General features: G+C 44.8%; 3 protein-coding genes across 7 annotated transcripts in view; 2 read left to right on the top strand and 1 right to left on the bottom strand.

Annotated features, from left to right (window-relative positions):
* Window positions 1-12,288, top strand: part of LOC109882016 (phosphatidylinositol 3,4,5-trisphosphate 5-phosphatase 1) — a gene marked incomplete at its 5' end in the record, with an annotated part of 37,207 nt that extends 24,919 nt beyond the window's left edge. Inside the window, 10 exon segments of one of the 2 annotated variants that reach the window (XM_031838176.1) lie at window positions 75-156; window positions 272-361; window positions 684-794; window positions 7,580-7,659; window positions 7,758-7,845; window positions 8,492-8,638; window positions 8,724-8,790; window positions 10,466-10,705; window positions 11,221-11,699; window positions 11,919-12,288. In XM_031838176.1, coding sequence (XP_031694036.1) covers window positions 75-156; window positions 272-361; window positions 684-794; window positions 7,580-7,659; window positions 7,758-7,845; window positions 8,492-8,638; window positions 8,724-8,790; window positions 10,466-10,705; window positions 11,221-11,699; window positions 11,919-11,968 — 1,434 coding nt within the window. 2 annotated transcript variants of the gene reach the window in all.
* Window positions 12,289-23,504: 11,216 nt separating this feature from the next.
* Window positions 23,505-26,803, top strand: LOC109882015 (uncharacterized). Of its 3 annotated transcripts, none has more exons than XM_020474114.2 (5): window positions 23,505-23,710; window positions 24,373-24,444; window positions 25,065-25,169; window positions 26,133-26,204; window positions 26,303-26,636. In XM_020474114.2, the coding sequence occupies exons 1-5, from the start codon at window positions 23,693-23,695 to the stop codon at window positions 26,546-26,548; spliced, it is 513 nt and encodes a 170-aa protein (XP_020329703.1). In that variant the 5' UTR covers window positions 23,505-23,692; the 3' UTR covers window positions 26,549-26,636. The 3 variants fall into 3 exon arrangements, with proteins under 3 accessions (XP_020329703.1, XP_020329702.1, XP_020329704.1); XM_020474113.2 differs by having other exon boundaries at window positions 23,581-23,710; window positions 25,065-25,233; window positions 26,134-26,204; window positions 26,303-26,803; XM_020474115.2 differs by lacking the exon at window positions 25,065-25,169 and having other exon boundaries at window positions 23,581-23,710; window positions 26,303-26,803.
* Window positions 26,804-33,346: 6,543 nt separating this feature from the next.
* On the bottom strand, window positions 33,347-51,256 carry LOC109882020 (B-cell lymphoma 6 protein homolog). Of its 2 annotated transcripts, none has more exons than XM_031838174.1 (9): window positions 51,175-51,227; window positions 47,087-47,258; window positions 39,555-39,776; window positions 38,098-39,060; window positions 37,495-37,625; window positions 36,339-36,506; window positions 36,087-36,217; window positions 35,745-35,882; window positions 33,347-34,747 (listed from the first exon to the last, which is right to left on the bottom strand). In XM_031838174.1, exons 1-9 carry the CDS (start codon window positions 51,203-51,205, stop codon window positions 34,604-34,606), a joined length of 2,100 nt encoding a protein of 699 aa, XP_031694034.1. In that variant the 5' UTR covers window positions 51,206-51,227; the 3' UTR covers window positions 33,347-34,603. The 2 variants fall into 2 exon arrangements, with proteins under 2 accessions (XP_031694034.1, XP_031694033.1); XM_031838173.1 differs by having other exon boundaries at window positions 33,355-34,747; window positions 37,495-37,679; window positions 51,175-51,256.
* Between the last annotated feature and the right edge of the window lie 20,833 nt (window positions 51,257-72,089).

Genomic DNA, 72,089 nt, shown 5'->3' with positions numbered 1-72,089 from the left:
TTGAAGATACTAGATACTGAATTTCTGAAAGACTGATATTAAAAGTTCACTATTTACATTTTTCTCCCTCACAGACTAAATACAATCTACCATCATGGTGTGATCGCGTTCTACGGAAGTCCTACCCCTTGGTGCATGTGTTCTGTCAGTCATACGGTGAGACTACTGCCATGATAATTGATCGATTGATTCATTGCAATAACCAATTAAATATGTTTCATTTTAGCTAATGTTATTACCAATTATATCATTAGGCAAACCTCTTTTGCAGGGTGTACCAATGACATCATGACCAGTGACCACTCTCCAGTTTTCTCCACATTTGAAGTTGGAGTGGCATCGCAGTTTGTCTCCAAGCATGGTACAGTTTCTAACTTCGCTAGACAGCTACACCATGCCGACTGTGTGACTAATGACTGTGATCACACAGTCAGACCAATTTATTTTTTATTTTTTACAAATCCAATCAGCTCAGAAAAAAGATCTGATGAGATTTGTCAAAAATACCAATTAGTGGGGGGGAAAAATATCAGAATTGGGCTGCATGTTTAAACACAGCGTATTACATCTGAAGTTACAAATTATCTGACTCCTAAGAAGTTCTTTCTACTGTTTTCCTAGTCAACCTTTATGGACAAGACAACTGCCTTTCAAATGGTATTTTTTTAAATCTTTCTTTCCAGATCCCAGCAGGGTGTCTCAGGGTGGGATCAAGTTCATGAACTGCGTTGCCACCCTCATGACAAAGTCCAAGACCAAGTTCTTCCTTGAATACCACTCCAGCTGCTTAGAGAGTAAGACTAGACCTTATTCCATCTGAACACAGTGGTTTATTTCATTTTTGCATTTAACCTTTATTTAACTAAGCAAGTCGGTGTCAAATTCTTATGTTATGATGATGGCCTACCCCGGCCAAACCCTACCCTACCCCGGCCAAACCCTACCCCGGCCAAACCCTACCCTACCCCGGCCAAACCCTACCCCGGCCAAACCCTAACCCGGCCAAACCCTACCCAGGCCAAACCCTACCCCGGCCAAACCCTACCCTTCCCCGGCCAAACCCTACCCCGGCCGAACCCTACCCTACCCCGGCCAAACCCTACCCCCGGCCAAACCCTACCCCGGCCAAACCCTACCCTAACCCGGACAACGCTGGGCAAAATTGTGCGCCGCCCTATGGGACTCCCGATTTACGCCGGTTGTGATACAGCCCGGGATCGAATCCAGGGTCTGTAGTGATGCCTCTAGTGCTGAGATGCGGTGCCTTAGACCGCTGCATCACTCTTGAGTCCCAATAGTGGATAACGCTAAAATCGAACTTATTTGTATTTGCTATGGATCCCCATTAGCTGCTACCAAGGCTACTCTTCCTGGGGTTCAGCTAAAATAAGGCAGTAATATAAATTGTAAACATTAAAATACATTAAGTATGTGTCCTCAGACCACTACTCTACTACTACATATTATCCAGGTGTAAGTGTGTGTATAGCGTGTATGTTATATGTGTGTATGTTATATGTGTGTTGGTATGCGTGTGTTTTTACCTGTGTGTATGTCTCTTCACAGTCCCTGCAGGTGTATTTTTTTTACCTGTTGTTTAAATCTTTTTCTACTTGCATCAGTTACCTGATGTGGAATAGAGTTCAATGGAGCCATGGCTCTATGTAGTACTGTGTGCCTCCCATTGTTTGTTCTGGAATTGGGGACTGTGAAGAGACGGTGGCATGTCTTGTGGGGTATGCATGGCTGTCTGAGCCATGTGCCAGTAGTTTAAACAGAATTCAACATGTCAATACTTCTTACAAAAACAAGTAGTGATGAAGTAAATCTCACCTCCACTTTGAGCCATGAAGGATTGACATGAATTTGATTCACGTTAATGTATTGATCACTAATGCTGCAGAAATCTGATGTAAAGCAGTATCCAAATCCATCAGATGTAGTGATCACAATATAGTTAGTAGCCATTTGTTGGAAAACCAACGTTCCAAACGCTGTACCTAATATTGTGTATAAGAGGTCATACAAGAGGATGTTATGTTATGGTAGAGACGGATGAGGCAAAAGGAATGGTAAATAAGTCTGGCTGCATAACTGGCAAAAGTACTGCAAATCGAGAACAAAAAGAAGAAGAAACTACACTATGAAACAAAGATCAATTATATAAAGAATGATCGTAAAATTCCATTTTGAGCAAAAAGGCAAACTCAGCTCCATCATTCATTGAATCATATGGGCTCATTCATCACAAAACCCACTGATATTGCCAACTACTTTTAGAATTGGCAAAATTAGCAACAAACACTGAACCTACACATCTGAGTATATAACTGATCAAATTTTGAAAGACAAACAGTGTACTTTTGAATTCGGTAAAGTAACTGTGTGATAGACAACAATACGTTTTTCACCTCTATCAACAATGACAAGCCACCTGGGTATCACAACTTGGATGGAAAATTACTGAGGATGATAGCGGATGATATTGCCACTCCTATTTTCCATCCCTAAGCTTACAAACATGTGTGTGCCCTCAGGCCTGGAGGGAAGCAAAAGCAATTCCACTACCCAAGAATAGTAAAGCCGACCAATCAGCCTGTTACCAACCCTTAGTAATCTTTTGGATAAAAAAATTGTGTTTGATCAGGTACAATGCTATTTTACAGTAAATAAATGAACAATAGACTTTCAGCATGCTTATAGGAAAGGGCATTCAACATGCACGACACTTACCCAAATTATGGATGATTGGCAGAGAGAAATGGATAATAAAAAGATTGTGGGAACTGTTTTGTTAGTGCAGCTTTTGACATTATCAATCATAGTATGCTGCTGGAAAAACGTACATGTTATGGCTTTACACCCCCTGCTATATATGCCTCACCAACATAATCAGAATCAGGCATTCCCCAGGGCAGCTGTCTAGGCCCCATACTTTTAAAAAAATGTACACTAGTGACCTGCCACTGGCTCTGAGTAAAGACTCAAAAAAATGTACACATCAGCTACTACAGTGAGTGAAAATATTGTAACACTTGTCAGCCTCACAAAGAACTGCAGTCATTTTCAGAATGGGTGGCAAGGAATAAATTAGTCCTAGATATTTCAAAGCATTGTATTTGAGACAAATCATTCACTAAACCCTAAATCTTAACTAAATATTGTAATAAATAATGTGGAAATTGAGCAAGTTGAGGAGACTAAATTCCTTGGAGTAACCCTGGATTTGGTCAAAACATATTGATTTAATAAAAAAATGTATTTCACCTTTATTTAACCAGGTAGGCCAGTTGAGAACAAGTTCTAATTTACAACTGCGACCTGGCCAAGATAAAGCAAAGCAGTGTGACAAAAACAGCAACACAGAGTTACACATAAGCAAATGTACAGTCAATAACACAATAGAAAAAAATCTATGTACAGTGTGTGGAAATGTAGAAGATTAGGGAGGTAAGGAAATAAATAGGCCATAGAGGCAAAATAATTAAAATTTAGCATTAACATTGGAGTGATAGATGCGCAGATGATGATGTGCAAGTAGCGATGCTGGGGTGCAAAAGAGCAAAAAATATAAATAACAATATGGGGATGAGGTAGTTGGGTGTGCTATTTACAGATTGGCTGTGTACAGGCACAGTAAGCTGCTCTGACAGCTGATGCTTAAATCCAGCTTCAGTGATTTTTGCAATTCGTTCCAGTCATTGACAGCAGAGTACTGGAAGGAAAGGGATCCAAAGGAGGTGTTGGCTTTGGGGATGACCAGTGAAATATAACTGCTGGAGCGCATGCTATGGGTGGGTGTTGCTATGGTGACCAGTGAGCTGAGATAAGGCGGGGCTTTACCTAGTGAAGACTTATAGATGACTTGGAGCCAGCGGGTTTGGCGATGAATATGTAGCGAGGACCAGCCAACGAAGAGCATACAGGTCGCAGTGATGGGTAGTATATGGGGCTTTGGTGACAAAGCGGATGGCACTGTGATAGACTACATCCAATTTGTTGAGTAGGGTGTTGGAGGCTATTTTATAGATGACATCACCGAAGTCAAGGATTGGTAGGATAGTCAGTCTTATGATGGTATGTTTGGCAGCATGAGTGAAGGAGGCTTTTGTTGTGAAATAGGAAGCCAATTCTAGATTTAATTTTGGATTGGAGATGCTTAATGTGAGTCTGGAAGGAGAGTTTACAGTCTAACCAGACACCTAGGTATCTGTAGTTGTCCACATATTCTAAGTCAGAACCGTCCAGAGTAGTAAATCTAGTCGGGCTGGCAGGTGCGGGCAGCAATCAGTTGAAGAGCATGCATTTAGTTTTACTAGAATTTAAAAGCAGTTGGAGGCCACGGAAGGAGTGTTGAATGGCATTGAAGCTCGTTTGGAGGTTTGTTTTAACACAGTGTCCAAAGAAGGGCCAGATGTATACAGAATCGTGTCATTTGCGTAGAGGTGGATCAGAGAATCACCAGCAGCAAGAGCAACATGATTGATATATACAGAGAAGAGAGTCGGCCTGAGAATTGAACCCCGTGGCACCCCCATAGAGACTGCCAGAGGTCCGGACAACAGGCCCTCTGATTTGACACACTGAACTCTATCTGAGAAGTAGTTGGTGAACCAGGCGAGGCAGTCATTTGAGAAACCAAGGATAATGAGTCTGCCGATAAGAATGCGATAATTGACAGAGTCGAAAGCCTTGGCCAGGTCGATGAAGACGGCTGCACAGTATTGTATCTTATCAATTATGATATCGTTTAGGACCTTGAACGTGGCTGAGGTGTACCCATGACCAGTTCGGAAACCAGATTGCATAGTGGAGAAGGTACGGTGGGATTCGAAATGGTCGGTGATCTGTTTGTTAACTTGGCTTTCGAAGATTTTAGCTCTGTCTTCATCTAGCTCTGTCTTCATCTAGCTCTGCCTTTCTTCATCTAGAAAGGTTTGGGAAAGTTGCTGCAGGGGGTGTAGAGCTGTTGCCCGGGGTAGGGGTAGCCAGGAGGAAAGCATGGCCAGCTGTAGAAAAGTGCTTATTGAAATTATCTTAGATTTATCGGTGGTGACAGTGTTTCCTAGCCTCAGTGCAGTGGGCAGCTGGGAGGAGGTGCTCTTATTTTCCATGGACTTTACAGTGTCCCAAAGCTTTTTGGAATTAGTGCTACAGGATGCAAATTTCTGTTTGAAAAAGCTAGCCTTAGCTTTCCTAACTGACTGTATATTGGTTACTAACTTCCCTGAAAAGTTGCAGGGGGTCTATTCAATGCTAATGCAGAATGCCACAGGATGTTTTTGTGCTGGTCAAGGGCAGTCAGATTTTGAGGTGAAACAAGGGCTATATCTGTTCTTAGTTCTACATTTTATGAACGGGGCATGCTTATTTAAGATGGTGAGGAAAGCACTTTTAAAGAGCAACCAAGCATCCTCAACTGACGGGATGAGGTCAATATCCTTCCAGGATACCCGGGCCAGGTCGATTAGAAAGGTGTTTTAGGGAACGTTTAACAGTGATGAGGGGTGGTCGTTTGACCGCGGACCCATTATGGATGCAGGCAATGAGGCAGTGATTGCTGAGCTCCTGGTTGAAGACAGCAGAGGTGTATTTAGATGGCAAGTTGGTCAGCATGATATCTAAGAGGGTTACGGATTTAGGGTCATACCTGGTAAATTCCTTGATAATTTGTGTGAGATTGAGGGCATCTAGCTTAGATTGTAGGACGGCCAGGGTTTTAAGCATATCCCAGTTTAGGTCACCTAGCAGTGTGAACTCTGAAGATAGATGGGAGGCAATCAATTCACATATTGTGTCCAGGGCACAGCTGGGGGCAGAGGGGGTCTATAACAAGCGGCAACAGTGAGAGACTTGTTTCTGGAAAGGTGGCTTTTAAAAGTAGAAGCTCAAATTGTTTGGGCACAGACCTGCATAGTATGACAGATCTCTGCAGTAGATTGCAACTCCTCCCCTTTGGCAGTTCTATATCGTTGGAAAATGCGGTAGTAGGGGATGGAAATGTAAGAATTTTTGGTGGCCTTCCTAAGCCAGGATTCAGACACGGCTAGGTGATGCAACAGCATTTTTATTTATTTAACTAGGCAAGTCAGTTAAGAACAAATTGTTATTTACAATGACGGCCCACCAAAAGGCCTCCTGTGGGGATGAGGCCTTTGATTAAAAATACAAATAAATTAAATAAAAAGATAGGACAAAACACACAACTCGACAAGTGAGACAACACAACACTACATAAAGAAAGACCTAAGACAACAACATAGCATGGCAGCAACAGTAGCTAAGATGGGGAGAGGTCTGTCCACAATAAAGCACTGCTCTACCTTCTTAACAACAATATCAACAAGGCAGGTCCTACAGGCCCTAGTTTTGTTGCACCTGGACTACTGCCCAGTCATGTGGATAGGTGCCACAAAGAGGGACTTTGGAAAATTACAACCGGCCCAGAACAGGGCAGCACGTCTGGCCCTTCAATGTGGATTTCATTCCTGTTCTGCTTGTGGTAGGTTGACTTATAACCTGAACCAGGTTGCAGGCACTGGTTACCGTTTGAAGTAATCTTGAGTGGGCAGCTTGATGAAAGCCAGACAATATTTAGGTCACCCAGAAAATATACCTCTCTGTTGATATCACATACATTATCAAGCATTTCACACATATTTTCCAGATACTGTTAGCACTTGGTGGTCTATAGCAGCTTCCCACAATAACGGGCTTTAGGTGAGGCATATGAACCTGTAGCCATATTACTTCAACAGTATTGAACATGAGATCCTCTAAGCTTCACAGGGATGTGGTTCTGAATATAGACCGCAACACCGCCTCTGTTGGCATTTCTGTCTTTTCTGTAGATGTTATAACCATGTATTGCTACCACTGTATCAAAGGTATTATCTAAGTGGGTTTCAGAGATAGAGTCAGGATATGAATCTGTCATCTGTTACCAGCAAGTTATTGATATAATGAAACTGGTTTCTTAAGCTACATATGTTAATTTTTCTGGGATGCTTGATTGTTTTCATTGCTTTACTGGGAAGCTTAGCAGAAGTAGACATGCTCATGTTATTTATGTTTGAGCTGATAGTGCAGGGTGAGCTGCACACAGTGGATTTCCTGTTCGAACACATCGCAAGTTATGGATTTTGGGACGGCAGGGTAGAGATAAGCTCGGGGCGGCAGGGTAGCCTAGTGGTTAGAGCGTTGGACTAGTAAGGTTGCAAGTTCAAACCCCTGAGCTGACAAGGTACAAATCTGTCGTTCTGCCCCTGAACAGGCAGTTAACCCACTGTTCCTAGGCCATCATTGAAAATAAGAATTTGTTCTTAACTGACTTGCCTGGTTAAATAACTAAATATTGTGAGCTTTTTTTCAATTTTTCTGGGATTCTTGATTGTTTCAAAGCAATGTATATCAATAGCTTCAACTGAAATGTAATCTAACTCACAGTGACTGCACGCTAGTTTGGTCCCAGATCTGTTATCTTTACGACTCCTATTGTTCATTCTCATACCAAACTTGAATTGGTTATATAGCACAAACAGATCTGGGACCAGCATAACTGCATACATTCTGTCCACAGAATTCGTCAAGAGCTCGGAAGGAGAGAACCAAGATCACTCAGATGGGTCCATCAAAGTTCGGTTTGGAAACCAAGTTGAGGTTTGTTGACGATTAAGTTTTTTTTTTTACACTAGGCTAGTTGAGTTTACAATATGGCGTATTTGATATAACAGAGCTCCTCTCGTGTCTTTTTAAAGCTCATCCCTATCATCTCAGACCCGGAGTATCTGTTGGATCAACACATTCTCCTGTGTGTCAAGTCCACAGACTGTGATGAATCCTATGGTGAGAAAGAAGGACAACTGTGGTCTGTTTGGAGAGACTCGTTCTGAGAATGACACAGACCACATTTGGGCTTGAGTAAATACTAGTCTAGGTCTATGAATCATGATCATCTAGCTCCGTCTTCATCTAGCTCGGCCTTCATCTAGCTCTGTCTTCATCTAGCTCTGTCTTCATCTAGCTCTGTCTTCATCCAGCTCTGCTTTCATCCAGCTCTGCCTTCATCCAGCTCTGCCTTCATCCAGCTCTGCCTTCATCCAGCTCTGCCTTCATCCAGCTCTGCCTTCATCCAGCTCTGCCTTCATCCAGCTCTTCCTTCATCTAGCTCTGTCTTCATCCAGCTCTGCCTTCATCTAGCTCTGTCTTCATCTAGCTCTGTCTTCATCTAGCTCTGTCTTCATCCAGCTCTTCCTTATCATCTAGCTCTGTCTTCATCTAGCTCTGTCTTCATCTAGCTCTGTCTTCATCCAGCTCTGTCAGAGAGTAAAATAGTATTTTCTAATCCTCCTCCTCTTCCTCTTCTCCTCCTGCTCCTCCTGCCCCCCCCCCCTTCCTCTTCCCCCTCTCCTCCTGCCCCCCCCCCCCTCCTCTTCCTCTTCTCCTCCTGCCCCCCCCCCTCCTCCTCCCTGACATGGTGTCATCCTTACAGGAGAGGGCTGTGTGGCTCTGCGAGCGGCGGAGTCCTCCTACACAGAGTTCCACATCACATTGACTCATCACGGCGAGCGGACGGGTACCCTGATGGGAGGTGTACAGTTACGAACCTCAGAAGGCAAACAGACTGAGAAGTTATACGGTGAGGCTGACAGCCAATGACATACTGCACCTGTAAAAGGTTTATTTTTTTGTTGCTGAGCTCAACTCTTTTTTTTTGTCTACAGATTTCATCAAAGTGGAAAGGGATGATTCTGGTGCCTCTAAAGGAAAAGGACTTGATCTTATCAACAAGTGAGAACCTCCTTCTTCACTCATGGCTACTTTGTAGCATTCAAGCATAGCAGACATGTGATCCCAGTTCTTTTAAAACTAATGAAAACTGACTTTGGTGGTTTACCAAGTAAAAAAATAAATATATACAGTGCCTTGCGAAAGTATTCGGCCCCCTTGAACTTTGCGACCTTTTGCCACATTTCAGGCTTTTAACATAAAGATATAAAACTGTATTTTTTGTGAAGAATCAACAACAAGTGGGACACAATCATGAAGTGGAACGACATTTATTGGATATTTCAAACTTTTTTAACAAATCAAAAAATTATTCAGCCCCTTTACTTTCAGTGCAGCAAACTCTCTCCAGAAGTTCAGTGAGGATCTCTGAATGATCCAATGTTGACCTAAATGACTAATGATGATAAATACAATCCACCTGTGTGTAATCAAGTCTCCGTATAAATGCACCTGCACTGTGATAGTCTCAGAGGTCCGTTAAAAGTGCAGAGAGCATCATGAAGAACAAGGAACACACCAGGCAGGTCCGAGATACTGTTGTGAAGAAGTTTAAAGCCGGATTTGGATACAAAAAGATTTCCCAAGCTTTAAACATCCCAAGGAGCACTGTGCAAGCGATAATATTGAAATGGAAGGAGTATCAGACCACTGCAAATCTACCAAGACCTGGCCGTCCCTCTAAACTTTCAGCTCATACAAGGAGAAGACTGATCAGAGATGCAGCCAAGAGGCCCATGATCACTCTGGATGAACTGCAGAGATCTACAGCTGAGGTGGGAGACTCTGTCCATAGGACAACAATCAGTTGTATATTGCACAAATCTGGCCTTTATGGAAGAGTGGCAAGAAGAAAGCCATTTCTTAAAGATATCCATAAAAAGTGTTGTTTAAAGTTTGCCACAAGCCACCTGGGAGACACACCAAACATGTGGAAGAAGGTGCAGGGAAGATGGTTAAAATTGATGGGAAGATGGATGGAGCCAAATACAGGACCATTTTGGAAGAAAACCTGATGGAGTCTGCAAAAGACCTGAGACTGGGACGGAGATTTGTCTTCCAACAAGACAATGATCCAAAACATAAAGCAAAATCTACAATGGAATGGTTCAAAAATAAACATATCCAGGTGTTAGAATGGCCAAGTCAAAGTCCAGACCTGAATCCAATCGAGAATCTGTGGAAAGAACTGTTCACAAATGCTCTCCATCCAACCTCACTGAGCTCGAGGAGGAATGGGAAAAAATTTCAGTCTCTCGATGTGCAAAACTGATAGAGACATACCCCAAGCGACTTACAGCTGTAATCGCAGCAAAAGGTGGCGCTACAAAGTATTAACTTAAGGGGGCTGAATAATTTTGCACGCCCAATTTTTAAGTTTTTGATTTGTTAAAAAAGTTTGAAATATCCAATAAATGTCGTTCCACTTCATGATTGTGTCCCACTTGTTGTTGATTCTTCACAAAAAAATACAGTTTTATATCTTTATGTTTGAAGCCTGAAATGTGGCAAAAGGTCGCAAAGTTCAAGGGGGCCGAATACTTTCGCAAGGCACTGTATATATATATATATATATATGTGTTGGTAAACTTATACGTGTGTATGAGCCTTTACTCTTTCCATTCTCTTTACCTGTTAGTTGTGAGATTAACATTTGGTTATGTGTCCTGTTCAATAGGTTTGCTCTTCCCACTGATATCACCAACCCCAGTTACATGGGGGTGGGCTTCAAGTCTGGAGGTGTGACAGACAGGGGCTGGAGCTACAGCATGTCCCCGAAATCAGGCTCCGGAGGTGGGGGTGGTGGTGTCGGCGGGTTCGGGGGTAGGGACCAGACCCATGGAAACACCTCTCCCAAAAAGACGGTCAACGACCGCAGCGCTGTGCGAAGCCCTACAGGAAAAGCATCCGATAACGTGTACGTTTGTCTTGGACTAGCTTAGATCTAAGAGAAAATATCTAGGAGATTATAGTTTTTAGAACTCCTGGTTTGGACTAGTTTAGATCTAAGAGAAAATATCTAGGAGATTATAGTTTTCAGAACTCCTGGTTTGGACTAGCTTAGATCTAAGAGAAAATATCTGAGATTATAGTTTTCAGAACTCCTGGTTTTCCCAGACAGTGACTCGTCTCCATTGAAATGGTTAAATTGGTCAGTGTAAAGGGAATTTTGTTGAGGTGGCGTTGACCTCTAGTATGGAGATGATTTAGGCAGAAGAAAGAAAAGAAATGGGACTGAACGATACTGCTGCAGTTCTCACAGAGCAGGCTCAGTTAGCAACAGCAGTACTGAGCAGCTGTACTGAGAGTGAATAGATTGATACCCCAATGGGAGTCTGAAGCTGTACTCTGAATGACGAGTCTGCCTGTCTGTCTGCCTGTTTGCCTGTCTGTCTGCCTGCCTGTCTGTTTTTGTATGCTGTCTTCTAGTAGTGAGGGGGGGAAGCCAGCGGAGATGTTTGACAACCCTCTGTACGGCTCCATGGGGAAGGGAGGAGGACCACGAGGAGCTAAAGACCAACCAGAACCTCAACGCTCCAAGGATCAGCTGACCCCTCCAGACCCCATCTTCTCCTTCACCAAACCCTCTGACCAGGACCCTGACCGGCCCCCGGTCCCCACCCCTCGTAACCGCTCTTACACCTGTTCTGAGACCAAGCCCCCGTCTTCCATCACCACTGCCTCAGCCTCAGCCCCGCTCCACCCCCAGACCTACACCAAGAACCCTGTGAAGCCCTCACGCTCCGAGGGGGGCATGGTACAAACCACCAATAGACCACATCTGCCCATGAAGTCCCGCCCAGGCCAGGCGGACATCATGCCCACTAAGCCTAAAGACTACAGAGACAGCTCGGAGCTGCTCAGCAAACTGCGTCCACCTACAAGGCCCCTCCAGCCCCTCCCCAAAGAAGGTAAATCTACAGTTATTTTTCCTCATGAAATGATCTATATCACGCAAGTAGTCTCAGTTCACATATCATGCAAGCAAGTTGCTTATAGCTTCTGTTGTCATGGTTTTAAACTTAGAATACCGCAGATGAAGCGGTTCTGTACATTAAACTATGCACATAGTCAACACAACAGGCTGATGAAAGCAACAGGTCTGTCATATCTTCTCCTTTTCCCCCCAGCTCATCATGAGGCAACTCAACCACCGAAGATGGGCCGTTCAGTGAAATGACTGTGCTTTTTTTGGCTGAAAACCCTCCTCCTCTTGTCCTATATGTTAAAATGACATGTTGAATGGTGGCTAGTGTCAGTCACTGCAATGCTCGTCTTCCTGCCTCTCCAAACAAGTTTCTGTACGAACTCATCTTTGCATATGCATTAGACTGTATTCATGGCACTGCTCTGGGGATTTGTGGAGTCCTCTGAAATATGTATCATCGTTGTTCTTTTTGTTGCACAAATGCTGACAACTAGAAAAGCTCTTTAGATTATAGGAATCATTTTTAAAGACTTGTACAACAATCTCAATTAAACTAAAAGGAATCATACTCACCTGCCTCTCCTATTCATTTCTCACATGCCCAGGTATCCTTTATATATGTTAATGCTACCACCTGCTGGTCTGTAGATGGTATTGCATGCATGTGATTATTTTTATTTTTTTACCCTTTATTTAACTAGACAAGTCAGTTAAGAACAAAGTAGTATTATTACAAGGATGGCCTACTCCAGCCCCAACCACACTGGGCCAAATGTGCACCTCCCTATGGAATTCCCAATCACAACCGGATGTGATATAGCCTGGATTCAAACCAGGTACTATAGTGATGCCTGTTGCACTGAGTTGTAGTGCCTTAGACCACTGCACCACTCAGGTGCCCCAAGATACATTTACAAATATGTGGCCAACATAATTGGATTGACAAAGTTATTGTTTTTTTACCAACTGCATAGAATATATACAAAGTGTATTAGTCTATTTAATATACTCGGTCCATGAATTAAAATCGTAATGAAAAAATTTAATAAATAGAATAATGAATTTTAATTAAAGCTGCATTCTGTAACTTTTTGGGCGACCCGACCAAATTCACGTAGAAATGTGAGTTATGGGCCTCCCGAGTGGCTCAGTGGTCTAAGGCACTGCAACATAGTTCCACTAGAGATTCTGGGTTTGAGTCCAGGCTCTGTCGCAGCTGGTGGTGCACAATTGGCCCAGCGTCGTCCAGGTTAGGGGAGAGTTTGCCCAGCAGGAATATCCTTGCAGTGCACTCTGACACGGTCACCAGGTGTACGGTGTTTCCTCCGACACATTGGTGCATCCGGGTTTAGTGTGCATTGTGTCAAGAAGCAGTGCGTTTGGGTTGTGTTTCAGAGGACGCACAGCTCTCGGCCTTCGCCTTTTCCGAGTCCGTATGAGAGTTGCAGCGAGACAAGACTATAACTACCAACTGGATACGAGGAAAAAAGGGAAGTTGTGGGGAAAAAAAGAAATGTGAGGTATAGGATGAAATGTAGCTGTCTTACACACACAGTACTACTGTACACAAACTAAAACACCGTACAAGACATACTCAACACATTAAACACATTACCCTTATCATCATACACTTCTCATAGTGCCATAGATCTGCCATTCCCATTGATAAGCACGTCTACGATACGGTAGATCTGTTCTATGTGTTATAGATCTGCCATTCCCATTGATAAGCCAGTCTAAGTAGCGGTAGATCTGTTATTTCTATGCTTCCCGTTCTTAATTTTTGACAATGGAAAAATATATTTTGCAGTGGTTTAGAAGAATAAGAGATCGCTGTATTGAATGGCCGCCATTTTGTTGACGCCATTTTGCGAGCTCCGACCCAGCTTTGCTATTTAGTGATTCTTTTGTTGTTTTTTTATTACTTTATTATACTTTATTTTCTCTAAATGTACTTTATTTTCTCTAAATGTACTTTATTTTCTCTAAATGTACTTTATTTTCTCTAAATGTACTTTATTTTTGTATCTGCTATCATGTCTTACATCTGTCTTTTGAACATCAGATCGGATTACAGAACCTTCAAAAATTATTCATACGGTTGATTTATTCCAAATTTGTTAGTCTTAATTCAAAATGGATTAAATAAATACAAAATCTGACCCATCTACACACAATACCCCATAATAACAAAGTGAAAACATGTTTATTTCGAAAAAAAATGTGTGCACATTTATTGAAAATGAAATACAGAAATACTCAGAAAGGAGATCCAAGGCACTCTTCATATAATTGATTAAAATGCCTTTACTTGTATGGTTCAATAGAAACAATGTTTTTTTTCAACGACAATGGATCACATAGCTACACTTTTTTAATGTGTATAGTATTGCTTACTAGGTGTGTCCAATCAATTTTGTAACCACTCCCTCTTCTAATTAGGGCTAATTGGAAAAGCTTTTCAAAAGAGGACATTGTGTTATTTTTTTGTACTCCCTGACGAAGGCCATGCAGCCGAAACGCGTAGTTAAAAAAAAAACAGTTTCTATTGAACCATACAAATAAAGGCATTTTAATTCATTATATGAAGAGTGCCTTGGTCCTCTTTTCTTTCTGAGTATTTCTGTATTTCATTTTCAATAAATGTGCTCACAAAAAAACATGTTTTCACTTTGTTATTATGGGGTATTGTGTGTAGATGGGTCAGATTTTGTATTTATTTAATCCATTTTGAATTAAGACTAACAAATTTGGAAAAAATCAACTGTATGAATAATTTTTGAAGGTTCTGTAATCCGATCTGATGTTCAAAAGACAGATGTAAGACATGATAGCAGATACAAAAATAAAGTACATTTAGAGAAAATAAAGTATAATAAAGTAATAACAAAACAACAAAAGAATCACTAAATAGCAAAGCTGGGTCGGAGCTCGCAAAATGGCGTCAACAAAATGGCTTCCATTCAATACAGCGATCTCTTATTCTTGTACCATCTAAACCACTGCAAAATATAGTTTTCCATTGTCAAAAATTAAGAACTGGAAGCATAGAAATAACACACATAGAACAGATCTGCCGTTTCTTAGACTGGCTTATCAATGGGAATGGCAGATCTATAACACATAGAACAGATCTACCGCTTCTTAGACTGGCTTATCAATGGGAATGGCAGATCTATAACACATAGAACAGATCTACCGCTTCTTAGACTGGCTTATCAATGGGAATGGCAGATCTATAACACATAGAACAGATCTACCGCTTCTTAGACTGGCTTATCAATGGGAATGGCAGATCTATAACACATAGAACAGATCTACCGCTTCTTAGACTGGCTTATCAATGGGAATGGCAGATCTATAACACATAGCACAGATCTACCATTTCTTAGACTGGCTTATCAATGGGAATGGCAGATCTATGGCTCTATGAGAAGTGTATGATGATAAGGGTAATGTATTTAATGTGTTGAGTATGTCTTGTACGGTGTTTTATTTGTATACAATAGTACTGTGTGTGTGTAAGACCGTTACATTTCATCCTATAACTCACATTTCTTTTTTTTGCCTCAACTTGTTTTTACCCCTTTTTTCCTCGTATTGGTAGTTACAGTCTTGTCTCATCGCTGCAACTCTCGTACGGACTTGGGAGAGGCGAAGGTCGAGAGCCGTGCGTCCTCTGAAACACAACCCAACCATGCCGCACTGCTTCTTGACACAATGTACACTTAACCCGGATGCCGGCCGCACCAATGTGTCGGAGGAAACACCGTACACCTGGCTACCGTGTCTGAGTGCACTGTGCTCGGCCCACCACAGGAGTCACTAGAGCGCGATGAGACAAGGATATTCCTGCCGGCCAAACTCTCCCCTAACCCGGACGACGATGGGCCAATTGTGCACCACCAGCTGCGACAGAGCCTGGACTCAAACCCAGAATCTCTAGTGGAACTATGTTGCAGTGCCTTAGACCACTGAGACACTCGGGAGGCCCATAACTCACATTTCTATGTGAATTTGGTCGGGTCGCCCAAAAAGTTACAGAATGCAGCTTTAATTCAAATTCATTATTCTATTTATTTAAAAAATTCATTACGATTTTAATTCATGGACCGAGTATATTAACTAGACTAATAGACTTTGTATATATTCTATGCAGTTGGTAAAAAACAATAACTTTGTCAATCCAATTATGTTGGCTACATATTTGTAAATGTATCTTGGGGCACCCGAGTGGTGCAGTGGTCTAAGGCACTACAACTCAGTGCAACAGGCATCACTATAGTACCTGGTTTGAATCCAGGCTGTATCACATCCGGTTGTGATTGGGAATTCCATAGGGAGGTGCACATTTGGCCCAGTGTCTTCGGGGCCAGAGTAGGCCATCCTTGTAAATAAGAATTTGTTCTTAACTGACTTGCCTATTTAAATAAAGGTTTTTTTAAAAATCACATGCATGCAATACCATCTACAAACCAGCAGGTAGTAGCATTATATATAATATATAAAGGATACCTGGCCACAGGGCATGTGAAAAAATGAATAGGAGAGGCAGGTGAGATCGATTCCCTTTAGTTTAATTGAGATTGAGAAGTCTTTAAAAAATTATTCCTATAATCTAAAGAGCTTTTCTAGTTGTCAGCATTTGTGCAACAAAAAAAAAGAACAACGATGATACATATTTCAGAGGACTCCACAAATCCCCAGAGGGTTGCCATGAATACAGCCTAATGCATATGCAAAGATGAGTTCGTACAGAAACTTGTTTGGAGAGGCAGGAAGACGAGCATTGCAGTGACTGACACTAGCCACCATTCAACATGTCATTTTAACATATAGGACAAGAGGAGGAGGGTTTTCAGCCAAAAAAAGCACAGTCATTTCACTGAACGGCCCATCTTCGGTGGTTGAGTTGCCTCATGATGAGCTGGGGGAAAAGGAGAAGATATGACAGACCTGTTGCTTTCATCAGCCTGTTGTGTTGACTATGTGCATAGTTTAATGTACAGAACCGCTTCATCTGCGGTATTCTAAGTTTAAAACCATGACAACAGAAGCTATAAGCAACTTGTTTGCATGATATGTGAACTGAGACTACTTGCGTGATATAGATCGTTTCATTTACCTTCTTTGGGGAGGGGCTGGAGGGGCCTTGTAGGTGGACGCAGTTTGCTGGGCAGTTCCGAGCTGTCTCTGTAGTCTTTAGGCTTAGTGGGCATGATGTCCGCCTGGCCTGGGCAGGACTTCATGGGCAGATGTGGTCTATTGGTGGTTTGTACCATGCCCCCCTCGGAGCGTGAGGGCTTCACAGGGTTCTTGGTGTAGGTCTGGGGGGGGGAGTGGGGCCGAGGCTGAGGCAGTGGTGATGGAAGACGGGGGCTTGGTCTCAGAACAGGTGTAAGAGCAGTTACGAGGGGTGGGGAGTGAAAATGCAGTGCGCCAAATAAATAACTATATAAATCTACCTTTCATTAAATCACACATGTAAGATATCAAATTAAAGCTACACTTGTTGTGAATCCAGCCAACATGTCAGATTTCAAAACGGCTTATTGGCGAAAGCAAACGATGCTATTATCTGAGCGTAGCACCTCCGTAAACAAAGAAAGAAAACATATTTCAACCCTGCAGGCGTGACACAAAACGCAGAAATAAAAATATAATTAATGCCTTTACCTTTGACAAGCTTCTTCTGTTGACTCCAATATGTCCCATAAACATCACATATGGTCCTTTTGTTCGATTAATTCCGTCGATATATATCCAAAATGTCCATTTATTTGGCGCATTTGATCCAGAAAAAACACTGGTTCCAACTTGCGCAACGTGACTGCTTCAGTGATTTTTGCAGTTTGTTCCAGTCATTAGCAGCAGAGAACTGGAAGGAATGGCGGCCAAAGAGGAATTGGCTTTGGGGGTGACCAGTGAGATATACCTGCTGGAGCGCGTGCTGCTATGGTGACCAGTGAGCTGAGATAAGGCAGGGCTTTACCTAGCGAAGACTTATATATGACCTGGAGCCAGTGGGTTTAGTGATGAATATGTAGCGAGGGCCAGCCAACAAAAAGTGTACAGGTTGCAGTGGTAGGTAATATATGGGGCTTTGGTGACAAAACGGATGGCACTGTGAGAGACTGCATCCATTTTGTTGAGTAGGGTCTTGGAGGCTATTTTATAGATGACATTGCCGAAGTCGAGTGTTTGGCAGCATGAGTGACGGATGCTTTGTTGCGAAATAGGAAGCCGATTCTAGATTTCATTTTGGATTGGAGATGTTTGATGTGGGTCTGGAAGGAGAGTTTACAGTCTAACCAGACACCTAGGTATTTGTAGTTGTCCACATATTCTAAGTCAGAACCGTCCAGAGTAGTGATGCTGGACGAGCGGGCGGGTGCGGGCAGTGATACACTAAACTCCATCCGTGTAAATCTCTCAGGACAAGGTGACTAAACTCCATCCGTGTAAATCTCTCAGGACAAGGTGACTAAACTCCATCCGTGTAAATCTCTCAGGACAAGGTGACTAAACTCCATCCGTGTAAATCTCTCAGGACAAGGTGACTAAACTCCATCCGTGTAAATCTCTCAGGACAAGGTGACTAAACTCCATCCGTGTAAATCTCTCAGGACAAGGTGACTAAACTCCATCCGTGTAAATCTCTCAGGACAAGGTGACTAAACTCCATCCGTGTAAATCTCTCAGGACAAGGTGACTAAACTCCATCCGTGTAAATCTCTCAGGACAAGGTGACTAAACTCCATCCGTGTAAATCTCTCAGGACAAGGTGACTAAACTCCATCCGTGTAAATCTCTCAGGACAAGGTGACTAAACTCCATCCGTGTAAATCTCTCAGGACAAGGTGACTAAACTCCATCCGTGTAAATCTCTCAGGACAAGGTGACTAAACTCCATCCGTGTAAATCTCTCAGGACAAGGTGACTAAACTCCATCCGTGTAAATCTCTCAGGACAAGGTGACTAAACTCCATCCGTGTAAATCTCTCAGGACAAGGTGACTAAACTCCATCCGTGTAAATCTCTCAGGACAAGGTGACTAAACTCCATCCGTGTAAATCTCTCAGGACAAGGTGACTAAACTCCATCCGTGTAAATCTCTCAGGACAAGGTGACTAAACTCCATCCGTGTAAATCTCTCAGGACAAGGTGACTAAACTCCATCCGTGTAAATCTCTCAGGACAAGGTGACTAAACTCCATCCGTGTAAATCTCTCAGGACAAGGTGACTAAACTCCATCCGTGTAAATCTCTCAGGACAAGGTGACTAAACTCCATCCGTGTAAATCTCTCAGGACAAGGTGACTAAACTCCATCCGTGTAAATCTCTCAGGACAAGGTGACTAAACTCCATCCGTGTAAATCTCTCAGGACAAGGTGACTAAACTCCATCCGTGTAAATCTCTCAGGACAAGGTGACTAAACTCCATCCGTGTAAATCTCTCAGGACAAGGTGACTAAACTCCATCCGTGTAAATCTCTCAGGACAAGGTGACTAAACTCCATCCGTGTAAATCTCTCAGGACAAGGTGACTAAACTCCATCCGTGTAAATCTCTCAGGACAAGGTGACTAAACTCCATCCGTGTAAATCTCTCAGGACAAGGTGACTAAACTCCATCCGTGTAAATCTCTCAGGACAAGGTGTCTTTTATAAATATATTTGCTGTATTTACCCCCAAAAATAGGCCGTCATTGTAAATAAGAATGTGTTCTTTAATTGACTTGCCTAGTTAAATTAAGGTAAAAAAATATCATGAAACGTTAATTAGCTGCTATTGTGGCTATCATAAAGAACTACATCATAAAGAACTACAAATACCATGATAATCTGGACGAGACTGCCAAATCGAGGCAAAGGCAAGAGTCCCTGGTTTAGCTATCTAATGTTAGCTACATTTAGTCATGAAAACATAGGCTGAATTTCTTTAAGTTGACAATTCTGTGAACCTGTCTTGTGAAAGTTTTAAATTGATACAATACCTGTTAGCAAAGGTGTCAGCTAGAGATGATGTGCAAGAGCATGCTGGGATTTGTAGTCTTGCATGAGGTCTACTTTGATGCCAATTAGCATTTTCGAATCTGAGATTAAACAGAGCCAAATATATTGATAAAAGTCACCTTGTCAGAGAGAGATTCACATGTTTAAAACACAGGGCTTTATGTCATGCTTATCCTGGAGTGATATTTTGATAACCATGTACATTTGAAATGTTTCTGACATTCCCTATGTGGAAAAATTAATGTTGGAAAAAACGATTGGAACCATTTCCCTGTTTGAGGTGTTATGGGTATTATGACACCTCCACTGTGGGGCTCTATGGAGTTGGCAAGAGCATCAACTGATCTGGGACCAGGCTAGGGGTTGGGGGCTGTTGGTGGGGGGACCAGGCTAGGGGTTGGGGGCTGTTGGTGGGAGGACCAGGCTAGGGGTTGGAGGCTGTTGGTGGGAGGACCAGGCTAGCGTTGTGGCCTTTCAGTGGGGGGACCAGGCTAGGGGTTGGAGCCTTTCAATACGGGGCCCAGGCTAGGGGTTGGGGGCTGTTGTTGGGAGGACCAGGCTAGGGGTTGGGGCCTTTCAGGGGGGGGAGCAGGCTAGGGGTTGGGGGCTGTTGTTGGGAGGACCAGGCTAGGGGTTGGGGGCTGTTGTTGGGGGGACCAGGCTAGGGGTTGGGGCCTTTCAGGGGGGGGACCAGGCTAGGGGCTGGGGCCTTTCAGGGGGGGGACCAGGCTAGGGGTTGGGGGCTGTTGTTGGGAGGACCAGGCTAGGGGTTGGGGGCTGTTGTTGGGGGGGACCAGGCTAGGGGTTGGGGGCTGTTGTTGGGGGAGACCAGGCTAGGGGTTGGGGGCTGTTGTTGGGGGAGACCAGGCTAGGGGTTGGGGGCTGTTGTTGGGGGGGACCAGGCTAGGGGTTGGGGGCTGTTGTTGGGGGGGACCAGGCTAGGGGTTTGGGGCTGTTGGTGAGGGGAACAGGCTAGGGGTTGGGGACTGTTGGTGAGGGGAACAGGCTAGGGGTTGGGGACTGTTGGTGAGGGGAACAGGCTAGGGGTTGGGGACTGTTGGTGAGGGGAACAGGCTAGGGGTTGGGGACTGTTGGTGAGGGGAACAGGCTAGGGGTTGGGGACTGTTGGTGAGGGGAACAGGCTAGGGGTTGGGGACTGTTGGTGAGGGGAACAGGCTAGGGATTGGGGACTGTTGGTGAGGGGAACAGGCTAGGGGTTGGGGCCTGTTGGTGAGGGGAACAGGCTAGGGGTTTGGGGACTGTTGGTGAGGGGAACAGGCTAGGGGTTTGGGGACTGTTGGTGAGGGGAACAGGCTAGGGGTTGGGGCCTGTTGGTGAGGGGAACAGGCTAGGGGTTGGGGACTGTTGGTGAGGGGTTAATATTTTCCTTCTTTTTTTTGCATAGAAATACTTGCTCAACTGTATCGCTCTGAAAGTGCATTCGTGGTTGGCTAGCTCAATTTTACCACAATGCTTCTTGTCATTCATCTCTTATTTTGGGGTGATTTTTTGAAAAGCTGACGACTCTTACATTTATGTATTCAATAGATCATTATTAGCTGATGTTTGAAATGACTGTCCAGATTCTACCCTGTTTATTTATTTTTCTATGTTCATGTTTTTCAGAAACATGGTGCTGTATGCAACATTGATATACAGTATTGTCTGTCTGAATGTTCCCCATGATCAATGAATGCTCTGCTTTTGTTTTCCCTTTTAGATTGAGAGTTTGCTCTCCTCATTGTTTTCTTCATAATGTAACACAAAGGGACTAATCATTGCACTGATTCTGTTGCAAAACCATTTAACTCCGAATGAGAAAAAATGCAAACGAGAGTTTCTATTGGATAAAAATCAGGTAGGTCCCGCCCTGTTTCATTCCGTTTCCTCTGTTTGAATGTTTGTTTCTTACATGGTTTCCGTTAAATGAATACACCCCAGGATATTTAAGCGCTGAATATATTATTTTGATTACTTCTTTGATAGCCACCGTGCTTCTACACCTGCATTGCTTGCTGTTTGGGGTTTTAGGCTGGGTTTCTGTACAGCACTTTGAGATATCAGCTGATGTACGAAGGGCTATATAAATAAATTTGATTTGATTTGATTTGATATTTGGTGTACACAAAACCTTGTTTTGAAACCTTTGCAGTTGCTGTTCAATCAATTGATTGTATGGGCTATATACAATATGTGTACAGCTATATAATGCCAGGGGGATAGTCACTTACACAATAGACCATATCTACATGTACATACTACCTCAATCAGCCTGACTAACCTGTGTCTGTATGTAGCCTCGCTACTTTTATAGCCTCTCTACTTTTATAGCCTCTCTACTGTATATAGCCTCTCTACTGTATATAGCCTCTCTACTGTATATAGCCTCTCTACTGTATATAGCCTCTCTACTGTATATAACCTCTCTACTGTATATAGCCTCTCTACTGTATATAGCCTCTCTACTGTATATAACCTCTCTACTGTATATAGCCTCTCTACTGTATATAGCCTCTCTACTGTATATAGCCTCTCTACTGTATATAGCCTCTCTACTGTATATAGCCTCTCTACTGTATATAGCCTCTCTACTGTATATAGCCTCTCTACTGTATATAACCTCTCTACTGTATAGAGCCTCTTTTTACTGTTGTTTTATTTCTTTACCTACCTATTGTTCACCTAACACCTTTTTTGCACTGTTGGTTAGAGCCTGTAAGTAAGCATTTCACTATAAGGTCTACACCCGTTGTATTCAGCGCACGTGACAAATAAACTTTGATTTGACCAGATTGCTGAGTGTGCAACTCAATATTAGGAAGGTGCTCCTAATGTTTGCTATACACAGTAGACCAGTACTGGTGTCTTGAACAAGCAGAATTCTCTTCCTTCTTCTGATAAGGGTTGCTTCAATCGAATCTGGTATCAGGATAAGTATGACACTGTGTCACCGAATTGTATACTATGTACTTTTTATGAGCAAAGCAATAAGTGGTAAATGCAATTTTCGTATATACGGGCTCTCTGTCACACCTCGCAGGGCAAACAGAGAACAGACTTGTTCCTGACAAAGATATTATAATATACTCTGACAGAAGTAGTTCCTGCTTCCGAGCCGGCACAGAGTAGAGACTGGGCGTGGTTAAACTCACCCAGCCTATCATTGATTGTTTGCGCCCGAGCTGGTCCTAGCCCCCTAGGCACTTCAGCGGTCAGTCGTTGTAGTTGTGTAGAATATACAGTTATCACACACCTGGCTCCTGTTATCTAACAAAAGACCGTTTGTTCCCTACCCTACGTTCTGTATGTGCCCCCAACAATTCATGATAGCTGCCTACACCCAAGGCCAGCCACAGCCTTTCCACTGGTCACACCATATGTTGCAAAATATTGCTTTAAACATACACAGACACCCTCATGATAGGCCAAGCTTATTTTCAATCATCACACTTCCCAGAGTGCACCACATCAGAGAGAAAGAGGCCAAGCCAGAGAGATAACTGTGTCCAAAATCTGTCTTCTCCAGCAGTTTTTGTATGGAGTTCAATGAGAGTGTTGAATTTGGGCAACAACAAAAAACATTATATCAGAGTTGTGCCTGTTGTTCAAACACGTATCTGCCCTCTCATTGGCTAGAATAGTCCCACCTGATTTTGCCTCCTTCCAACTGCCTTCCATTTTGAAGACGTGTATTTTCATTGTCAGAGAGGGCCACTACATGATCTGGTCAAATATAATGGATCATCTGTGATTTAGGGCAGAAGTGGAGGAATTGGAATTGGGCCCAGGGTTCTGCTGATTGGTTGAGGCTACGTGAGGTCAGCCACAGGTGTAGATCATTTGGTGTAGATCAAGTCCCATTAAAAACTCCATGATGTTCACAAGGTAGACTGCTAGAATATCAATCACCTTTTTCAGAAAAAAATATTCAGGGAAGACGTCACATACCTGTAGCGGTAAATGGAAGTTGTTGCTATGGTAAGTTTACTACTTTCCTTAGTGTCTTTTCAGACTGATATGTTTAGTACTGTGAGATAATGAGAATTCTTTCAAATCAAAACAGCCATTTCAACCAAGTCATTCATCATTCAAGTAGCAAACTGTTTTAGAACAAATCAAACTAGGGTTTGGTCACGCAAACAAATATAGTCAGGCTGGGGTGGCGGGCCTGCTGCGGTTTGTACCCGACATGGCATTTGCAGGCTCAAACTGTTTACACAGGAAGATAAATTATTGGCAAAAGAGCTGATCTGATTGTTTTTTGACCAATCGTGAAAAGATCAGGTTGTGTGTGTGTGTGTCCTATGCATCACATCTTTGAGTGAGTCTGTGTGGCTCATGTTCGGCACACAGAAGTTGCCTGTCACTAATCACGTGGAATTTGAAATGTACAACCGTGTTGGGCCTGCAGATGTCATTTCTAATGCGTTAACTTCTGTTTGGGAGATCTGCTTTCCATTCTCACCAAGTTTAACTGCTATTTGTCCTCCATGATTTCATGCCATGCACTTCTGCATTAACAGTAAGCCCTATTCTCTGAAACTCTTTCATTGACTTGATTTAAATGTCACAGGGTAACATACAATTAAACGTTCTGTGGAACTGAAGTCCTGAGTTCACTTTTGCCGTCTGTTTTCTAGGTGACTGTAGGATGCAACAAGCATGAGTACCTGTTAAGTTCAACATCGCATGAGGAGTACTCTGATGACGAGGTATCTTTCATTTGCTGTTTTAAATTCAACTGGCAGGGACACCAGTGGTCAATGGATGAAGGCAGTATGCCAGCTCTCGTACACAGTAGCCTAATAAATCCGACTGATACCATCTTTCTGGGCTCTAGTCTGAATTTAAAGCACTGCTAAAATGTTTGAAGTTTCCTTACAAGCCAGAAGGTTTATTAAATTACAGTGTAACTTCCTCTACCGGTTGTGTGTGGTCAGTTGGTCTTTATTTGGGTAGAATTATCCACAGGAAGGTGTTTCCCCAGACTTTAGTGTCTAGGCTGCCGTTGAATTTCTGGAAAACCAGAAACGTCCTACTTGGGCGACGCGCGATCAGATTGTGATGGGCGCATGGACCTGCGTTTTGACGTTTAGCTTCCCTGTGGATAATATTTCACTAAATAAGAACCAACAGTACGGACAACCGGCAGAGTAGATGCCAATATAATTGTATTTGACTTTCGTGAGGGATTTTTTTTTTTTCTTGTCTTTGCTAGTAAAAATAATAATAAAATGTGTGGTGAGGCTATCCCGGCAGAGGGGATTAGTGTCATCACATCGGGACTATATCCACAGTGGGGTCGACCATCTCGCCACGGTTTTATTTTCAGATCTCAACCAAGAAAGAGATGCACTGGAGACTTGGACCAGAGAACCACGACGATACTGTCCTGTATGACTTTGAGATGGCCTGTGATACCCAGGAGGAGATACTGGTGAAGTCTGCAGACAATGGTGTGGCCTGTCTAACACGGACAGACCCTGTGTTGCATGATTGGGGTGGTTTTGGTTCATTTTAATACTTCTATGAAATAATAAATGGTTCTAACATTATTGCAAGACAGTAAACAACTTATTTTAGATGACCTCCCTGGTCATACTGCAGTTAACTCCTTAATACCAACATTTCATAGGAAATTGTCATACAAAAAACCGTAGACCATTGAGCCGATTCAGTAGTTTTGACTATTTACAATAAACTGACAAAGCGCGCACTGTTTTGAAATGTTTGATTCGCTATTTGGGGCAAATAAAACCACTTAACCATAATTTTTGTGATACAGGATATTTAAGTTATTAATGAACATTGATTTTACTGTCTGAGCATCATGGGTTTACTGTAATTCTGGTCAAATAATCACTCTTCTATTGAACCTAGAAGTCTCTTGAAGCCATGCTAGCGTTATGTAGCCTTCCAGGTGTGTTAGCCATGCTAGCGTTGTCCCCGTCCAGGTGTATTAGCCATGCTAGCGTTATGTAGCCTTCCAGGTGTATTAGCCATGCTAGCGTTGTTCCCGTCCAGGTGTCTTAGCCATGCTAGCGTTATGTGACCGTCCAGGTGTATTAGCCATGCTAGCGTTATATACCCGTCCAGGTGTATTAGCCATGCTAGCGTTATGTGACCGTCCAGGTGTATTAGCCATGCCAGCGTTATATACCCGTCCAGGTGTATTAGCCATGCTAGCGTTATGTGACCGTCCAGGTGTAGATCAGGAAGTATTAACTCGGTGTGTGCCATGTATTTTCCTGTGAAGAGACATGAGACATTTAGGACAAACTGTACACTAAAACAAAGACCCCACCCCAAACAGTTTGGTGCACTCATTTATCTGAGGTGCTTTCAATTACTACCACATAACTCAGGACTCCAGTCTAATGTTTTTTCTTTGTTTTTCTAGGTGGCGGTGGAGTTCATCACCCATGATGCCCTGTCGAGATCAATATCACCCGAGGAGTACTCCGACGATGAGGTATGTCCTTTCTCATTTGACGTAATCTAATATAAAAGATAAGTTTCTGTTGAAGTTGCGGGACACTTGGTATAGGAACTCTAAACACGGTTTTTCAGATATCAACCAAGAAGGCGATGCATTGGAGACTTGGACCAGCGGATCACTGTGATACTATTCCCTACACGGGCAACTTGAACCATAGTGTTGCTGTTCACTTTGACTTTGATAATACTGTTCTGTATGACTTTGACATGGACCGTGATACCCAGGAGGAGGAGATGGTGAAGTCTGCCGAGGATGAAGTGTCCTGTCGAGCACACAGATACAGGTTTTGTAGTATGGATAGACCCTCTGTTGGCTGATTGTGGGGTGTGTTGTGGCTGTTTTTAAAAATATTTTTTTAAATATGTCTAAATATCTTTATGTATGAATAAAATGTATTATTATTTGGGCTTTTTTATTTATTAGATCAAATCCAGGCAAACTCTTATTCTAGCAGGTAACCTAAAACATTTGATAAGATTGACAAATGTAATAAAAGGTCATCTCTAAACATGATGTACACCTGGAGATTACCCGAGTACAAGAGACTACCTAGTAAAGCTATTTTAAAGATTGATCGTTTATAAAAAAAATTTTTTTATTGTTTTTAAGATTCTTTATTGGCTCCTTCTGTAGTATCATGCTTATTTACACAGTACACTTAGTGACAGAATATGGAGAACGAACAGAGCGCATCGTCAAGACGATGTGATTAAATATGTCAATTAAAGTTAATCTTTAACATTACAAATGGACAGACATACAGATGTCCCCTGATTTTTATAATTTTGGATGCTTTTAAGGTGTACATTAGGGGAATTATACTGAGTTAATTCAAGGAAAATACAAGTACAAAGAAACACTTTGCTTTTGTTTTGGTGTTCTGTTAAATGTCTGCTCAACCCATGTGGGGGAAATAGATGGCAATAGGTAAAAAAATAACCGATCAACAGCAATCCTTTTAAAGTGGACCACAAATCAAATATAGTGAACTTTATCTCATTACTCATAAGAAGCCGATCTAATTAAATAATATTCCCATAAATCTAACCTCAGGCATGGCTCCCAGTTTATATTTTTTTTGTATTGTCTTCAGTGGGGTAATTGGTATTTAATATTTTAAATAAGTATACGGTCACAAGACTTGTGGGCAACTAAACTCATAGAATGAACAATTGTACATATTCCTAAATCTGAGGGTGGTTGTAACTTTCCATACTTGGGTGGTGAGTTGATGCGATTCCAAGGCTTTTACTAGCGACACCTACAATGCACTAAAGAGGAACGAGTACATAGTGAAGATCATACTCGTCCCCAGAAACTTTACGTGTCTATTTTCAAAGGATAAAGATGAGAACGTTAACCCCCCCCCCCCCCAGTCAATGTCAAATCCCCATCAATCCGCTGATGGTGGCCTCCCGCGTTGGAAGGTGGCCGAGTTCCAGCGGTGTTTGTCAGACCAGGGAACATCCCGATTAATTGGTGTTGTAGCGTCCGACAGGTTTGGCCAACACACTAATATCACCCCTCTGTGGAAAGGTGTGAGACTCACGAGCAAGCACGTGTCAGTGTTCTGCTCAAGGGACGCCCACAAACCTCACAGGACTTGTCAATGTAGCCCGGTACCAGTTTAGAAAAATGGAAGTAGTTTAGTGCCAATAAAGGGGTTAAATATGGATTTTTTAAAATCTAAATTTCCTGATCTTATGTCTCCCAGATATTGGACAGACACTTTTTTTAAACGTTTGATTTATTTTTATGTTTCTCCATGTATGCATCTGTTATTCAATGTGTTTCTATGGGCTAATGGTAGTAAGGCCAAATTCAATGTTTCATCAAATATATAATTTAACTTTTATATCTAGACTCTTAAGGTTTGACAACTTAATAGTAAAGAACACTATAACAATATGGAAGAACATTGAAGTATTCTACAAGATCCAAAAACACTCCCTAAAATTACAAGCCTTTATGGAACAATCCTTAGGATAGCATTTCCAGAATTCACATTTATTTCCATGACCGATTTAAAAAGCCATTTTGGACTGACCAATGTAGATATTTTCAGATACTTAAAGTTTCATATCCAAAAATGTCAATCTGAAATCTTGAGGGAATCCTAGAAGTCATAAAATTATGTTCATATGATAAGATATACAAAACCTTGCAGAGAGCCTATCCAACTGACAATCTCTTAGACAAAAAATATATAAACTATTGTAACCAAGACTTAAACTGATATTGGTTCAAGTTGGAGCATAATGAAATAACAGTTATTTAAAATGTACACTTAATCCAGTATAAAGTCATGTATAGCATTTATTCCGCAAGAGACAAAATACACAAATTCTACTAGAGCACAATGGCAGAGTCATGTCTTTAGTGTAAAACTAACAATGACTCCATAATCCATGCCTTCTCGGAATGTTATGATGTCATAAAGAAAGGGGCGGAGTTAGAACGTTGGCTGTCAGAAGTATCACAATGTCAACTTTTAATCCGTCTGTCTGCATATTTCAAGACGTGGCACATGAGGGTGCAGTGAGATGCCCAATGGGTTGGATGATTCTCTTCTCATCAATCATCTTGGGGGGGAAAAAATATATACTTAACTGGAAATCAACCAATCCTCCATTAACACAATGGAAAGGTCAAATGCTTCATAATGTAAATGTTGAAAGTGCCAGAAAAACAAAATGGTGCAGTTTGAGGCCCTTTGGCGGAGAGCGATGGAGGTGTGGGTCTGTGTTGTGGATGTTTGTGTGTGTCTGTATGTTGTCGTTTGTATGTGGATATTTTGTATTGTTAAAAAATAATATATATATATATATATATATATATTATATATATATATATAATAGTACAAAATATGAAGTGAAAGATATGATCTAACTATTTGGACTGGGATCTGTGGATAATATAACCAGATCTCTTTTTACCGTAAGTCTTGGATGTGACACATTTGTGGTTAAAGGAAACAATGACATACAGTGGCTAGCGAAAGTATTCACCCCCTCCACCTTGGCATTTTTCCTATTTTGTTGCCTTACAAACTGGAATTAAAATTGATTTTTTGGTGAAACAAACAAGAAATAAGACAAACAAACAAGAAAGCTTGAACGTCCCTAACTATCCCCCCCCACCCCCCCACCTTTTGCAGCATTTACAGCTGCAAGTCTCTTGGGGTATGTCTCTATAAGCTTGGCCCATCTAGCCACTGGGATTTTGCCCATTCTTCAAGGCAAAACTGCTCCAGCAGCTTCAAGTTGGATGGGTTCCACTGGTGTACAGAAATCTTTAAGTCATATCACAGATTCTCAATTGGATTGAGGTCTAGACTTTGACTAGGCCATTCCAAGACATTTACATGTTTCCCCTTAAACCACTCAAGTGTTGTATTAGCAGTATGCTTAGGTTCATTGTCCTGCTGGAAGGTGAACCTCTGTCCCAGTCTCAAATCTCTGGGAGACTGAAACAGGTTTCCCTCAAGAATGTCCCTGTATTTAGCTCCATCCATCATTCCTTCAATTCTGACCAGTTTCCCAGTCACTGCCGATGAAAAACATCCCCACAGCATGATGCTGCCACCACCATGCTTCAATGTGGGGATGGTGTTCTCAAGGGAATGAGAGTTGTTGGGTATGCGCCAGACATAGCGTTTTCCTTGATGGCCAAAAAGCTCATTATTAGTCTCATCTGACCAGAGTACCTTCTTACATATGTTTGGGGAGTCTCCCACATGCCTTTTGGCGAACACCAAACGTGCTTGGTTATTTTTTTCTTTAAGCAATCAACTTTTTTCTGGCCAATTTTCCATAAAGCCCAGCTATGTGGAGTGTACGGCTTAAAGTGGTCCTATGGACAGATACTCCAATGTCCGTTGTGGAGCTTTGCAGCTCCTTCAGGCTTATCTTTGGTCTCTTTGTTGCCTCTCTGATTAATGCCCTCCTTGCCTGGTCTGTGAGTTTTGGTGGGCGGCCCTCTCTTGGCAGGTTTGTTGTGGTGCCATATTCTTTAAATGTTTTTAATGGTGCTCCGTGGGATGTTCAAAGTTTTAGATTTTTTTCATAACCCAACCCTGATCTGTACTTCTCCCCAACTTTGTCCCTGACCTGTTTGGAGAGCTCCTTGGTCTTCATGGTGCCGCTTGCTTGGTGGTGCCCCTTGCTTAGTGGTGTTGCAGACTCTGGGGCCTTTCAGAACAGGTGTGTATATACTGAGCTCATGTGACAGATCATGTGACAATTAGATTGCACACAGGTGGACTTTATTTAACTAATTATGTGACTTCTGAAGGTAACTGGTTGCAACAGATGTTATTTAGGGGCTTCATAGCAAAGAGGGTGAATGCATATGTACATACCACTTTTCTGTTTTTATTTATTTTTTCATTTCACTTCATCAATTTCGACTATTTTGGGTATGTCCCTTACATGAAATCCAAATAAAAATCTATTTAAATTACAGGTTGTAATGCAACAAAATAGGAAAAACGCCAAGGGGAATGAATACTTTTGCAAGGCACTGTAGTGTCAATGGGAACATTTAGAGGCTTTATCAGTATGGGACATCAGTAGGGTCATCGTTACTGGTCTGTTTGAAGAACGTTCATGAACCAATTATTTGTCTCAGTTTCACATGTAGTCTTCGGAGGTTAAGGGTGTTTTCACATGTAGTCTTGGAGGGTAAGGGCGTTTTCACATGTAGTCTTGGAAGTTAAGGGCGTTTTCACATGTAGTCTTGGAGGTTAAGGGTGTTTTCACATGTAGTCTTGGAGGGTAAGGGCGTTTTCACATGTAGTCTTGGAAGTTAAGGGTGTTTTCACATGTAGTCTTGGAGGGTAAGGGCGTTTTCACATGAAATTCAGTGCCCTCGTGCGGTTTAAATTCGGTACCAAATTTCTGTATGAATCGCAAATGGCTCCCTATTCCCTATGTAGTGCACTACTTTTGACCAGAGTCCTATTCCCTATGTAGTGCACTACTTTTGACCAGAGTCCTATGGAACCCTATTCCCTATGTAGTGCACTACTTTTGACCAGAGTCCTATTCCCTATGTAGTGCACTACTTTTAACCAGAGTCCTATGGAACCCTATTCCCTATGTAGTGCACTACTTTTGACCAGAGTCCTATGGAACCCTATTCCCTATGTAGTGCACTACTTTTGAACAGATCCTATTCCCTATGTAGTGCACTACTTTTGACCAGAGTCCTATGGGCTCTATAGGGAATGTAAGAAGAAGCACCCTGCTACAGATGTCATATCTTAATTTGACCCTGTTTCTCACAGCAGGAAAATAATCTTGCAGTAACAGAAATGTGGATTATAACATTGTTGTAGGGGTTTGATACACTTTCTGTTAGGGCAAATCATGTCAAATATTTTGAAGTGTAAACTTAACTTTAGAAGCCTTTTTAATACCTTATATATTTGATATGTGAAATGATTACGCCGGGTGTCACACTTTTGTGTATGTACATATATATATATATATATATATACAAATGTATGTGGACATCCCTTCAAATTAGTGGATTCAGCTATTTCAGCCACTCCTGTTGCTGACAGGTCTATAAAATGCATCTCCATAGGAAAACATTGACAGTAAAATGGCCTTGCTGAAGAGCTCAACGTGGCACCGTTATTGGATGCCACCTTTCCAACAAGTAATTTCATCAAATTTCAGCCCTGCTAGAGCTGCCCCGGTCAACTGTAAGTGCTGTTATTGTGAAGTGGAAACATCTAAGAGCAACAATAGCTCAGCCGTGAAGTGGTAGGCCACACAAGATCACAGAACTAGAACGCTGAGTGCTGAAGCGCGTAGTCCATAAAAATCGTCTGCAACACTCACTACCGAGTTCCAAACTGCCTCTGGAAGAAAACGTCAGCACAAGAACTGTTAGTCGGGAGCTTCATGAAATGGGTTTACAAGGGCCGTGCAGCCACACACAAGCCTGAGATCACCAATCGTCGGCTAGAGGGGTGTAAAGCTCGTCACCGTTGGACTCTGGAGCAGTGGAAACTCGTTCTCTGGAGTGACGAATCACGCTTCAACATCTGGCAGTCCAATGGACGAATCTGGGTTAGCCAGAACATTGCTGTTATAGCAGCAATGTTCCAACATCTAGTGGAAAGCCTTCCCAGAAGAGTGGAGGCTGTTATAGCAGCAATGTTCCAACATCTAGTGGAAAGCCTTCCCAGAAGAGTGGAGGCTGTTTTGCAGCAATGTTCCAACATCTAGTGGAAAGCCTTCCCAGAAGAGTGGAGGCTGTTATAGCAGCAATGTTCCAACATCTAGTGGAAAGCCTTCCCAGAAGAGTGCAGGCTGTTTTGCAGCAATGTTCCAACATCTAGTGGAAAGCCTTCCCAGAAGAGTGGAGGCTGTTATAGCAGCAATGTTCCAACATCTAGTGGAAAGCCTTCCCAGAAGAGTGGAAGCTGTTATAGCAGCAATGTTCCAACATCAAGTGGAAAGCGTTCCCAGAAGAGTGGAGGCTGTTATAGCAGCAATGTTCCAACATCTAGTGGAAAGCCTTCCCAGAAGAGTGGAGGCTGTTATAGCAGCAATGTTCCAACATCTAGTGGAAAGCCTTCCCAGAAGAGTGGAGGCTGTTATAGCAGCAAAGGGGGGGGGGACCAACACCATATTAATGCCCCTGATTTTGGAATGAGATGTTGGACAATCAGGGGTCCACATACTTTTTGTTCATATATTGTATGTGAAAACCCCTAAGTAATGTATCTGGGAACTGACCAGATGCCTTGTGACCAGATGCCTTCTCTCCTACATTAGACAACTCTTGAAGAAAATTATTTTTAAAACAAGCACACAAACCTGAGAAAACACATACAGTACATGCACATGAGTAGGATCATGGAGGAAAACAAAGTCATTGGGTGGAATGCGGTTTTAACCAATCAGCAATCAGGATTACACCCACCCGTTGTATAACACACAATAAAGTCTGGGACTCCCCCCCCCCCCCCCAAAATCGGGGTCCTCTTGTGACAAGATGACTCAACTGTACACAGTCAAACATCACGTAAACAAGTCCTTAGTTACTGGAGTAGAGATAAATGCCAGTCTTCTGTTAAATAAATAGAATTCGCACATGACTTAATACATACAAATACAAAACCTTTATTTTACATTCATACATCTATAAATTGTTCAAATAAGTTGAATGCATTTTATTTTTTTATTTTTTTTAACACAAAAAAAAAAAGTCCTGAAGATTTACAGCTCGATTAATGATTCATTTGCATGTTGTTGGTGAAAAGCTTATTTTTTTTCTTATTTTTTTTAAATGACACACGCACACCCGAAATAAAAACTAGGACTTACTAGTGCTGTCCTTGAGTTGTACCTTTTCATATAAACAGAAACTGGGCTGAATGGAAATGAATTCAGTCACCATAGAGAAGGCACCTTCAGTACACAGTGTATGTACAAACAACATCTGATACACCTGTTTTACTGTAGCTTCTAGTACAATGACAACTGGGAACGTTCACTTAAAACAATAAACTATAACACATCCATACAAATACATGTTGAATCAAAAATATCTTCTTGGTTCATACCCAAAGCAGTACCTTGAAATGCATATATTTTTTAAAACATTTTAAATACTAGATTGGTTCTGCCAGCAGAGAGCAACCCAGTTGGATATAGTTAGTTAATTACACAGTAGGTCACAATATTTATGACTGCAGTTGCCCGCTTCATGGATTGGTAACTATTGGCAACGGTAGTAACATACCTATGCCTCATCATGCATCAGTTTGTCTTCCTACGAGAGCAGTAGTCATTATTAAGAGTCCCCCCCCCCAAAAAACAAACAAAAACACTTTTTTTTTTTTTTCCTTTCACATGAAAGGGGGCAGGTCTACATGGTATAACATGTACATCAATATATAAAATCTATAGACAATTCAATATCTTATACAGCCAGGATAAATACAATTTATCTTTAAAATATACTGTTAACCCCCTTCAAATCAAAATGTCAATACTTTCAGTAAAGTTATTTGCTATAAAATACCGTATCCTTATGTTTACATTCCGTGCTTTTTCCTCCAACAAAATAAACTTTTGTTTTATTTTTTTATATTCCTCTAAAGCTTAAACATTTTAACTAAATTAAAAGAGACATACTAATATAAAGAAACAAATGGACTGAGAGGTTCTATGTTTCTTTTAGAGGAGACCCGTTAGGAACGGCGTACACTGGCCGTATTCATGAATCACCCTCTGAAACAACACAGTGTGGCACTACAATTTTTGGGATGATTTGTATACATTGGGGTGTTTTCAATGCCATGGTCAAGATTGGCGTCGTCGTCGTCGTCGTCCGCCCCCCCCCCCGCCAGTTCAGCACGCCTTGGACGAGTCTGTTGGCAGCTCTGTGGTGGACGTGCGGTACTGGATCTTGGTGTTGGTAATCGCACCGTGTTTCTGTCTGAGGTGCAATCGAAGCTGACTCTTGTGGCGAAAGTGCAAGTTGCATTTCTCACACTGAAAAAAAGAAAAGCAAGGTGAGTTTTATGTCTCCAATCTACATGGTTTAACACCTACATTTCAGTGTATACATCAATGACACTGACTGATAGATCATGTTGGATTGTATAGTTGGTGTACTTACATAGGGTGTATATATAATGGTGTCATTCTACTTACGTAGGGTGTATATATAATGGTGTCATTCTACTTACGTAGGGTGTATATATAATGGTGTCATTCTACTTACGTAGGGTGTATATATAATGGTGTCATTCAACTTACGTAGGGTGTATATATAATGGTGTCATTCTACTTACGTAGGGTGTATATATAATGGTGTCATTCTACTTACGTAGGGTGTATATATAATGGTGTCATTCTACTTACGTAGGGTGTATATATAATGGTGTCATTCTACTTACATAGGGTGTATATATAATGGTGTCATTCTACTTACGTAGGGTGTATATATAATGGTGTCATTCTACTTACATAGGGTGTGTATATAATGGTGTCATTCTACTTACGTAGGGTGTATATATAATGGTGTCATTCTACTTACATAGGGTGTATATATAATGGTGTCAATCTACTTACGTAGGGTGTATATATAATGGTGTCAATCTACTTACGTAGGGTGTATATATAATGGTGTCAATCTACTTACATAGGGTGTATATAGAATGGTGTCATTCTACTTACATAGGGTGTATATAGAATGGTGTCATTCTACTTACATAGGGTGTATATATAATGGTGTCATTCTACTTATGTAGGGTGTATATAATGGTGTCATTCTACTTACGTAGGGTTTATATACTGTATCATGGTGTCATTCTACTTAAGTAGGGTGTATATACTGTATAATGGTGTCATTCTACTTACATAGTGTATATATGTAATGTGTCATTCTACTTACATGATAGGGTGCATATATAATGGTGTCATTCTACTTACATAGGGTGTATTTACTGTAGATTGGGTGCATATATAATGGTGTCATTCTACTTACATGATAGGGCTTTTCTCCTGTGTGTATGCGCAGGTGACTCTTCAGCGTCTGCAGGTGACGGAAGCGCGTTCCACAGATCTCACACGGGTATGGCTTCTCCCCGGTGTGGATCAGCACATGGGCACGGAGATGGGCAACCTGACCATAACAACATTATGAGACAACTGGGTCTGTGTGGTGGTGAGTTGTACTTTACGAAGACTATGATGATGGAAGAAATGGGGGGGGGGGGGGGGGGGGGGGGGGGGGGCAGAAATGGGTGATGTGCAGCATAGAGCATAGCGATGGTATTACCCCCCAAGACTAGCCCTCCGTTGAAAAGAGAGGGGGGACTCGGCTCACCTGCACGAATCGAGCTCCACATGTCTCACATCTGTATGGCTTTTCTCCTGAGTGAATACGAGTGTGGGTCTTGAGGTTAGCTGGTCTGTTGAACTGAGCACCACAGATGTTGCAGCGATACGGCTTTTCTCCTGCAACGCAACAACATACAACAACAACAAACAAAAAACCCACAGAACAAACTGGTTAGCCAGTTACCGAATTTAGTGGGCAGAGCAGTTAACGTGTGTTTTATTATTGCTTCGGATGTACCGGTGTGGACTGTCTTGTGGCTGGCGAGGTTTCCTTTGTAGCGGAAAACAGCTTGACAGCGGTCGCACTTGTATGGCTTATCACTGTGGGTCTGCAGCATGTGGAGTTTCAGGGCTCCGTCGTCAGCAAACTTGGAGTCGCATTCGTTACAAAAGAACGTCCCATTTTCTGTAAAGGAGAAGCGTGAGGTCAAACTAATGAATACGTCAAGATTTAGTGGCGCTTCAAATCGTGATGAAGAAAGTGTTATGTATAAAAGCAACAAGCAGCTAAGCTTCCCGCTGCCCGGGAGGGGTTCATGTCTGCCTCCACAAACGGCCTTCCTATTCCTTACATTCAGATCTGTCATCTTAATTTGATCACTGTTACGACTCGTAGTATTTTTCCCAAAAGCAGAAACAAAATACAAATTGTAGAGTAATTTAAAGGTTTAAAAAAGCTTCTAATGTTTGTCATTTCTACTTTTTATTTTATTTTTTAAATGTCAGACTTGACCTAATGAAAACATTTGTTAAACCCTCCAGACATGTCCATTTAATTATAATCCACATAAATCCTGTTGCTGCGGGATTATTTTCCTGCTGTGAGAACCAGGGTCACACTAAGACAACGCATCGGTAGTACACTAGTTTCCCTGATATAGGGCTCTGCTGAAAAGTAGTGCACTAGTTTCCCCGATATAGGGCTCTGCTGAAAAGTAGTGCACTAGTTTCCCCGATATAGGGCTCTGCTGAAAAGTAGTGCACTAGTTTACCCGATATAGGGCTCTGCTGAAAAGTAGTGCACTAGTTTACCCGATATAGGGCTCTGCTGAAAGGTAGTGCACTCGTTTCCCCGATATAGGGCTCTGCTGAAAAGTAGTGCACTAGTTTCCCCGATATAGGGCTCTGCTGAAAAGTAGTGCACTAGTTTCCCCTATATAGGGCTCTGCTGAAAAGTAGTGCACTAGTTTCCCTATATAGGGCTCTGCTGAAAAGTAGTGCACTAGATAGGGAATAGGGCTCTGCTGAAAAGTAGTGCACTAGATAGGGAATAGGGCTCTGCTGAAAAGTAGTGCACTAGATAGGGTGCCATTTGCGCCTCATTTCGGCGTTTTAAAAAGCTGCGTGTACCACCGCTAACTAAGCTAGCCGTTTCACATCCATTACATACTCACCACAGCTGGAGTCTGAGTACTCAGAGTGTAACTCTGACATCATGTCCTCCGCTAAACAGGAAGCCGGGGTGTTGGGACACACTTCAGAGTGCTGCGGGGGCGGGGCACCACAGGAGGTGCACTTTAAGTGGCTGATGTAGAGAGAGGAGTGGTTGTTAGAGCTCCTCTGTGATCCCTCCAGAGCTCTGGAGATACAAACGGTTGTGTGTCAGACATCATTCCTCCGCACACAACAATACAGCCACAAGACAAGGGGGCAGAGAGAGAAAGAGGCTACAGAGGCGACAGTCGGAAGGCAGTCGTCTCGGGTCCTGCCGTGATGGTAGAAAAAGCTTTAGGAATGTTTGAAATGGGCTGGATGGCGGACACTGCGGAGAGTTTCATTGAGCAATACTTTTGATGGCAATTTTATTCTATATTTCTTTAAAATGCATCAATAACACTTTTCAATTCATGAAAGGGAAAACAAAAGCATCTCAACTAGATAAAGCCGTAAAGTCCGACACTACCCCCCCCTCCCCCCATCACCATGGGAACAATCAAGCGTTTATGCTAGAGTTGTAGTTTAGTGTTTGATTCGTCCAGTGTGCCTGTAGACTTTACCTGTTGATGATGTTGTTGAGTCGGGAGGCCTGTGGAACAAGCAGATCCTCTCCGTGCTCGCTGATGTTGGCGTTGGCCTGCGTGTCCAGGTGCTCTGAGTCAGAGGGCTGGGGGGAGGGGACCACCACCTCCTGCGGCCCAGTATCCTCCTCCTTGGTGGCGCTCTGGTTCAGAACTATGAACTTGTATTTCTTCCAGTTGCGTGCCTTGGGATCCTGGCTGCCCTGTAGGGGCAGGGCACCACACCGGCCGGCCTGGGAGAGGGAGAGACCTGCGTTCTTACTGCTGCTGGACTCGGTGGGGGAGTTAGGCTGGCAGTCAGATTTGAGCGGGCTCTGAGGGCTACTCATCAAGCCCTTCCGTCCAGCTGAGGAGATCCCCAGAGGGTAGTGCTGCTGGCTCGTGTCTTCCTCTGTCGTCTGAGGACCGTGCTCCTTACCCAGAACCACTATCTGCTGCTTGTGGCCCGCCGTGGCAAACGCTCTCTTCCTGGAGCCTCCCACCCCACCAGCCTGGCTGACCCCTCCCTCATGGCTCTCCTTCCTCATCTCCTCGTCCCTGGAGGAGACGTAGCTGGCTGTATGGTGTATGCTGGCCGAGCCCCCGCTCACCGCTCGGCTGTAATCAACCCTCATGGTGCTGCCCGTGTCCGGGGGGGAACAGTGCTTGTGGTGGATCCCGCCTTTAGAGAAGTCAGCGAAGTTATTTTTGGCGTCTGTCAGCTTGCAGAGAGGGAAAGGGAACCCCTGGACAGGGAACTGACCGTAGAGGTGGTAGTTGCTGGGGGAATTGACCCCGTTGAACATGCTGGAGGCGTAGGGCCTCCCGTCTCTGAAGGGGCCGACCCGGCCGGGCAGGTTGTCGACCACATCGTGGGGCCGGTATGCATGGACGCCCTGAGGTAAAAGCAAGGGGCTGACCAAGAACTCATCTCTGGGCAGCTTGTTGACCTGGCCAGGGTCCCTGAAGAGAAAGAGGGAGAAGAGTGAGACGACAGAACCTGAACAAGGCAGATGGATACCAGAAACATATGCTACATTCCTGTCCACAACAAACTACACCAATGTATTTCTCTGCTGTGCACGTCTCTTGACAGGTCCTCATTTGCAAATAGAAATGTCTTCTTAATCGAGTGAGAAAGACAGACCAACGTAAGGGTGCAGGGCCGGCGGCCATCTTATCGCCTCCGACCACAGAACATCGATGTTGTTTTCATTTCACGACACCCAGCCGGTGATCTTACTGGTAAAACCGTGTATATCTATCTATCTAGCCACGTTAACATCACTCCTTGTGTATCTTTACACCTCAAGTTATTACTGGTTTTATTATCTGCTTTTCACTGTTCGTCTACACCTGTTCTTCACAAAGGCATGTGACATATACAATTTGATTATAAGTTGAGTCTTCCTTCTTATATCACCCCCCCCCCCCCCCCCCCACCACCACCCAAATACCTGGATTTGATGAATCTGTGGCAGGTGTCCACAACGTGATCCATCTGTAGGTAGATGGCTGTGTTCATGATCGCCATGATCATACTCTCCTTCAGCGTCAGTCTAGAGGTGTACATGAACTCCAGGAGGATGGCAAACCCCTCGGGGTCCACCTTGGGGTCCAGACTGATGGCATTCAGGTTACACTTCAGAGAGTCCGTAAATATAGTGTAGAACAACCCACTAGAGAGAGAGAGAGAGAGAATCGTGTTCAGTACAGTGACAGACTGGTCAAGAGAGTCTGTAAATATAGTGTAGAACAACCCACTAGAGAGAGAATCGTGTTCAGTACAGCGAGGGACACACACACACACACACACACAGAGCGCGAGGGACACACACACAGACACACACACACACACACACACACACACACACACACACAGCGCGAGGGACACACACACAGAGCGCGAGGGACACACACACAGAGCGCGAGGGACACACACACAGACACACACACACAGGGAGCGAGGGACACACACACACACACACAGGGAGCGAGGGACACACACACACACACACAGAGCGCAAGGGACACACACACAGAGCGCGAGGGACACACACACACAGAGCGCGAGGGACACACACACACAGAGCGCGAGGGACACACACACACAGAGCGCGAGGGACACACACACACAGAGCGCGAGGGACACACACACACACACACAGACAGAGCGCGAGGGACACACACACACACAGAGTGCGAGGGACACACACACACACAGAGCGCGAGGGACACACACACACACAGAGCGCGAGGGACACACACAGAGCGCGAGGGGGACACACACACACACACAGGGAGCGAGGGACACACACACACACACACACAGAGCGCAAGGGACACACACACACACAGAGCGCGAGGGACACACACACAGAGCGCGAGGGACACACACACACAGAGCGCGAGGGACACACACACACAGAGCGCGAGGGACACACACACACACACACACAGACAGAGCGCGAGGGACACACACACACACAGAGTGCGAGGGACACACACACACACAGAGCGCGAGGGGGACACACACAGAGCGCGAGGGGGACACACACACACACACACACAGAGCGCGAGGGACACACACACAGAGCGCGAGGGACACACACACAGAGCGCGAGGGACACACACACAGAGCGCGAGGGACACACACACAGAGCGCGAGGGACACACACAGAGCGCGAGGGACACACACACACACACAGAGCACGAGGGACACACACACACACACACACACACACAGAGCGCGAGGGACACACACACACACACACACACACACACACAGAGCGCGAGGGGGACACACACAGAGCGCGAGGGGGACACACACACACACAGAGCGCGACGGACACACACAGAGCGCGAGGGGGACACACACACACACACAGAGCGCGAGGGACACACACACACACACACACAGAGCGCGAGGGACACACACACACAGAGCGCGAGGGACACACACACACACACAGAGCGCGAGGGACACACACACACACACAGAGCGCGAGGGACACACACACACACACACAGAGCGCGAGGGACACACACACACACACACAGAGCGCGAGGGACACACACACACACACACACACAGAGCGCGAGGGACACACACACAGAGCGCGAGGGACACACACACACACACACAGAGCGCGAGGGACACACACACACACACACACACACAGAGCGCGAGGGACACACACACACACACACACACACAGAGCGCGAGGGACACACACACACACACACACACACAGAGCGCGAGGGACACACACACACACACACAGAGCGCGAGGGACACACACACACACAGAGCGCGAGGGACACACACACACACAGAGCGCGAGGGACACACACACACACACAGAGCGCGAGGGACACACACACACACACACACACAGAGCGCGAGGGACACACACACACACAGAGCGCGAGGGACACACACACACACACAGAGCACGAGGGACACACACACAGAGCGCGAGGGGACACACACAGAGCCAGGACACACACACAGAGCGCGAGGGAACACACCACACACACAGAGCGCGAGGGACACACACACACACACAGAGCGCGAGGGACACACACACACACACAGAGCGCGAGGGACACACACACACACACAGAGCGCGAGGGACACACACACACACAGAGCGCGAGGGACACACACACACACACACAGAGCGCGAGGGACACACACACACACACACACACAGAGCGCGAGGGACACACACACACAGAGCGCGAGGGACCACACACACACAGAGCGCGAGGGACACACACACACAGAGCACGAGGGGACACACACACACAGAGCACGAGGGACACACACACACAGAGCACGAGGGACACACACACACAGAGCACGAGGGACACACACACACAGAGCACGAGGGACACACACACAGAGCACGAGGGACACACACACAGAGCACGAGGGACACACACACAGAGCACGAGGGACACACACACAGAGCACGAGGGACACACACACAGAGCACGAGGGACACACACACAGAGCACGAGGGACACACACACAGAGCACGAGGGACACACACACAGAGCACGAGGGACACACACACAGAGCACGAGGGACACACACACAGAGCACGAGGGACACACACACACAGAGCACGAGGGACACACACACAGAGCACGAGGGACACACACACACAGAGCACGAGGGACACACACACAGAGCACGAGGGACACACACAGAGCACGAGGGACACACACACAGAGCACGAGGGACACACACACAGAGCACGAGGGACACACACACAGAGCACGAGGGACACACACACAGAGCACGAGGGACACACACACAGAGCACGAGGGACACACACAGAGCACGAGGGACACACACACAGAGCACGAGGGACACACACAGAGCACGAGGGACACACACAGAGCACGAGGGACACACACACACAGAGCACGAGGGACACACACACACAGAGCACGAGGGACACACACACACAGAGCACGAGGGACACACACACACAGAGCACGAGGGACACACACACACAGAGCACGAGGGACACACACACACAGAGCGCGAGGGACACACACACAGAGCACGAGGGACACACACACAGAGCACGAGGGACACACACAGAGCACGAGGGACACACACACACAGAGCACGAGGGACACACACAGAGCACGAGGGACACACACAGAGCACGAGGGACACACACAGAGCACGAGGGACACACACAGAGCTGTGTTTATTTTCAGCAAACTTAACATGTGTTCATACAAATATTTACAAGATTCAACAACTGAGACAAACTGAACATGTTCCACAGACATGTGACTAATAGAATAATGTGTCCCTGAACAAAGGGTGGGTCAAAATCAAAAGTAACAGTCAGTATCTGGTGTGGCCACCAGCTGCATTAAGTACTGCAGTGCATCTCCTCCTCATGGAGTGCACCAGATTTGCCAGTTCTTGCTGTGAGATGTTACCCCCACTCTTCCACCAGGTACCTACAAGTTCCCGGCCATTCCTGGGGGGAATGGCCCTAGCCCTCACCCTCCAATCCAACAGGTCCCAGACGTGCTCAATGGGATTGAGATCCGGGCTCTTTGCTGGCCATGGCAGAACACTGACATTCCTGTCTTGCAGGAAATCATGCACAGAATGAGCTGTATGGCTGGTGGCATTGTCATGCTGGAGGGTCATGTCAGGATGAGCCTGCAGGAAGGGTACCACATGAGGGAGGAGGATGTCTTCCCTGTAAAGCAGTGTTGAGATTGCCTGCAATGACAACAAGCTCAGTCCGATGAGACACCGCCCCATTCCATGACGGACCCTCCACCTCCAAATCGATCCTGCTCCAGAGTACAGGCCTCGGTGTAACGCTCATTCCTTCGACAATAAACGCAAATCCGACCATCATCCCTGGCGAGGCAAAACCGCGACTCGTCAGTGAAGAGCACTTTTTGCCAGTCCTGTCTGGTCCAGCGACATTGACTTTGTGCCCATAGGTGACGTTGTTGCCGGTGATGTCTGGTGAGGACCTGCCTTACAACAGACCTACAAGCCCTCAGTCCAGCCTCTCTCAGCCTATTGTGGACAGTCTGAGCACTGATGGAGGAATTGTGCGTTCCTGGTGTAACTCGGGCAGTTGTTGTTGCCATCCTGTACCTGTCCCCCAGGTGTGATGTTTGGATGTACCGATCCTGTGCAGGTGTTGTTACACGTGGTCTGCCACTGAGAGGACGATCAGCTGTCCGTCCTGTCTCTCTGTAGCGCTGTCTTAGGCGTCTCACAGTACGGACATTGAAATGTATTGCCCTGGCCACGTCTGCAGTCCTCATGCCTCCTTGCAGCTTGCCTAAGGCACGTTCACACAGATGAGCAGGGACCCTGAGCATCTTTCTTTTGGTGTTTTTCCAGAGTCAGTAGAAAAGCCTCTTTAGTGTCCTAAGTTTTCATAACTGTGACCTTAATTGCCTACTGTCTGTAAGCTGTTAGTGTCTTAAGGACCGTTCCACAGGTGCATGTTCCTTCATTGTTTATGGTTCATTGAACAAGCATGGGAAACAGTGTTTAAACCCTCTACAATGAAGATCTGTAAAGTTATTTGGATTTTTATGAATTATCTTTGAAAGACGGGGTCCTGAAAAAGGGACTTTTACTTTTACTTGTCCTCTTCTCAGTTGTGCACCGGGGCCTCCCACTCTTTCTATTCAGGTTAAAGCCAGTGTGCGCTGTTCTGTGAAGGGAGTAGTACACAGTGTAGTACGAGATCTTCCATTTCATGGCAATTTCTCACATGGAATAGCCTTCATTTTTCAGAACAAGAATCGAACCCACAAATGCTGATGCTCCAGATACTCAACTAGTCTAAAGAAGGCCAGTTTTATTGCTTCTTTAATCAGAACAACAGTTTTCAGATGTGCTAACATAATTGCAAAAGGGTTTTCTAATGATCAATTAGCCTTTTTAAAATGATAAATTTGGATTAGGTAACACAACGTGCCATTGGAACACATGAGTGATGGATGCTGATAATAGGCCTCCGTACACCTATGTAGATATTCCATTGAAAAAAATTTAACATTTTGGTCTGCCGTTTCCAGCTACAATAGTAATTTACAACATTAACAATGTCTACACTGTATATTTGATGTTTTACATGGTCAAAGAATGTGCTTTTCTTTAAAAAACAAGGACATTTTTGAAGTGACCAAACTTTTGAACAGAAGTGCATGTCTCAAAAGTAACATGTAATTGGTCAATTATACTTAAGTAATCACAAGTAAAAGTATATATAATTTCAAATTCCTTATATTAAGCAAACCAGACGGCACCATTTTCTCTTTTTGTTTATTTACGGATAGCCAGGGGCACCCTCAATCATTTACAAACCAAGATTTGAATTTAGTGAGTCCGCCAGATCAGAGGCAGTAGGGATGACCAGGGTTTGTTCTCTGTTTAGTGAGTCCACCAGATCAGAGGCAGTAGGGATGACCAGGGTTTGTCCTCTGTTTAGTGAGTCCTCCAGATCAGAGGCAGTAGGGATGACCAGGGATTGTTCTCTGTTTACTGAGTCCTCCAGATCAGAGGCAGTAGGGATGACCAGGGATGTTCTCTGTTTAGTGAGTCCTCCAGATCAGAGGCAGTAGGGAGGACCAGGGATGTTCTCTGTTTAGTGAGTCCTCCAGATCAGAGGCAGTAGGGATGACCAGGGATGTTCTCTGTTTAGTGAGTCCTCCAGATCAGAGGCAGTAGGGAGGACCAGGGATGTTCTCTGTTTAGTGAGTCCTCCAGATCAGAGGCAGTAGGGAGGACCAGGGATGTTCTCTGTTTAGTGAGTCCTCCAGATCAGAGGCAGTAGGGATGACCAGGGATTGTTCTCTGTTTACTGAGTCCTCCTGATCAGAGGCAGTAGGGATGACCAGAGATCCTGAGGCCCCATTGTCGTGCCATTCATCCACCACCATCACCTCATGTTTCAGAATGATAATGCACAGCCCCATGACGCAACAACATGTACTTAATTCCTTGAAGCTGAAAATGTCCCAGTTCTTCCATGGCCTGCATACTGAACAGACATGTCACCCATTGAGCATGTTTGGGATGCTCTGGAGCGACACGTAAGAGAGCGTGTTCCAGTTCCCGCCAATATCCATCAACTTTCCAGAGCCATTGAAGAGGAGATGGACAACATTCCACAGGCCACAATCAACAGCCTGATCAACTCTATGTGAAGGAGATGTGTCGTACTGCATGAGGCAAATGGTCGCCAAATCAGATACTGACTGGTTTTCTGATCCATGACCCTACTGTACTTTTTTTTTTAAAGGCATCTGTGACCAACAGATGGTTATCTGTATTCCGAGTCACGAGGAATTTACTGATTGGGACCTAACAAATTAATTTTCACTGACTGATTTCCTCATATGAACTGTACCGCAGTAACATCTTAGAAATTGTTGCATGTTGCGTTTCTATCTTTTTAGTATAATTAAGTACTACTTTAAAGTATTTTTACTTAAGTACTTTACCCCACTGGGAATCAGGAATCTACAACCATCAACATACTGTTGTCCTCCAATGTCCTTCCTTGTGTCAATCATCAGAATAAACACCAATCAACTGGCTAGACAGTCCTTTTTTTCCCCTCTCTCTCTCTCAAGACAACAGGAGAGAGTTTACGAAGTAGGATCACATCGGTTTCTGGTGCCGAGACCCGTCTTGTCTTTGTGAGACAGAGTGCACTGCGCGGGGGGGAGCAGAGTGCACTGCGCGGGGGGGAGCAGAGTGCACTGCGCGGGGGGGAGCAGAGTGCACTGCGCGGGGGGAGCAGAGTGCACTGCGCGGGGGGGAGCAGAGTGCACTGCGCGGGGGGGAGCAGAGTGCACTGCGCGGGGGGGAGCAGAGTGCACTGCGCGGGGGGGAGCAGAGTGCACTGCGCGGGGGGGAGCAGAGTGCACTGCGCGGGGGGGAGCAGAGTGCACTGCGCGGGGGGGAGCAGAGTGCACTGCGCGGGGGGGAGCAGAGTGCACTGCGCGGGGGGGAGCAGAGTGCACTGCGCGGGGGGGAACAGAGTGCACTGCGCGGGGGGGAACAGAGTGCACTGCGCGGGGGGGAACAGAGTGCACTACGCGGGGGGGAACAGAGTGCACTACGCGGGGGGGAACAGAGTGCACTACGCGGGGGGGAACAGAGTGCACTACGCGGGGGGGAACAGAGTGCACTACGCGGGGGGGAACAGAGTGCACTACGCGGGGGGGAACAGAGTGCACTACGCGGGGGGGAACAGAGTGCACTACGCGGGGGGGAACAGAGTGCACTACGCGGGGGGGAACAGAGTGCACTACGCGGGGGGGCACAGAGTGCACTACGCGGGGGGGAACAGAGTACCATTTGGGATGCCGTCTAAGAGTCACGTGAACACAACACACCTGCAGGCCATGAGGACAGGCATGATGACACAGACTGGTACACATACTGGGACTTGGGGAGTCAACACACCTGCAGGCCATGAGGACAGTCTTGTGAGCGCGGAACTGCTGTCTGTTGACCAGGATGGTGACATCTGTGAGGATGTCCCGGCTCCGTAGCCGGTTGAGGTTCAGCAGCACGTCGCTGGCGTGACGCGTGAATTGGATGCAGCTGTCTGCTGCACAAGCCATCTTGTCGAGCTCTGGCAGTGGTGGGGGAAGAAATAAAAGTTTAACAAATTGTATTCAGAGTCATGGACAGACATACTAAAGGGTTATATACAGCTCCGATATTTGATTTAATAAATAATTTTTATTTTACCTTTATTTAACTAGGCAAGTCAGTTATGAACAAATTCTTATTTTCAATGATGGCCTAGGAACAGTGGGTTAACTGCCTGTTCAGGGGCAGAACAACAGATTTGTACCTTGTCAGCACAGGGATTTGAACTTGCAACCTTTCGGTTACTAGTCCAACACTCTAACCACTAGACTACCCTGCCACCCCTACACTCTAACCACTAGGCTACCCTGCCGCCTCTACACTCTAACCACTAGGCTACCCTGCCATCTCTACACTCTAACCACTAGGCTACCCTGCCATCTCTACACTCTAACCACTAGGCTATCCTGCCCCCCCACTCTCTAACCACTAGGCTACCCTGCCGCCTCTACTCTCTAACCACTAGGCTACCATGCCGCCTCTACTCTCTAACCACTAGGCTACCCTGCCGCCTCTACACTCTAACCACTAGGCTACCTGCTGCCTCTACACTCTAACCACTAGGCTACCCTGCCGCCCCAGCAAGTAGTATCTTGGTGGTGAAACCCGGTTGGAATATGGACCAAGTTGCAGGGCTCTCCAAACATGTTCCGCGAAACTACCCCTTCTGTAGATTTTTTGCACCAACCCTAGTTATAACTAACCCGATTCAGCTTACCGACCAGCTAAATCATTACAATCAGGTGTGTTAGAGTTGGAGTGAAGAAAACCTACAGCAGGCTCTCCAGGAACAGGGTTGAATAAAATGAATGTTGTGATATAAATATATATATATACACATTTTTTAAATGTAACCTTTATTTAACTAGGCAAGTCAGTTAAAGAACAAATTCTTATACAAGATAAAGCATGGCAACTTTTATGAAGGCTGGGGTGATTGTCATTTTGTATTGGTTATTCTAATAATAGAAACGTTCACCACCCTCTGATTGCAGTGGAACTTTTCAACCACTAGGCGGCACCATTGAACAGAGTAAATAAACTATGGAGCTTTCAAGACACATTTTCTGGGCGGCCACACTTGTTCCCGAAAGTGGGAAAACACTTAATTTTGTTATTGCTGGCACTCAAACATGGATTTAGAAGATTAATTATATATAAATATATATATTTTTTTACCTGAACCCTTATTCAATCAAATTAAACTTAAATTAAGCATTCTGCAGTAATACCCTTGTTCTGTGGCAGCAGCCTAGCCTACATGATGTAATGTCTCATAGCAGCACACTGTCATTCGGCATGGAAACGTGCCGTGGGAACAATTTATGATATATAGTTGAGAAATGCAAGCACCAGGTGTAGGAGTCTTCTTCCCTTGAGTACAGTAGCCTACACCGTGCATCACAACACACCTGACTTTGACACACAGGATATGACTTATTATAAGGGGACCTGTCCAACCTGGACTCAGGGTTAGACATAACAAAGTAAAGGTAAATCTGGGCCACACTCCAATTAGTACGATATGTTACGTTTTGTGAGGTATGTATTAGTCGACGTCCATCATTTTTGTATGATATGTTACGAATTGCAATTTGTTGTGGCTAACGTTTGCTAGGTGACTAACATTAGCTAGGCTGTTGGTTAGGGAAGGGTTAGCTATCATGCTAAGTAGTTGCAAAGTGGCTAATTAGCTAAAATTGTCTGTAATGACATTCAAACATGCACAACCTTTGGGTTTCTGGATGTTTGTGTTACATTTCCACCCAACCACCCTTTTCCCCTCTGTTTTATGGAACCATGCACAGCATATGATACTAATTTACTTCATCCTGGATTAACGTTTACTATGTTACGTCTAGACTAGGAAACCAGGCTGGCGTGTCTTCAAATAATATAATGTCTGTGCCATCTGGGCATTTCTTACGTGTTGAACATTCCGTATTGGATTCGAACTTGATCATTTTTTCGCCCTCTGAACCAACAACACACGCCAAAATACGTAGCCTTCATTTTCCCGTTATATCGTTAATAAACAACCCGTAGTCTATCACTAATTTACTTATTCACAATGGACAAAACAGTTTGAGCATATTCCAGACAAGAGTTGGCAGATGTAAATGTACTGTTGACTGTCAGAGAACATTGGAATGATTATAGTATAGTAGTAACGATAATAATAGTAGTAATAATAATAATCCGAGTTTAATTTTTTTAATGCATTTACGGTAGATTAAACGGCAAAAATTTCCCCATGAATTTAAAAATATGATACGTCAAATTCTACCACAAGATGTCATCAATTTACTGTAGAAGTTGATACGTCTGATCATGAATATATTAGCCCAGAAGTGTGTGTGATCTTCAGCGATATAAATAGCGGGTAGTCAGACGCAGGAGGACACGTTATGGCAATAACACAGAGCAATCCAGAAGACTTCAGCATATTTTGAAAACACTTTTGGCATAGTTTATGTTTCAGCTACAGTCTGCGAATTTCAAACGGGTAATTTACTACTAGCCTCAGTTCTTTCCGTCCAACCCCATGTAATAAATTGTTAAAACTGACAGTTTCTTCACGTGGAACAACACGTGGAGCCAACCGGTTCAATAACACGCAAACACATTGGACACAGATGTAGCACTCCGTCTCAACCCCGTGTCTCATGCTGTCACTTGACTCCTCTCGATATGAACTTTAAATAAAGAATCTATACACAGGTTGAAGTAACCACGGTGTTCATATATAGGCTATAACCCACCTACGACTACGGATTTAGCGACACAAGTCATATCAGACCAATTTTGTCAATTATTTTCAGTTATTCACTTTTTCAATCCCATTCATATATAGTAACTTTTTCTCGCTCTTTATGCATAGCCTACTTTCAGACCCTTAGCCTAGCTAGGCCAATACTTCAACAATACTATTTTACGCAAGACTCCTCGCATTGAAGCTTAGCAATCAAATACATGTTTATTACATCCGCTATAAGCACTCAATCACCGCAACATTGTAGCTGTTAATCACTCAATTCAATGCGACATTGTATCGGTTTAAGTCATTCTGCCTAAAGTCACCCTCCCCTGTCCCCAGACAGATCGCATGCAGGTACCAACGTGCGCATATGCTGGTCTGTGCAGAAGCGGAACGTTACAAACTACAAACAATAACATTTCCGTGGAGGAGGGGGGGGGGGGGTAACCGCGAGACAAGACGATCAATATCTCGTGCAACCAGATCCCAACGTGCTCGTTCAATAACGATTGTTCAATTTGACTTTTTTCCCCTCCTCCTAGACTGCCTGGATATCTAAAACAATGTATCTTAACACCCTTGACACACATACCCCTGCCTATCTGCCACACTGTGCAAGTTAGGCTATTTAATTATGTCTGTGGGAATCACGTTATAAATAAACAAGAATCATGTATATTTACACCGCTGTTATTAATACAATCACAATTGGGTGAACACAGTTGCAAAATCCACCCAGGTTAGAGCTATACTTAGGTTTGCTAAGAATATATAAGGCAGCACTTAGTCAAACTAAACAACTTGTTTATTACTGGTATTCCAGCACACTAGTCAGTCAAACAGAATAACCACCTAATCTCATTTCTGTTTTGCGATCAGCACAGTACATTTTTTTTAAAGCCTCTACTGTCAAACCGACACAAGGCGAACAGAGCCGTAGAGAGTGAAGGGGAAGACAGGGAAATATTATACAGGCAGAAGCTGTGTCAAGAGCAGATGTCACCCGCTAAAAGAATGCGCTCAAACCCGTCAAAAATCACATTATAAAACACACTCAGACACACACCAACACCTGCAATAAAGAGCACAACTTCGCGCCAAATTACATAGGAAAAAAGGAATTAAAAAAAAAAATCACCTGGTATTGCTTTCCTAGAAACTTCTTGCATCACCACTTCTAAGAACCCCCAGTTCTAAGAATCAGAGGAGCTCAATTCTCGGAATTTGAGCTTGTGGCGATACCACTTTCAGCGGGCAGGGGAGAGTCAGGTTTTAATGCTAGTTGAGAAATCATCTTTCTGACATTTTTATTTTCGTGCATATTGTACAACATAAATTGTGGAACAAGTGTAATACAAATTTAAAATGAAATGATTTACAAATATTGTAATATGTTTGATATATTTTAAGAGAAATCGAGTGTTGAGTTTTTCATTCCCCCTACTTTTGGATTGTACCAGACCTAGACGGTCACATGGGGAAAACGAGTTGTCTACGTCACCACGCCTCTAAACCCAGCCCCTAAATTCTCTGAACTAATTTGCTATTCTATGACATAAGCAGTGTCCGTCCTTTCGTTGCCTGTGTGAAACCCACATAAATCATTTACACAGAACCTAACTGGAGTGCTTATTCACACGGACATGCGTTGCGTAGGCCTATTTGTTGTGATATTATAATCTTTTATTTTGCTTCTCCTGCGGGGGAATATTTTTTTTATTTTTAAACCGCAGTTCTACCTTCATTGCTGTGGACTGTCTGCTGGCATATCATCACAAGGGTTTGTTTAGGATGAGATTATATTTGTGAACCAAAGACATTTGTGTTTTAAAACACAATCTTCATCACTGGGATTTCCCGTTGCTGTATAGCCTTCTTGTTGCTTTTGAGGCTGACTGTTTATGCCAGGTTTATCTGAACAATATGCTTTAGACTTAGGTTATTACCGCAGGTTGGTGTTTATTGTCATGAATCTTGCCCAGGAGGCAGAACACCAACGATTTCCGCTAGATTGGCCAGCTGCAAAGTCAAAATTGTCTATACCGTAAAAACGTATGAAAAAAAAGTGTAGGGTTAGGTATTTGGGGTTAAGGTTAGGTTTCAAATCCGCTGTTATGACTTTGTGGCTTTGCCTTCTAGTGACCACTCTGCAGAGCTGCCTCCAGGGCAAGATACAGGACAATAAATTCCATCCTGCGCGATTGCGGTCAGATTGATCATAGGTTAACAACTGGTTAATGCTATACAGTGTATCTAGCCTATATAATCGCCACCGTCCGCTGCTATGCAAAGCATGAACTATTTGCGCTCTCTCTCTCTCTCTCTCTCTCTCTCTCTCTCTCTCTCTCTCTCTCTCTCTCTCTCTCTCTCTCTCACACACACTATTTCTCCCTCTTTCTATCTCTCTCTCTCTCCCACTTTCCCTCTCTCTCTCTCTCTCTCTCTCTCTCTCTCTCTCTCTCTTACGTAAATCAGCAGCCAATGATGGGCAATATAGCCAACAGCAGTAAATTTACCTCATTTAAATAGGGTTGACATGTTCAACGTGCGAATGAAAAACCATAGGCATAGTGTTGGAATAAAATTACTTATTTATAATGAATTCTTAAATGCCACACAAACTTAAGTCTACCTGCAAAGTGCCATTTAGCCTTCAAATCAATCAAGACAAAGAGGCTAAATTAGGATATATATTAAGGCATGACTGGGCCTTATACACAGATGGAAATGTATTCCAACTACAGCATAACCCCCCACTAAACGTTATTGACTGCGTTAATATATATTAGGCATGACTGGGCCTTATACACTTATACTTATACCCACTAAACGTTATTGACTGCGTTAATATATATTAGGCATGACTGGGCCTTATACACTTATACTTATACCCACTAAACGTTATTGACTGCGTTAATATATATTAGGCATGACTGGGCCTTATACACTTATACTTATACCCACTAAACGTTATTGACTGCGTTTATATATATATTTTTTTTTTAAAACTTTATTTAACTAGGCAAGTCAGTTAAGAACAAACGACATATGTTTACCTTGACAGCTCGGGGGATTCGATCTAGCAACCTTTCGGTGACTGGCCCAACGCTCTAACCGCCTGCCGCCCCAAAATAGGTTAGATAATAATAGAGTAAATAGGTTTAGACTTATTATTAGAATATTAGAATAATCCAACATTTTAATGGTCATCATTGTTATTCCAAATCAGAGCGATTGGAGCGGATTGTTAATGTGATTTAATTAGCATCGTGTTTGAAGTGTATGGAAACCACTCAGGTCGTTGAGTCAAGGCCAAGGCCAACCGCTGAATGTCAAACCCTTTAAATGAACTCTAGCGCTCCTAAATAAACAGTGTAGACCTATGTAATGCACTCTCTCACAAGGCAAAATATAGTCCTTTCAAATCGTGAAATATAAATAAGCCTATTTTTTTTCTCCAAAATTCAATTTAGATTTGGATCCAAATCAGTGGAAATAATTTACGGTTGATCTGAAATTAGAGCCCGGACGCTTCCGAATGGATGGAGAATCATCAATGCGTCGACTAGCCATGCGGTCACTTTGTGTGATGAATTGTAGGCTGAACATGTCCAACAGACAGTAAGCCACAAATTATATGAAGTGCGCAACATTGTGTCAAGTGAATATTGGAAATCAATGCGCCTGGCACAATTCTGCCTATCGAATTAAGATTTGCTTTTGTTGCATAGCAACTTTCAAATCCAGATCCCACTTTGTGACATTAGGCTACTGCGTGATAGCGCGTTATAGTAAACCTTATGCATTGCCTTTATATCTTAGTTCCTATTTGATTGATTAGTTATTGAAGTTATGCCTAAAGCAAAGACCATGTCGGCTAATTTGCTTTATGGGTATTAAAGCTAACAATCCTTTTTTATATATAAAAACATTTATCTTTCAAGTCTATTTTAGGCGATTTTGTGTCCATTTGTTTATTATCTGTTTTCAATCACATTTCTTTTTAAAAGTCCTTTTTACGTCAGTAGTTGTCACAAAGTGCTTTATAATCACTTTAACTTTGCATAAAGGGCTTTCCTTGCATTTCCTCGTTAATGTTCTAGCGGTTTCCATGGAGATCTTTTTCAGCCATTAACGGCCACATCTAGTGACCTGTCTGTCTGACTGAGCAAATAGAGGGCGCCTCTTTTTTTCTCAGCTTTTTAAAAACTTAAGCCGTAACACTTTTTTTGTTCAATTGATTATGGATTAAAACGTTTATTTTAAGAAAGTCCTTTTTTTTAAGTATGAAAAATGAATAAGATGTATGCCAATGTATGGGGGACAATTTAATTGTATTATTGACGTAGGCTATTGAATCACTTTCATGGTATCATTCCTTTATGTTGCTCTACTCTCTTTGAATTGGAAAAAAAAAAAAAAAAACATCGTTCCGTCTGGTCCTTTTTATTAGATCCAGCCTGGCTCTTATTAAAGTGTCTAAACTGAGCGACAGCTAGGGTGGCCTCCTCATTTATTTTATTTATTTATTATTGTTGACATGACATACTTATAGTCTGTCCTTCCTTTTCTGCAAGTGAACACGACTTGTTTTTGTCTGTAGCGTTGTGTGGAGTGGAGCCGGGCATTGAGCAGCAGCCCTCAGTACTGCCTGTTATCCTACACTACTGCTGTGTGTCACTACTCTGTCCCTGCTTCCTTAAGTGGGACTGGCTTCAGCTGATTCATGTCCTTCCAACCAGGCTCTATGTACTGACCTCTGCTATTTAAGATGGTTACTGAAGAGGAGACCAATGCCACGTCCTGAATGGTTCCCCATTCCTTATCTATTCCCATAGGGGCTCTGGTAAAAACCTAGTGCACTATATAGGGACTTAGGGTGCCATTTGGGATGTTGGGGCTGTGATCACTGAGCACATAACCCCATGTTGCAGCCTACTTAGTGTCTTCTCTGGTTACAATATCAAGTGTCTATACAGACCGCAAAAAAACCTAAATAAATAAAAGGAAAACATATTTATAGAAATAGTTTGTGGACTTGAGAGATGCGTTTAAATGAGTTGGGTGGTATGATTGCTCTGGTCCCAGATCTGTTCGTGTCAACTCCTTGGCGTAATAATGTGTGAACAAACAGATCTGTGACCAGGCTATGGTATGACTGGGATCTAGCCCACCTGGGTAGCTGTGGTTATGGTGGCTCCGCATCGTGGACTGTCCTGCCTCTTCTCTCAGCCGACTCACTCCCTGGCATAGGAGGAGCATCTGCTGGGCTGGGGAGACAAGGGGAACACATTTAGTAAAACATCTGGAATTAGATTTGTCTGAAAATAAATGGTATGTTTTGCATAGATTACCAGGGTAGGATGAATGTTGTTTAAAAATAAATAATCTAAGACACCGTTATTAAGCCCGTTCCTAATAGAGGCAAAGCTTAAAGGGGCAATGTGCAGTTGTTTCATACATTTATTTATTTCTTTACTTTTGAATTAATGAAATGTACCCAATGATTCTTGAAGGATATGACTTATAATCTCTTTATGTAGTGTTGTGTTGTCTCTCATGTCGTGATGTGTTTTTTTTGTCCTATATTTATTTATTTATTTTTAATCTCAGGCCCCTGTCCCCGCAGGAGGCCTTTTGCCTTTTGGTAGGCCGTCATTGTAAATAAGAATTTGTCCTTAACTGACTTGTCTAGTTAAATAAAGGTACATTTAAAAAATAAATAAAAAAATGCCTCATGAGTTTAGTTCAACTGTCGTACCCCGTCAGAAACCAAAATGTAACCTTGTTTAACTCCAATGTATGTAAATTAAAATTAAATAAACACTATATAGCCTCAAAACATGGCTAAAACTCTAATTGTTATATCATGGTCAGTCCTTGCGTCTATAGCTCTGTCTATGAATTCGAGAGTGGTTACATTTCTCCAGGCCATCCCTCAAAATGTTTTTTAATGGCAAGGACTTGGGTAGAATGAAACCTTGAGAAGGACCATACCCTAGAGGTAAAGCCCTCTCCCCTGGAAACAGACCATGCCCTAGACGTAAAGCCCTCCCCCCTGGAAACAGACCATGCCCTAGAGGTAAAGCCCTCTCCTCTGGAAACAGACCATGCCCTAGAGGTAAAGCCCTCTCCCCTGGAAACAGACCATGCCCTAGATGTAAAGCCCTCCCCCCTGGAAACAGACCATGCCCTAGAGGTAAAGCCCTCTCCTCTGGAAACAGACCATGCCCTAGAGGTAAAGCCCTCTCCTCTGGAAACAGACCATGCCCTAGAGGTAAAGCCCTCTCCCCTGGAAACAGACCATGCCCTAGACGTAAAGCCCTCCCCCCTGGAAACAGACCATGCCCTAGAGGTAAAGCCCTCTCCTCTGGAAACAGACCATGCCCTAGAGGTAAAGCCCTCTCCTCTGGAAACAGACCATGCCCTAGAGGTAAAGCCCTCCCCTTCTGGAAACAGACCATGCCCTAGAGGTAAAGCCCTCTCCTCTGGAAACAGACCATGCCCTAGAGGTAAAGCCCTCTCCCCTGGAAACAGACCATGCCCTAGAGGTAAAGCCCTCTCCTCTGGAAACAGACCATGCCCTGGAGGTAAAGCCCTCCCCCTGGAAACAGACCATGCCCTAGAGGTAAAGCCCTCCCCTCTGGAAACAGACCATGCCCTAGAGGTAAAGCCCTCCCCCTGGAAACAGACCATGCCCTAGAGGTAAAGCCCTCCCCTCTGGAAACAGACCATGCCCTAGAGGTAAAGCCCTCTCCTTCTGGAAACAGACCATGCCCTAGAGGTAAAGCCCTCCCCCCTGGAAACAGACCATACCCTAGAGGTAAAGCCCTCTCCCCTGGAAACAGACCATGCCCTAGAGGTAAAGCCCTCTCCTCTGGAAACAGACCATGCCCTAGAGGTAAAGCCCTCTCCTCTGGAAACAGACCATGCCCTAGAGGTAAAGCCCTCCCCCCTGGAAACAGACCATGCCCTAGAGGTAAAGCCCTCCCCCCTGGAAACAGAACATGCCCTAGAGGTAAAGCCCTCCCTTCTGGAAACAGACCATGCCCTACATTTTGATACAGTTGATGTTTATATTGCTATCATGCCAAGCCCCCCTTCCACTGCCAAGCCCCCTTCCACCACCAAGCCCCCTTCCACCACCAAGCCCCCTTCTCCTGCCAAGCCCCCCTCTTGTACACTGCTGCTACTCGCTGTTTGTTTGTTACCTATGCATAGTCACATCGCCCCCACCTGCATGTACAGATTGCCTCGACTAACCTGTACCCCTCCACACTGACTCAGTACCGGTACCCCCTGTATATAGCCTCCACACTGACTCAGTACCGGTACCCCCTATATATAGCCTCCACACTGACTCAGTACCGGTACCCCCTGTATATAGCCTCCACATTGACTCAGTACCGGTGCCCCCTGTATATAGTCTCCACACTGACTCTGTACCGGTGCCCCCTGTATATAGCCTCCACACTGACTCAGTACCGGTGCCCCCTGTATATAGCCTCCACATTGACTCTGTACCGTAACACCCTGTATATAGCCTCCACATTGACTCTTTACCGGTACCCCCTGTATTTAGCCTCCACATTGACTCTGTACCGGTACCCCCTGTATGGAGCCTCCACATTGACTCTGTACCGGTACCTCCTGTATATAGCCTCCACATTGACTCTGTACCGGTACACCCTGTATATAGCCTCCACATTGACTCTGTACCGGTACCTCCTGTATATAGCCTCCACATTGACTCTGTACCGGTACACCCTGTATATAGCCTCCACATTGACTCTGTACCGGTACCCCTGTATATAGCCTCCACATTGACTCTGTACCGTAATACCCTGTATATAGCCTCCACATTGACTCTGTACCGGTACCCCCTGTATGGAGCCTCCACATTGACTCTGTACCGGTACCTCCTGTATATAGCCTCCACATTGACTCTGTACCGGTACACCCTGTATATAGCCTCCACATTGACTCTGTACCGGTACCTCCTGTATATAGCCTCCACATTGACTCTGTACCGGTACACCCTGTATATAGCCTCCACATTGACTCTGTACCGGTACCCCTGTATATAGCCTCCACATTGACTCTGTACCGTAATACCCTGTATATAGCCTCCACATTGACTCTGTACCGGTACCCCCTGTATATAGCCTCCACACTGACTCAGTACCGGTGCCCCCTGTATTTAGCCTCCACATTGACTCTGTACCGGTACCTCCTGTATATAGCCTCCACATTGACTCTGTACCGGTACACCCTGTATATAGCCTCCACATTGACTCTGTACCGGTACCCCTGTATATAGCCTCCACATTGACTCTGTACCGTAATACCCTGTATATAGCCTCCACATTGACTCTGTACCGGTACCCCCTGTATATAGCCTCCACACTGACTCAGTACCGGTGCCCCCTGTATTTAGCCTCCACATTGACTCTGTACCGGTACACCCTGTATATAGCCTCCACACTGACTCAGTACCGGTGCCCCCCTGTATATAGCCTCTACATTGACTCTGTACCGGTACCCCCTGTATATAGCCTCCACATTGACTCAGTACCGGTACCCCCTGTATATAGCCTCCACACTGACTCAGTACCGGTGCCCCCTGTATATAGCCTCCACATTGACTCAGTACCGGTGCCCCCTGTATATAGCCTCCACATTGACTCAGTACCGGTGCCCCCTGTATATAGCCTCCACACTGACTCAGTACCGGTGCCCCCTGTATATAGCCTCCACATTGACTCAGTACCGGTACCCCCTGTATTTAGCCTCCACACTGACTCAGTACCGGTGCCCCCTGTATATAGCCTCCACATTGACTCAGTACCGGTACCCCCTGTATTTAGCCTCCACACTGACTCAGTACCGGTGCCCCCTGTATATAGCCTCCACATTGACTCAGTACCGGTGCCCCCTGTATATAGCCTCCACATTGACTCTGTACCGGTACCCCCTGTATATAGCCTCCACACTGACTCTGTACCGGTGCCCCCTGTATATAGCCTCCACATTGACTCAGTACCGGTGCCCCCTGTATATAGCCTCCACATTGACTCAGTACTGGTGCCCCCTGTATATAGCCTCCACATTGACTCAGTACCGGTGCCCCCTGTATTTAGCCTCCACATTGACTCAGTACCGGTGCCCCCTGTATTTAGCCTCCACATTGACTCTGTACCGTAACACCCTGTATATATTTCTTCTTCTTGAACTGCACTGTTGGTTAAGTGCTTGTAGTCAGCATTTCACGGTAAAGTCAACACTTGTTGTATTCAGCATTTCACGGTAAAGTCAACACTTGTTGTATTCAGCATTTCACGGTAAAGTCAACACTTGTTGTATTCAGCATTTCACGGTAAAGTCAACACTTGTAGTATTCGGCTCATGTTGCAAATAAAGTTTGATTTGAATTCCCCTGTCAAGCCCCCCCTTCCAGCGCCAACCCCCCCTTCCAGCGCCAACCCCCCCTTCCAGCGTCAAGCCCCCCTTCCAGCGCCAAGCCCCCCCTTCCAGCGCCAAGCCCCCCCTTCCAGCGCCAAGCCCCCCTTCCAGCGCCAACCCCCCTTCCAGCGCCAAGCCCCCCTTCCAGCGCCAAGCCCCCCTTCCAGCGCCAAGCCCCCCCTTCCAGCGCCAAGCCCCCCTTCCAGCGCCAAGCCCCCCCTTCCAGCGCCAAGCCCCCCTTCCAGCGCCAAGCCCCCCTTCCAGCGCCAACCCCCCCTTCCAGCGCCAACCCCCCCTTCCAGCGCCAAGCCCCCCCTTCCAGCGCCAAGCCCCCCCTTCCAGCACCAACCCCCCCTTCCAGCGCCAAGCCCCCCCTTCCAGCGCCAACCCCCCCTTCCCGCGCCAAGCCCCCCCCTTCCAGCGCCAACCCCCCCTTCCCGCGCCAACCCCGCCTTCCCGCGCCAAGCCCCCCCTTCCCGCGCCAACCCCCCTTCCCGCGCCAAGCCCCCCTTCCCGCGCCAAGCCCCCCTTCCCGCGCTAACCCCCCCTTCCCGCGCCAAGCCCCCCTTCCCGCGCCAACCCCCCCTTCCAGCGCCAACCCCCCCTTCCCGCGCCAACCCCCCCTTCCCGCGCCAAGCCCCCCCCTTCCAGCGCCAACCCCCCCTTCCCGCGCCAAGCCCCCCCTTCCCCCCCTTCCCGCGCCAACCCCCCCTTCCCCCGCAAAAGATAAAAAGACAAACATGTTTTGAAACTGTATCTTTTGTAACAAGTGGGGCCCTATGAGGTAATAGGAAAGAGTGAAGACAGGAAAAGAGTTGTTCTATAAATAGTCTCAGACTCTTTCCGTGTGGGCTCGTTGGGTTGAGATAGAGCAGAGTTGATACTGTGTTCTGCTCAGACTCTTTCTGTGTGGGCTCGTTGGGTTGAGATAGAGCAGAGTTGATACTGTGTTCTGCTCACACTCTCCGTGTGGGCTCGTTGGGTTGAGATAGAGCAGAGTTGATACTGTGTTCTGCTCAGACTCTTTCTGTGTGGGCTCGTTGGGTTGAGATAGAGCAGAGTTGATACAGGAGCCAGAGATGGTTATGACTTTTAGTTATAACTGTTCAGGATCTTTATATCAGTGGCTAAGTTCTGTATAGACACAATCAACCTAGTCTGATAGTACAGATACGGAAAGTATTCAGACCCCTTCACTCTTTCCACATTTTTGTTAAGTTAAAGCCTTAATTTAAAATGGATTAAAGATATATTTATTCTCATCAATCTACACACAATACCCCATAATGACAAAGATAAAAACATGTTTTAAAAATTTTTGCAAATGTATTCAAATAAAAACAGAAATACCTTATTTACATAAGAATTCAGACCATTTTCGATGAGACTCAAAATTGAGCTCAGGTGCATCCTGTTTCCATTGATCATCCTTGAGATGTCTCTACAACTTGATTGGAGTCCACCTGTGGTAAATTAAATTGATTGGACATGATTTGGAAAGGCACACACCTGTCTATATAAAAGGTCTCACAGTTGACAGTGTATGTACAAATCTGTCGTTCTGCCCCTGAACAGGCAGTTAACCCACTGTTCCTAGGCCCTCATTGAAAATAAGAATTTGTTCTTAACTGACTTGCCTGGTTAAATAAAGGTAAAAAAAATAATAATAAAAAAAAAAATGTCAGAGCAAAAACCAAGCCATGAGGTCGAAGGAATTGACCTTAAAGCTATGTGATAGGATTGTGTCGAGGCACAGATCTGGGGAAGGATACCATAAAATAACCAGCACCACATCTGTGGGGACGTTTTTCAACAGCAGTGACTGGGAGACTAGTCAGGATCGAGGGAAAGATGAACGGAGCAAAGTACAGAGAGAGCCTTGATGAAAACCTGCTCCAACCTCAGGACCTCAGACTGGGGCGAAGGTTCACTTCCAACAGGACAACAACCCTAAGCACACAGCCAAGACAACGCAGGAGTCGCTTCGGGACAAGTCTCTGAATGTCCTTGAGTGTTCCAGCCAAAGCCCGGACTTCAACCTGATCGAACATCTCTGGAGATACCTGAGAATAGCTGTGCAGCGATGCTCCCCATCCAACCTGACAGAGCTTGAGAGGATCTGCAGAGAAGAATGGGAGAAACTCCCCAAATACAGGTGTGCCAAGCTTGTAGCATCATACCCAAGAAGACTCGAGACTGTAATCGCTGCCAAAGGTGCTTCAACAAAGTACTGAGTAAAGGGTCTGAATACTAATGTAAATGTGATATTTACGTTTTTTTTTTAAATACATTTCTAAAAAATGGGTTTTGCTTCGTCATTATGGGGTATTGTGATGTCATTATGGGGTATTGTGATGTCATTATGGGGTATTGTGATGTCATTATGGGGTATTGTGATGTCATTATGGGGTATTGTGATGTCATTATGGGGTATTGTGATGTCATTATGGGGTATTGTGATGTCATTATGGGGTATTGGGATGTCATTATGGGGTATTGTGATGTCATTATGGGGTATTGTGATGTCATTATGGGGTATTGTGATGTCATTATGGGGTATTGTGATGTCATTATGGGGTATTGTGATGTCATTATGGGGTATTGTGTGTAGATTTATGAGGGGGAAAAAACGATTTAATCCATCTTATAATAAGGCTGTAACGTAACAAAATGTGGAAAAAGTCAAGGGGTCTGAATACTTTCCGAATGCCCTGTACGTGTTAGTAATTGTCAGGTTGTCATAAAATTAGAGTTAGCTTTTAACCCGACTTGCCTGGTTAAATAAAGGTTATGAAATAAAAGCAACGATGACGAGGGTGACCTGTCAAATAAATAGCCATAACAAAACATGCTAAATCCTTTTACGTTTTGTAGTGCTAACTGACTCCAGGAAGCCAATGACATCCATACTTCTTAAACCAGATGACCCCCCCACCCCCTCCACCCACTACTAATAAATACGTTTTGTAGTGCTAACTGACTCCAGGAAGCCAAGGACATCCATACTTCTTAAACCAGATGACCCCCCCACCCCCTCCACCCACTACTAATAAATACGTTTTGTAGTGCTAACTGACTCCAGGAAGCCAATGACATCCATACTTCTTAAACCAGATGACCCCCCCACCCCCCCTCCACCCACTACTAATAAATACGTTTTGTAGTGCTAACTGACTCCAGGAAGCCAATGACATCCATACTTCTTAAACCAGATGACCCCCCCACCCCCCTCCACCCACTACTAATAAATACGTTTTGTAGTGCTAACTGACTCCAGGAAGCCAATGACATCCATACTTCTTAAACCAGATGACCCCCCCACCCCCCCTCCACCCACTACTAATAAATACGTTTTGTAGTGCTAACTGACTCCAGGAAGCCAATGACATCCATACTTCTTAAACCAGATGACCCCCCCCCACCCCCCCTCCACCCACTACTAATAAATACGTTTTGTAGTGCTAACTGACTCCAGGAAGCCAATGACATCCATACTTCTTAAACCAGATGACCCCCCCCACCCCCCCTCCACCCACTACTAATAAATACGTTTTGTAGTGCTAACTGACTCCAGGAAGCCAATGACATCCATACTTCTTAAACCAGATGACCCCCCCCACCCCCCCTCCACCCACTACTAATAAATACGTTTTGTAGTGCTAACTGACTCCAGGAAGCCAATGACATCCATACTTCTTAAACCAGATGACCCCCCCCACCCCCTCCACCCACTACTAATAAATACGTTTTGTAGCGCTAACTGACTCCAGGAAGCCAATGACATCCATACTTCTTAAACCAGATGACCCCCCCACCCCCTCCACCCACTACTAATAAATACGTTTTGTAGTGCTAACTGACTCCAGGAAGCCAATGACATCCATACTTCTTAAACCAGATGACCCCCCCACCCCCCCTCCACCCACTACTAATAAATACGTTTTGTAGTGCTAACTGACTCCAGGAAGCCAATGACATCCATACTTCTTAAACCAGATGACCCCCCCACCCCCCCTCCACCCACTACTAATAAATACGTTTTGTAGTGCTAACTGACTCCAGGAAGCCAATGACATCCATACTTCTTAAACCAGATGACCCCCCCACCCCCCCTCCACCCACTACTAATAAATACGTTTTGTAGTGCTAACTGACTCCAGGAAGCCAATGACATCCATACTTCTTAAACCAGATGACCCCCCCACCCCCTCCACCCACTACTAATAAATACGTTTTGTAGTGCTAACTGACTCCAGGAAGTCAATGACATCCATACTTCTTAAACCAGATGACCCCCCCACCCCCCCTCCACCCACTACTAATAAATACGTTTTGTAGTGCTAACTGACTCCAGGAAGCCAATGACATCCATACTTCTTAAACCAGATGACCCCCCCACCCCCTCCACCCACTACTAATAAATACGTTTTGTAGTGCTAACTGACTCCAGGAAGCCAATGACATCCATACTTCTTAAACCAGATGACCCCCCCACCCCCCCTCCACCCACTACTAATAAATACGTTTTGTAGTGCTAACTGACTCCAGGAAGCCAATGACATCCATACTTCTTAAACCAGATGACCCCCCCACCCCCCTCCACCCACTACTAATAAATACGTTTTGTAGTGCTAACTGACTCCAGGAAGCCAATGACATCCATACTTCTTAAACCAGATGACCCCCCCACCCCCCCTCCACCCACTACTAATAAATACGTTTTGTAGTGCTAACTGACTCCAGGAAGCCAATGACATCCATACTTCTTAAACCAGATGACCCCCCCACCCCCCCCTCCACCCACTACTAATAAATACGTTTTGTAGTGCTAACTGACTCCAGGAAGCCAATGACATCCATACTTCTTAAACCAGATGACCCCCCCACCCCCCCTCCACCCACTACTAATAAATACGTTTTGTAGTGCTAACTGACTCCAGGAAGCCAATGACATCCATACTTCTTAAACCAGATGACCCCCCCACCCCCTCCACCCACTACTAATAAATACGTTTTGTAGTGCTAACTGACTCCAGGAAGCCAATGACATCCATACTTCTTAAACCAGATGACCCCCCCACCCCCCCTCCACCCACTACTAATAAATACGTTTTGTAGTGCTAACTGACTCCAGGAAGCCAATGACATCCATACTTCTTAAACCAGATGACCCCCCCACCCCCTCCACCCACTACTAATAAATACGTTTTGTAGTGCTAACTGACTCCAGGAAGCCAATGACATCCATACTTCTTAAACCAGATGACCCCCCCACCCCCCCTCCACCCACTACTAATAAATACGTTTTGTAGTGCTAACTGACTCCAGGAAGCCAATGACATCCATACTTCTTAAACCAGATGACCCCCCCACCCCCCTCCACCCACTACTAATAAATACGTTTTGTAGTGCTAACTGACTCCAGGAAGCCAATGACATCCATACTTCTTAAACCAGATGACCCCCCCCACCCCCCCTCCACCCACTACTAATAAATACGTTTTGTAGTGCTAACTGACTCCAGGAAGCCAATGACATCCATACTTCTTAAACCAGATGACCCCCCCACCCCCCCTCCACCCACTACTAATAAATACGTTTTGTAGTGCTAACTGACTCCAGGAAGCCAATGACATCCATACTTCTTAAACCAGATGACCCCCCCACCCCCCTCCACCCACTACTAATAAATACGTTTTGTAGTGCTAACTGACTCCAGGAAGCCAATGACATCCATACTTCTTAAACCAGATGACCCCCCCACCCCCCCTCCACCCACTACTAATAAATACGTTTTGTAGTGCTAACTGACTCCAGGAAGCCAATGACATCCATACTTCTTAAACCAGATGACCCCCCCACCCCCCTCCACCCACTACTAATAAATACGTTTTGTAGTGCTAACTGACTCCAGGAAGCCAATGACATCCATACTTCTTAAACCAGATGACCCCCCCACCCCCCTCCACCCACTACTAATAAATACGTTTTGTAGTGCTAACTGACTCCAGGAAGCCAATGACATCCATACTTCTTAAACCAGATGACCCCCCCACCCCCCCTCCACCCACTACTAATAAATACGTTTTGTAGTGCTAACTGACTCCAGGAAGCCAATGACATCCATACTTCTTAAACCAGATGACCCCCCCACCCCCCTCCACCCACTACTAATAAATACGTTTGTAGTGCTAACTGACTCCAGGAAGCCAATGACATCCATACTTCTTAAACCAGATGACCCCCCCACCCCCCCTCCACCCACTACTAATAAATACGTTTTGTAGTGCTAACTGACTCCAGGAAGCCAATGACATCCATACTTCTTAAACCAGATGACCCCCCCACCCCCTCCACCCACTACTAATAAATACGTTTTGTAGTGCTAACTGACTCCAGGAAGCCAATGACATCCATACTTCTTAAACCAGATGACCCCCCCACCCCCCCTCCACCCACTACTAATAAATACGTTTTGTAGTGCTAACTGACTCCAGGAAGCCAATGACATCCATACTTCTTAAACCAGATGACCCCCCCCACCCCCCCTCCACCCACTACTAATAAATACGTTTTGTAGTGCTAACTGACTCCAGGAAGCCAATGACATCCATACTTCTTAAACCAGATGACCCCCCCACCCCCCCTCCACCCACTACTAATAAATACGTTTTGTAGTGCTAACTGACTCCAGGAAGCCAATGACATCCATACTTCTTAAACCAGATGACCCCCCCACCCCCCCTCCACCCACTACTAATAAATACGTTTTGTAGTGCTAACTGACTCCAGGAAGCCAATGACATCCATACTTCTTAAACCAGATGACCCCCCCACCCCCTCCACCCACTACTAATAAATACGTTTTGTAGTGCTAACTGACTCCAGGAAGCCAATGACATCCATACTTCTTAAACCAGATGACCCCCCCACCCCCCTCCACCCACTACTAATAAATAGTTTTGTAGTGCTAACTGACTCCAGGAAGCCAATGACATCCATACTTCTTAAACCAGATGACCCCCCCCCACCCCCCCCCCACCCACTACTAATAAATACGTTTTGTAGTGCTAACTGACTCCAGGAAGCCAATGACATCCATACTTCTTAAACCAGATGACCCCCCCACCCCCCTCCACCCACTACTAATAAATACGTTTTGTAGTGCTAACTGACTCCAGGAAGCCAATGACATCCATACTTCTTAAACCAGATGACCCCCCCCACCCCCCCTCCACCCACTACTAATAAATACGTTTTGTAGTGCTAACTGACTCCAGGAAGCCAATGACATCCATACTTCTTAAACCAGATGACCCCCCCACCCCCCCTCCACCCACTACTAATAAATACGTTTTGTAGTGCTAACTGACTCCAGGAAGCCAATGACATCCATACTTCTTAAACCAGATGACCCCCCCACCCCCCCTCCACCCACTACTAATAAATACGTTTTGTAGTGCTAACTGACTCCAGGAAGCCAATGACATCCATACTTCTTAAACCAGATGACCCCCCCACCCCCTCCACCCACTACTAATAAATACGTTTTGTAGCGCTAACTGACTCCAGGAAGCCAATGACATCCATACTTCTTAAACCAGATGAACCCCTACCCCCCCCTCCACCCACTACTAATAAATACGTTTTGTAGTGCTAACTGACTCCAGGAAGCCAATGACATCCATACTTCTTAAACCAGATGACCCCCCCACCCCCCCTCCACCCACTACTAATAAATACGTTTTGTAGTGCTAACTGACTCCAGGAAGCCAATGACATCCATACTTCTTAAACCAGATGACCCCCCCACCCCCCCCTCCACCCACTACTAATAAATACGTTTTGTAGTGCTAACTGACTCCAGGAAGCCAATGACATCCATACTTCTTAAACCAGATGACCCCCCCACCCCCCTCCACCCACTACTAATAAATACGTTTTGTAGTGCTAACTGACTCCAGGAAGCCAATGACATCCATACTTCTTAAACCAGATGACCCCCCCACCCCCCCCTCCACCCACTACTAATAAATACGTTTTGTAGTGCTAACTGACTCCAGGAAGCCAATGACATCCATACTTCTTAAACCAGATGACCCCCCCACCCCCTCCACCCACTACTAATAAATACGTTTTGTAGTGCTAATTGACTCCAGGAAGCCAATGACATCCATACTTCTTAAACCAGATGACCCCCCCACCCCCCCTCCACCCACTACTAATAAATACGTTTTGTAGTGCTAACTGACTCCAGGAAGCCAATGACATCCATACTTCTTAAACCAGATGACCCCCCCACCCCCCCTCCACCCACTACTAATAAATACATTTTGTAGTGCTAACTGACTCCAGGAAGCCAATGACATCCATACTTCTTAAACCAGATGACCCCCCCCACCCCCCCTCCACCCACTACTAATAAATACGTTTTGTAGTGCTAACTGACTCCAGGAAGCCAATGACATCCATACTTCTTAAACCAGATGACCCCCCCCCACCCCCCCCTCCACCCACTACTAATAAATACGTTTTGTAGTGCTAACTGACTCCAGGAAGCCAATGACATCCATACTTCTTAAACCAGATGACCCCCCCACCCCCCCTCCACCCACTACTAATAAATACGTTTTGTAGTGCTAACTGACTCCAGGAAGCCAATGACATCCATACTTCTTAAACCAGATGACCCCCCCACCCCCTCCACCCACTACTAATAAATACGTTTTGTAGCGCTAACTGACTCCAGGAAGCCAATGACATCCATACTTCTTAAACCAGATGAACCCCCCACCCCCCCTCCACCCACTACTAATAAATACGTTTTGTAGTGCTAACTGACTCCAGGAAGCCAATGACATCCATACTTCTTAAACCAGATGACCCCCCCCACCCCCCCTCCACCCACTACTAATAAATACGTTTTGTAGTGCTAACTGACTCCAGGAAGCCAATGACATCCATACTTCTTAAACCAGATGACCCCCCCACCCCCCCTCCACCCACTACTAATAAATACGTTTTGTAGTGCTAACTGACTCCAGGAAGCCAATGACATCCATACTTCTTAAACCAGATGACCCCCCCACCCCCCTCCACCCACTACTAATAAATACGTTTTGTAGTGCTAACTGACTCCAGGAAGCCAATGACATCCATACTTCTTAAACCAGATGACCCCCCCCACCCCCCCTCCACCCACTACTAATAAATACTTTTGTAGTGCTAACTGACTCCAGGAAGCCAATGACATCCATACTTCTTAAACCAGATGACCCCCCCCACCCCCTCCACCCACTACTAATAAATACGTTTTGTAGTGCTAACTGACTCCAGGAAGCCAATGACATCCATACTTCTTAAACCAGATGACCCCCCCCACCCCCCCCTCCACCCACTACTAATAAATACGTTTTGTAGTGCTAACTGACTCCAGGAAGCCAATGACATCCATACTTCTTAAACCAGATGACCCCCCCACCCCCCCTCCACCCACTACTAATAAATACGTTTTGTAGTGCTAACTGACTCCAGGAAGCCAATGACATCCATACTTCTTAAACCAGATGACCCCCCCACCCCCCCTCCACCCACTACTAATAAATACGTTTTGTAGTGCTAACTGACTCCAGGAAGCCAATGACATCCATACTTCTTAAACCAGATGACCCCCCCACCCCCTCCACCCACTACTAATAAATACGTTTTGTAGTGCTAACTGACTCCAGGAAGCCAATGACATCCATACTTCTTAAACCAGATGACCCCCCCACCCCCCCTCCACCCACTACTAATAAATACGTTTTGTAGCGCTAACTGACTCCAGGAAGCCAATGACATCCATACTTCTTAAACCAGATGACCCCCCCCCACCCCCCCTCCACCCACTACTAATACATACGTTTTGTAGTGCTAACTGACTCCAGGAAGCCAATGACATCCATACTTCTTAAACCAGATGACCCCCCCACCCCCCCTCCACCCACTACTAATAAATACGTTTTGTAGTGCTAACTGACTCCAGGAAGCCAATGACATCCATACTTCTTAAACCAGATGACCCCCCCACCCCCTCCACCCACTACTAATAAATACGTTTTGTAGTGCTAACTGACTCCAGGAAGTCAATGACATCCATACTTCTTAAACCAGATGACCCCCCCCACCCCCCCTCCACCCACTAATAATAAATACGTTTTGTAGTGCTAACTGACTCCAGGAAGCCAATGACATCCATACTTCTTAAACCAGATGACCCCCCCCACCCCCTCCACCCACTACTAATAAATACGTTTTGTAGTGCTAACTGACTCCAGGAAGCCAATGACATCCATACTTCTTAAACCAGATGACCCCCCCACCCCCCCCTCCACCCACTACTAATAAATACGTTTTGTAGTGCTAACTGACTCCAGGAAGCCAATGACATCCATACTTCTTAAACCAGATGACCCCCCCACCCCCCCTCCACCCACTACTAATAAATACGTTTTGTAGTGCTAACTGACTCCAGGAAGCCAATGACATCCATACTTCTTAAACCAGATGACCCCCCCACCCCCTCCACCCACTACTAATAAATACGTTTTGTAGTGCTAACTGACTCCAGGAAGCCAATGATATCCATACTTCTTAAACCAGATGACCCCCCCCACCCCCCCTCCACCCACTACTAATAAATACGTTTTGTAGTGCTAACTGACTCCAGGAAGCCAATGACATCCATACTTCTTAAACCAGATGACCCCCCCCACCCCCCCTCCACCCACTACTAATAAATACGTTTTGTAGTGCTAACTGACTCCAGGAAGCCAATGACATCCATACTTCTTAAACCAGATGACCCCCCCCACCCCCCCTCCACCCACTACTAATAAATACGTTTTGTAGTGCTAACTGACTCCAGGAAGCCAATGACATCCATACTTCTTAAACCAGATGACCCCCCCACCCCCCCTCCACCCACTACTAATAAATACGTTTTGTAGTGCTAACTGACTCCAGGAAGCCAATGACATCCATACTTCTTAAACCAGATGACCCCCCACCCCCCCTCCACCCACTACTAATAAATACGTTTTGTAGCGCTAACTGACTCCAGGAAGCCAATGACATCCATACTTCTTAAACCAGATGACCCCCCCACCCCCCCTCCACCCACTACTAATAAATACGTTTTGTAGTGCTAACTGACTCCAGGAAGCCAATGACATCCATACTTCTTAAACCAGATGACCCCCCCACCCCCTCCACCCACTACTAATAAATACGTTTTGTAGTGCTAACTGACTCCAGGAAGTCAATGACATCCATACTTCTTAAACCAGATGACCCCCCCACCCCCCCTCCACCCACTACTAATAAATACGTTTTGTAGTGCTAACTGACTCCAGGAAGCCAATGACATCCATACTTCTTAAACCAGATGACCCCCCCCACCCCCTCCACCCACTACTAATAAATACGTTTTGTAGTGCTAACTGACTCCAGGAAGTCAATGACATCCATACTTCTTAAACCAGATGACCCCCCCACCCCCCCTCCACCCACTACTAATAAATACGTTTTGTAGTGCTAACTGACTCCAGGAAGCCAATGACATCCATACTTCTTAAACCAGATGACCCCCCCCACCCCCTCCACCCACTACTAATAAATACGTTTTGTAGTGCTAACTGACTCCAGGAAGCCAATGACATCCATACTTCTTCAACCAGATGACCCCCCCACCCCCCCTCCACCCACTACTAATAAATACGTTTTGTAGTGCTAACTGACTCCAGGAAGCCAATGACATCCATACTTCTTAAACCAGATGACCCCCCCCACCCCCCTTCCACCCACTACTAATAAATACGTTTTGTAGTGCTAACTGACTCCAGGAAGCCAATGACATCCATACTTCTTAAACCAGATGACCCCCCCACCCCCCCTCCACCCACTACTAATAAATACGTTTTGTAGTGCTAACTGACTCCAGGAAGCCAATGACATCCATACTTCTTAAACCAGATGACCCCCCCCACCCCCTCCACCCACTACTAATAAATACGTTTTGTAGTGCTAACTGACTCCAGGAAGCCAATGACATCCATACTTCTTAAACCAGATGACCCCCCCCACCCCCCCTCCACCCACTACTAATAAATACGTTTTGTAGCGCTAACTGACTCCAGGAAGTCAATGACATCCATACTTCTTAAACCAGATGACCCCCCCTCCACCCACTACTAATAAATACGTTTTGTAGTGCTAACTGACTCCAGGAAGCCAATGACATCCATACTTCTTAAACCAGATGACCCCCCCACCCCCCCTCCACCCACTACTAATAAATACGTTTTGTAGTGCTAACTGACTCCAGGAAGCCAATGACATCCATACTTCTTAAACCAGATCCCCCCCCCCCTCACCCTCCCCATTACTAATAAATTGTGTTATGATTGACAAATTATAAATGTTTCATTATTTTAATGATCAAACAAAGGTGTTATTTGGGGCCACATTAGATGACAGAAAGTAGTAGAAAGAGTGCTAATTATTGAAAAAGAAGTTAATTAAATATTTGGATATTGATTGTACGTTACTTAA

The sequence above is a fragment of the Oncorhynchus kisutch genome, linkage group LG13 (genome assembly GCF_002021735.2).
Source record: "Oncorhynchus kisutch isolate 150728-3 linkage group LG13, Okis_V2, whole genome shotgun sequence".
NCBI classification, from domain to species: domain Eukaryota; kingdom Metazoa; phylum Chordata; class Actinopteri; order Salmoniformes; family Salmonidae; genus Oncorhynchus; species Oncorhynchus kisutch.
The sequence above is the reverse complement of the archived record's forward strand: the minus strand, read 5'-3'. Positions and strand labels throughout refer to the sequence as shown.

Bases quoted from the DNA above. Each gene is read 5' to 3' on its own strand.
- LOC109882020 (XM_031838173.1), bottom strand. From the start codon at position 51,205: ATGCAAGAAGTTTCTAGGAAAGCAATACCAG. The intron at 36,218-36,338 runs GTACATCCGAAG...GTTGCGTTGCAG, and splicing joins CCACAAGACAGTCCACACCG to GAGAAAAGCCGTATCGCTGC. The intron at 35,883-36,086 runs GTGAGCCGAGTC...TGTTATGGTCAG, and splicing joins GTGGAGCTCGATTCGTGCAG to GTTGCCCATCTCCGTGCCCA.
- LOC109882015 (XM_020474113.2), top strand. The intron at 24,445-25,064 runs GTATCTTTCATT...TTTTATTTTCAG, and splicing joins AGGAGTACTCTGATGACGAG to ATCTCAACCAAGAAAGAGAT. The intron at 26,205-26,302 runs GTATGTCCTTTC...ACGGTTTTTCAG, and splicing joins AGGAGTACTCCGACGATGAG to ATATCAACCAAGAAGGCGAT.